The sequence below is a fragment of the Panicum virgatum genome, chromosome 5N (genome assembly GCF_016808335.1).
Source record: "Panicum virgatum strain AP13 chromosome 5N, P.virgatum_v5, whole genome shotgun sequence".
Classification (NCBI taxonomy): Eukaryota; Viridiplantae; Streptophyta; class Magnoliopsida; order Poales; family Poaceae; genus Panicum; species Panicum virgatum.
The window spans coordinates 40,539,111-40,610,380 of record NC_053149.1 but is presented as its reverse complement, the minus strand read 5'-3'; the positions used below and the strand labels follow the sequence as shown (position 1 = coordinate 40,610,380).

Sequence of the window (71,270 nt, the reverse complement as noted above, 5' to 3'; positions counted from 1 at the left end):
TGCATCCCCCTCCTCTCCTCGCGCGCGCCAGCACCGGGAGCCGCGTCGCCCGGCGCCCGGCGGCCTCTCCCGAGCTCCCACTCCCAGCACCCGCGCAGCGAGGGCCGGGGGGCCATGGCCTCCGCGCGCCTCACCGCCGCCGCCCTCTCCCTTCTCCTCCTCCTCGTCCTCGCCCTGGGCGCGGCGCGCGCGGCGGACGAGGGCGAGGCGCGCGCGCTGCTGGCGCTGCGCACCGCGCTGGACCCGACGGGCCGCCTACTCCCGTCGTGGGCGCCCGGGCGGGACCCCTGCGGGGGCGGCTTCGAGGGCGTCGCCTGCGACGCGCGCGGCGCCGTCGCCAACGTCTCGCTGCAGGGCAAGGGGCTCGCCGGCACGCTCCCGCCCGCCGTCGCGGGGCTCCGTGCGCTCGCCGGCCTCTACCTCCACTACAACGCGCTCCGGGGCGCCGTCCCGCGGGAGCTCGCCGCGCTCCGGGGCCTCACCGACCTCTACCTCAACGTCAACAACCTCTCCGGGCCCATACCGCCGGAGCTCGGCGCCATGGCGTCCCTGCAAGGTACTGCTGGCTACGCTCTCTCTCGCTCGCAGATGCGCGCGCCTGAGATCTCTCGGAACCTTCCCCGCCCTGCTAGCGCTCGCTGACCCGGCCGCACTCGCATCGCATGCATGTGGCGGCGCCGTGGACTCAGCGTGCGCGGGCTGCTGCATTCGCGTTGCTCGGATCGATGATTGATTCGCCTCCTGTGTTTTTAAATTGTTTGTTCCGGTCGTCGACTTGCTTTGGCGTTTCTTGACTCCAAATCCAATCTCTGTATATCCCTTGGATTTTGTCGTCAGAAGTCCCAATCAAGCAGCTCTTGCTGGGCAGATTGCAACACTCCTTGGCTGATACCACCACCAACATTTCGTTCCAGATTTACTTTACTTGGTTCCTCCTTGGGCCGTTTCCCAGTTTGGTACTCCCATGCTCTGCTCTGCATCTGCTCATGCCAAATTAGTACTCCTAGTCGGACCGGCTATTAGCCTAGTATGATGCTGCTCTCTGTTCTTGCGTGTCCATGCTACTCCTGCCAAATGTTTCTAGCTTGCACTGGTTCTGAATTTCTGATTGATCTGCATCTGATGATGATGATGATGATGATGTTAATTGATGTGCCCGTGCCCCGTGCAGTGGTGCAGCTCTGCTACAACCAGCTCACCGGGAGCGTCCCCACGCAGCTCGGTAACCTCACCAGGCTCACCGTCCTGGCCCTGCAGTCCAACCGCCTCACCGGCGCCATCCCGGCCAGCCTCGGCGGCCTCCCGCTGCTCGCGCGCCTCGACCTCAGCTTCAACAGCCTCTTCGGCTCCATCCCCGTCAGGCTCGCGCAGCTGCCCCGCCTCGTCGCGCTCGACGTCAGGAACAACTCCCTCACCGGCAGCGTCCCCGCCGGTAAATCCTTTTCTTCCTCGCATCCATTCGTCCATCCGCGCGAGCTTAGCTACTGTTCTTCATGATTGAGATCATGCTGATTAATAATTTTCTGGTTGCTTCGTCCCAAGAACTGGCGGCCAGGTTGCAGGCCGGCTTCCACTACGGGAACAACACCGACCTGTGCGGCGCCGGGCTGCCCGCGCTCCGCCCGTGCACCCCGGCGGACCTCATCGACCCCGACCGGCCGCAGCCGTTCAGCGCCGGCATCGCGCCGCAGGTCACGGCCCCCGGCGGCGGCGGCGGCCACGGGCGCGCGCCTTCGACCAAGGCGCTCGCGGCCGTGGTTGTCGTCGCCGTGGCCCTCCTCGCGGCCACGGAGGCCGGCCTGCTCGCGCTGTCGTGGCGCCGGTGGCGCATGCAGAGGGTCGCGGGGGGCTCGCCGTCGCCGCCCACGGTCGCCGGCGGCCGCTGCAGCACCGAGACCGCGGCGGCGAAGGCGTCGTCGGCCCGCAAGAGCGCGTCGTCGGCGCTGGCTAGCCTCGAGTACTCCAACGCCTGGGACCCGCTCGCCGACGCGCGGGGCGGCGGCGGCGCGGGGCTCGGCTTCTCCTCGCAGGACGTGCTGGCCCAGAGCCTGCGGATCAGCACGGAGGAGGTGGAGTCCGCGACGCGCTACTTCTCGGAGCTCAACCTCCTCGGGCGGCGCGGGAAGAAGGCCGGCGGGCTGGCGGCCACGTACAGGGGCACGCTGCGCGACGGCACCCCCGTCGCCGTGAAGCGGCTGGGCAAGACGTGCTGCCGGCAGGAGGAGGCCGAGTTCCTCCGGGGGCTCAGGCTGCTCGCCGAGCTCCGGCACGACAACGTGGTCGCGCTGCGGGGGTTCTGCTGCTCAAGGGCGCGCGGGGAGTGCTTCCTCGTCTACGACTTCGTGCCCAACAGCAGCCTGTCGCAGTTCCTCGACGTCGACGCCGACAACGCCGCCGCCGGCCACCGTGTCCTCGAGTGGTCCACGAGGATCTCCATCATCAAGGGCATCGCCAGAGGTATAGTGGACTGTCACTCTCCAGCCATCAGTTAGTGTCATCAGTGATCTTCCACTAGTGGCTTGTTGAGGGCCAAATCTTCTCTGTATTCACACCGTTTCATACTAGTTCACACTTCACACACACGAAAATACAGCAGCAATCCACAAACCAAGCCGATGATGCTTCTAGCTAGACTCTTGGTGGTGGCTAGTTGTCATCTTGATCTGCCTGAAAAACACATGGCATGCATGCGACATTTGGCAACGACTTTGAAAATTTGCCAAGATCGCGTGCGTCATGCATGGGCACGTTGATTCTTGCAATCACCGGATGGAAGGTAGTACATGGATCCATCCATCGGTGCTGTGCTGGTTGCTCGATCACATGTTGCGCAGAATCCAGGGCCTTTGTCTGTTCTGAAAAAGCTCTGCTCCGCGTGACATGTCCACAAAACTTTTCTGGTACTTGTAGGTCTCCAGCAATCGTCTCACTGTACTTGCTGTTATCATCAGCAGCGTGCTTGAAAAACTGGTGAATTTGAATTTCAGCACTCGCAAATCAACTGAATTTTGCCAAACTTTTTGTATGGCAGGGATCGAGTACCTGCACAGCGCGAGGCCGAGCAAGCCGGCGCTCGTCCACCAGAACATCTCGGCGGACAAGGTCCTGCTGGACTACGCCTACCGGCCGCTCATCTCCGGGTGCGGCCTGCACAAGCTCCTCGTCGACGACCTCGTCTTCTCGACGCTCAAGGCCAGCGCCGCCATGGGGTACCTCGCGCCCGAGTACACCACCGTGGGCCGGTTCTCGGAGAAGAGCGACGTCTACGCGTTCGGCGTCATCGTGCTCCAGGTGCTCGCCGGCAAGAGGAAGGTGGCGGTGACGACGGCTCAGCTGCCTGGCGACGTCGAGGAGCTCGTCGACGGCAACCTGCGGGGGAGCTACTCGGCGGCCGAGGCCACCAAGCTGGCGGAGATCGCCGTGGCCTGCACCGGCGAGGACCCGGACCAGAGGCCGACGATGGCCGAGCTGCTCCAAGAACTGGGCACCCTCTGATGAGTCTGACGGATGCGTAAAAACATTCATCCGCTGTAACAAGTGTTCATGCGCGAGTCACATGCCTGACAGTGTGCCATGTATGGGCGCCCGTGTAACCTAGCTACTACTACTTGTCTAGGATCACTAGTCAGTATAATCACTGATCTTAGAAAAGCGTCTGAGCTAGCTACTAGCAGGCACTAATCAGTATTCAGTAATCGCTGATCTTAGGAAGCACATGCCTAGGATGATGAGATCTTGAACGCTAATGATGTGTCATTTGTATTATTGCCACCGCCCTGGAATGCGTGCCATGGCTGCACGCTGATGACTTGGATGCAGTAGTCATCGGCGTGCAGCCACTGCATGGTGGTAGTCAGGACTCAGTAGTCAGGTACTGCAAGGCAGCAACACCTTTCGCTGAGCCCTTGTGAGTTGTGACTCCCAAGTGTACCAGCAATGCTGTCCCTGGGCCCCGGTTTGGCTGGATCGCCGGGGGAGATGTCGCTGGCCGCTGGCCGCTGGCCGCTGGCCGCTGGCGCCATTCCGGCAGGGCCGCAGGGAGGAAAGGACTAGGAGCCAAGCGTCCTGGAAGGCATGTGAGCTATAGATTGCTGCGTTGTCTTGTTCGTTGCTCGTGTTGGGGGTCCTGGCTTGTGATCGCACACACACAGACACAGGGCTGTCAGCTGGCTGATGAAATCTCACAGGCCGTGAGGAGGTGGTCCTGGGCTTGCATGTTGCGCTAGAGGCCGAGGGGCCGGACAAAACAGACTCTACCAAGCAATATAGTAGCGCGGAAGAAGAAGAAGAGCGCAGCTGATCCAAAAGAGCGAAACCCAAGGTGGTGAGCTGAGGCTGAATTACTGTGACCGTGTGTGCTTATTTTGTATGATAGTGGGTTAGGTTTTTTGCAGTGGAGTATTTGGAGGTTTGCAAGGATCATATGTTAGCCGCAGGTCCATAAAAACCTAGAGATAAGGTAGCTCCGTAGCTGTATATGAGGGCGGTTAATAATGGATACATGACTATGACACCCTCTTTTTCACTCAGCGTTAAATACTACTACTAGTTAAGCATTTACGATGGATACTTTCGTATCTCAGTTAACTGATTGATACTTTCGTTAGTCACATTTCAAAATGACAAAAAAAGTAGAGTCTTGTACCGTTTTAGCTTTTAGGACGCCATTGCGCGTACTGCATACATGACTTGTCACTTATCAGTGCCACTTGTTTGTTTTAGATAGGTGAAATGAATCGTAAGATATTTGAGAAAAATCAAGAGTACCTTTTTTTGTGAGGGTCAAGATACACCAATACCTTAAATTGCTGGACAAATTCAAGGGCCTCGCTTCAGTCAAATTATCTGATGGAAGAACCTGTCTACTTTGGTGGGACTTGTGGGAAAACCAAGTCTGTGCACAAGTTTATCCTGAACTCTTCTCTTTTACCAAAGTGAAGAATGTCACAATTCAGAAAGTGTTATCCCCAATACCTATTGATCATCTCTTTCACCTACCACTTTCTTCAGAAGCCTACTCTCAGTTGTTGCTCTTAAATGAAAAATTGGATTCACTTCAGCTCACCACTAGTCATGACACTTGGAATTACATTTGGGAATCTCCTCTCTACTCAAGCTCTAAAGCATACAAGCAACTTACAGGTCAAGCGTCTGTCCCTCGACTTATAAATGGCTTCGGAAAAATTGCTATCAACACAAACACAAAGTCTTTTTTTGGCTACTCCTAAAAGATCGGTTGAGTACAAGAGATCTATTGGAAAGGAAAGGGATGATCCTCCAATCACATGACTGTGTCCTCTGCAACCAAAACTCCAGGGAAACTCTTGAGCACCTGTTTCTGGTCTGTCCTTTCGCCACACAATTCTGGGCATCCTTAGAGCTCACGGTGCCAACATTTTAAGATCACATAGAGGTGGTCGCTTCATTCAGACGACAACTCAATATCCCATTCTTTATGGAGGTTATAATCCTGGGATGCTGGGGCATTTGGATGTCACGCAATGATTTCATCTTTCGACAGCTATCACCTTCTGTGCAGGGAGGTCGAAGCATCCTCAAGAAAGAGTTGGCTCTGGCTATGCATAGAGCAACGAACTCCATCAAAGAACAGTTACAAGAATGGATAAACAACCATTTGTAATTTCTCTGATTTTCTTTGTTTCCTTTTTTTTTCTCGTAACTCAGGATTGTAATAACTATTTTTCTTTACTAATTTAATATATAACCAGTAGGGGAACCCCCCTCCTGTTTCATCAAAAAAAAAGATACACCAATACCTATCGTTGGGTTTCCCGTTTGCCTCGTCCCAAAGTCCACCAAATCCATCAATCGGGAGGCTCCTCTTGGGTGGGCCTGTTTCTAGTTGTGAATTTGGCGGTTTTTTATTTTTTTTTATTTTTGTTTTTTACAAAAATATATTTTTGTTTTCGAAATTTACAGGAATATACCCTGGCCGCCCCGCTATCGGGCGGCCGGGACTTGGTCGCCCCGCTACGGGGCGGCAGGGGCTTTTCTGCAAAAATTTCGTGAAATTTTTTGCAAAAAAGCCCCTAGAGGACCGATCGCCCGGCAGCGGGGCGGCCGGCCCCCTAGGCCGCCCAGCAGCGGGGCAGCGAGCCCCGGCCGCCCGGCAGCAGGGCGACCAGCTCCCCCGCCCTTTATATAAGGGTTGGCTAGTCCCCCCACTCCTCATTTGCATCAGTAAAATTCCAGAAACCAAGAAAAGAGAGGGAGGGAGGGAGGGAGAGAGGCGAAGCCCTGCCGGATTTTCGAGCCGGCGACTGCAGGTAACCAAAATTCTTCTACGCTTTACAAATAGATTATGTTGTAATTATTTTTGTTGACATGGTAGATTAGCAATCAGTTTGTGATACAGTACATTAGCAATCAGTTTGTGATACAGTACATTAGCAATCTGATTGCGCACTTGTGATTGCCAGAGCTCAACACCATGGCCTCCTCAGGATCCACCTACATTCCACGGAGTAAGGTGAGGGAAACAGTCCCCCAAGGAGTTCAGGTGCCTATGTGCTTTTACGGATCCTTGTGCAAGTTAATGAAATCTAGGGTTTTGGGGGACGATTTTGGCATGAGGTTCTTCATGTGCGAGAATTACGAGTATGATCCGCCCAAGCATTACGGCAAGGATCGAGCAAAGGTACTACAAAACACTATCACAGTTTGCCACTTTCGGATCCGGTAATGACTTCTAACATGATTTGGGGAAAGACTCCACCGCATCTATGTGATTTCGTGCAGTGGTTAGACACCGAGCAATCTCAGCAGGATAAGGACCATATTGAGCATCAAGCAAGGTGGGCTGCACAAAGGTGGCAACGAATGCTGCATGAAGAACAGATGGAGGAGAAGTGCAAGAAAGATCAGGAAGAGATTCAGAAGAGGATTGCAGAAGTGAAACGTCATAAGGCAGAGGAACATGAAGCTGACAGGGAGAGGAAGCGAGAGAGGGCCCGCCGTGCTAAGGAAGCAGGGCCTGAAGCTATTAGGAAGGAAAAATATCCCCGGTGCACTCAGTAAAGCAACATCATATAATCCCGGCATTTTACATTTCCTAAGACATGTCAGGTTTAGTCACAACACGAGGTTACCGTGTTGCATATGCCACTATTTTTCATTGTTAAAGTACCTAGTTTACAGCAAAGGTCTCAGCGTTATTTACCATAGTAGTACGAACGCCTTAGGCCTCTGCTTTGTAATCGTAGCATTGTTTACAAAATTGTATTGCAAGCCGGGAATTTATGGTCCTTATCCTTCTATTTTCAGTACACTACATTCAGTTAGCAATCTAATTCAAGCAACCTACACATTTAGAATTGCAACCAAGAAACCTTACTACACAAATACCTTTGTATTGTTGCATGCTACCATCTAGTTCAAATACATATCCATACACAACGAAATGTAATTGTCACATACAGGTGGGAATACATATCCATACATCTGGTTCAAATACATATCCATACATAACGAAATCTAAACGCGACGGGCTCCAAAATCCGGAGGCAATCAATCGATGGGATTCCCAGAAGGTCCAACCTCGACACCAGCATTATCTTCATGCATTTTAGGGCACTTTTTGTAAGTTTGACCGTCTGCTCCACACAGGTTGCATCATTTTTTCTTCTTTCCTGCCTCAGACTCATTCATTCCATTACGGATACGAAGTGTCTGCCGTCGACCTACCCCTCTCCTAGCATCTGGATTAGGAATGTACATTGGAGGGATATTTGGTGTAGTGAATGATCCCAGACTGCCTATGCCATATATCTCATGGCCCCAAGTGTGCACAGCGGTTTCTTTTCTGTAATATTCAGAAACAAAAACCCCAGCTTCCAATCCAGATTCTGAACATGCCGTAATGACATGGGCGCATGGTAAGTGAAGAAGTTATGGCTTCTTGCATCTGCAAAACACCTTGCCTTCCGGCGTTATCAAGCAATCCTGAACCACCCTTTGTCTGCGGACACCCTGACCTATCCTGTCCTTGCATAAAACCTCAAACCTTTGATCCTTTGTGCCCATGGAGACCACTCTGTGATAGTGAGCCTTTTCAATCTTTTCTTTCATGTATTTAGTGACCATATTACAAAAAACCACTCGTGGATCATTAACTAAGACAGCAGCAGCCTGGTATCGCTCTCTGAAGTACCTTGTGCATCCGTACATGATGAACTCAACTATGCCAACAAGAGGAAATCCACGAACATGACGCATTACCATGTTGTAACACTCTACGTAGTTGGTTGTCTCGATCCCATATCGACGCCCACCAGTGTCGTATAGAATTGACCACTTCTCCTTAGGTGCATCCTTGATCCACTGTGTGAAAGGTCCGCCACCTGAATGTCTACGGCTGGAGGTTGAGGCCTGTTCCTTTAGCAGCTCGGCGCACATATTATCTAGCACCTGCCACAAAGCATCGAACTTCCGCTGCTGATTCTGAGTGCACAACCTCTTGAACAAATTCATAAGTTCCTTATTCTTGAAGCGCTCATAAAAGTTTGCACCCATATGCCTTATGCACCACCTACTCACAACATCTGGACATAGAGGAGGTTGTCCTCGACTTCCTTCATGTAGTTGCCTTATTGCTGCTAGAAGACCTGTATGCCTGTCACTGATGAGGCAAACATCAGGCCTTGCAGCAACAACGTGAATCTTCACATGTTCAAGGAACCAGTACCAGCTCTCTGTGTTCTCATTCTCAACAAAAGCAAAGGCGATAGGAATCACCTGCTTGTTGCAATCAACTCCAATCGCTGTCAGTATTGTCCCCTTATATCTCCCTGTCAAGAATGTGCCGTCGATACACAGAACAGGAAGACAATACATAAATGCCCTCACACATGCACCAAGATAGAAGAAAGCACGGAGCAGAAATCCAGGTCCCCCATACAAACTCGGTAGAATGTAGATATCAGTCGCGCTTCCAGGATTTCTCTGCACAATTGCTGACAGCATGTGAGGCAGGTTATCATATGATGCCTCATATGTGCCGAACCTCATCTCAAACACCTTTTGTTTTGCCCGCCAAGCCTTTGCATAGTTGATTTTGTATTTAAAACGGTCGTCTATGTCTCTAATTATCAATTTTGGCTCATAATCAATTTTGTCGAGAATCACCCCATACATCTTCTTGGCCACGAAAGTGGATGTGATGTTACGGTGATTTTGCGCAACAACAGTTAGGAAAATGGGTCTTTGGATTCACATTGAATATCTCGTGAAGGCATTTGCGTATGGAACCAAAACTCCTCTCTAAGGGTTTATCTATTCCGCACTCTCTGTGTTCAAAAGCTGATAGATTTACTCCATACGCATCATGAGAAATATAGTAGTCACCATAATAAACTTGAAAACGAAGCTTGCTCGACATATCTGGCCACACAATAATGATATTAAACTGATTGCTAATCTACTGTGTCAATAAAAATAATTACAACATAATCTATTTGTAAAGCGTAGAAAAATTTTGGTTACCTGGAGTCGCCGGCTCGAAAATCCGGCAGGGCTTCGCCTCTCTCCCTCCCTCCCTCTTTTTTCTTGGTTTCTGGAATTTTAGTGATGCAAATGAGGAGTGGGGGGGACCAGCCAACCCTTATATAAGGGCGGGGGAGCCGGTCACCCTGCTGCCGGGCGGCCGGGGCCCGCCGCCCCGCTGCTGGGCGGCCTGGGGAGCCAGCCGCCCCGCTGCCGGACTACCGGTCCTCCAGGGGTTTTTCTGCAAAAAATTTCGCAATTTTTTGCAGAAAAGCCCCTGCCGCCCCGCAGCGGGGCGACCAGGTCCCGGCCGCTCGGCAGCGGGAAGGCCGGCCTATATTCCTATAAATTTTGAAAACGAAAATATATTTTTATAAAATACGAAAATATAAAAATATAAAAATCGCTGTGAATTTGGATAAATTTCCGGCGCGCTCAAGTTGGGCCGAAAATTGACCCATCCAAAAACAGTCCAATTGGAACAAATACAGCTGAGCAGCCCACCATGCCCCTTCCGTTCCGGACCGAAATTCCACTCTGGCTGCCTATTCAGATCCGACAATTTTTTTATTTTGGAAAAAGGTATGCCACGACCTGCTACGGCCTGCTGCGGCCCTCGTCGGAAGAAATTGGACTATCATGGCCTATCTACTTTCAGCGTGGTTAGGAATATCAAGAGTGGGAGCAAGGGAGTATATGCACACATTGTCGAGGAGATCAGGGCCAAGCAGGAGCTTTCGTGTGTGCAGAATTTGTTCATGAAGGTCGAGCGTCTAATGTAGATGCTCATAACTTAGCTACAAGTTCGGTTTATCGTGAGTTAGGTAGAATGGTATGGTTGCTGTCACCGCCTGAAGGCGTTTGTATCGCAGTTCCTCGAGTCATCAATCAATAAAGAGTGATGATTCTTCTAAAAAAATAATCTACTTTTACATTGTTTGAACTCAAAAAAATATGATAACTTTCTCCTGCTTAATCCGATTTCAAATACTTGTACCATTGCATTCTTCTCGATCAGATCTACAAGACTAGACCCATGATGCATATGTTTTGAAATATTTTTTATAATGTCGCAATATATTTAATGTGCGTAGCTACTTATGTGTTAACTATATACTTATGTAGCAACTTATATATGAACCAAACAATAAATTATGTAGATAAATTGCTATAAAAAATTATTTTACCTTCATGTTATTTATCTCTATGAAGTATCTACACAAGTTACCGTATTGTCTCTATATAAGTTGTTACTTCTATGAAGTATCCATATTATCTCTATATAAGTTGTTAACATATATATACTATATGATAGTGTCTATGAATAATTTATTACCCAATCTTTACAAGTTGACACATTTGTCTAAAGTTGTCACTAGAAAAAATAGGCATACAATAAGTTGATATATAGTATAATTGCGTTGCATCTATGTCTATTGTTAAGTTGTATAAAAAAACAATCTATCAATTTGCACTTTATGCATAAGTTGTGCATAAGTTATCACTTGCAATCAATATAACTTGACTGGCTCATAAAACAACTTCAAAACATATCAAATATGGATCTTGTTTCGTAGATTTTATTCCAAGAAACATAATGGTGCAAATGGATTTAATAACGGACACTCGATGAGAGACTAATGATCATTCTAAGAAAACATATCCTTTTTTTTATTGCTCATGTTACTGTAAAAGAAACATCCTCTCACTGCATGCATACTCTTTCGGTTGACAGTTGCAAGCAGTAAAACGGACAAAGAGTTATATGTAAGTGTTGAGCATAAAGTCGCGTGCTATCTATATATCTTATATAAGTGCAACCCACTAAGAGTCACTAATAGCTATTTCTCTCACATGTGGTGAAGTCACATCATCATTTTATTTCCACCATTGGATCTGAATGAAACCCCATATCCTGGCCTTCCACAACCCACTAAGAGTTCTTACCTTTTTACTTGGTTTTATTATTGTCATATGATGGAATTAGCAATAAAATGTCAAAAAAATAATGTATGTGCTAACGTACCTCATTCATTTTTATCACACCCATTCCTAACATTCTATTATACTACAGTAATGTGGATCACGATGGTGGAGAATCCATAACCAATTCAAATATCTACATTCGTCCAATGAAACCATTAAACAAAATATATTCATTAATAGCTATTTCTCTCACATATAGTGAAGCCACATCATCATTTTATTTCCACCATTGGATCTGAATGAAACCCCATATCATGGTATTCCACAACCCACTAAGAGTTCTTACCTTTTTACTTGGTTTTATTATTGTCATATGATGGAATTAGCAACAAAACGTCAAAAAAATAATGTATGTGCTAACGTCCCTCATTCATTTTTATCACACCCATTCCTAACATTCTATTATACTATAGTAATGTGGATCACGATGGTAGAGAATCTATAACCAATTCAATTATCTACATTTGTCCAATGAAACCATTAAACAAAATATATTCTTTCCAATTATCAACATTTTACACAACTGTGTTGCCCACACTTATTTTTTTATTTTTTTGCATAAACTTCACTTATCCAAGAGAGTCAATGCAAAGTCCAATCTCTTGCTTCACAAAATAATGCAGACAATTTCCATTTCAATATTAAAGCGTTGTTGTCGTAACTATTATGGTTCATCTTTTATCAGTTTCAGCAACTAGAACTTCTTATATATACACCAACTTCAGTATTTAAGCATTTTTATATACAACCATGCCATATATCTCAATGCTAAAATTAGCTGCAATTTCATAACTCTATCTTTTCAGCACACTGAACTTCAATATTTTTACTCTAAAATTTCGCAGCAACGCGCGGGGTATTCAACTAGTTGTTGACGCCCCTTAAGTATCCATTTTATCCCCTGTTTAACTTTGATAATGGCATTAATTTAATATCATAATCACTAACCATCCTAACCTCGGCCCAATTATTCGTCGTTTTCGCGTTTGCACATATATTTTGGAGGTACTTCGTTTTTGCAGGTTTTTGACCAATTTTGGAGCATGAAATGGCGAGCCCACGATGACGCGATGACACGAAGAAAGACGAAGGCCAAAGCCCGAACAAAGGATCGAAGGCCATGATGATTAGAGGCCCGTTCATGCACATGCACCCTCCAATGAAGCCCAAAAGACAAAGCCCACAAGATAAGATCAAGATACTTCGGGGTTAAGCAAAGCAAAGAGATATTTAAGGAAGGATTTTCCATCATATCCTTCTCCTCGAAGAAATCTCGAAGATAATGACGTCTAATGGGGTGCAATCGTGAAAGACATAAACTCTAGAAGATTCTAGGAGACTTGGGGAGAAAGATGAGCACGAGCCGGCGGAGGAAAGAGCCAGGCCGGCCAGCCTAGGCTCATTGGGCCGGCCGGCCCAGCCCTTTTCTAGGTCGGTTCGACCTCCCCTTTGATCGAGGGTTCCCTGAGGCTATTTAAAGACCCCTCCCCAAGGTTCACGCAGAGATCAATTCGAGAGACGACGCCAAGGAGCAGAGAAGATAGAGGGACACCTCTCGGAGAGCCGAGGGTCGTGCTAGTTGTCTAGGGTTCGCCCTAGCTGACGTGGGAACCTTGCAAGGAAGACCACATCGGAGTTCTGGAGCTAGGATCATCAAGATCAAGGTAGGGCCCCGGTTGTGATCTTGTGATGTACAATCATTCATGGTGAAGTTATTTGTGATTCCGAATGTTTAGCGACCATGTTCTCTCTTTCAATTTCGTTTTTTTCTTTGGGTTTGCTTCATCCTAGATCTATTATCAAGATAGATCGCTTAGCATGATCTTGTAGTCATGGTGGCTAAAGGTTCATGGCGGAACTACCAAAGGGGATTCGACTTGCTTCAGGGTATTTCGTTCAAAATGGGGGCGTCGTGACAGGCCGTCTCCACAGAGTATGCGGAGTATCGAGGGATCGGATTGGAGATTTTGGGTTTAAAGAGGCTTTTCATTGAGATTCACATCTACCTTACTTCACTTCATCTAGCTGGAATTACAACATATGCATGATCTAGGTGATCTAGATTGGTACCTTCGGTGTTTGTCGTTTTTAATAGATTAGATTCGTTTTCACCATCTCAACACAAAGGAATCTGTATGCTAGTAGATTGTTTCTTGTCTCTTTGGTTCCGTGGATTGATAAACCTTGGGGGAATACTCTGAGGGAAAAGCTACACGAAACCGTGCGCTTGCGGTATATAAATCGGGGGCGCTAAGGAGCGTCAACAAGCTTTTCTGGCGCCGTTGCCGGGGAACCATCGATTTAAGATCCAATCTTACTTGCATTCGTAAATATTTCTTGATTTTTCTTTTTTTGACTTTTTTTTAGATCTCTTATTTTTCTGAGCTAACTAACTAAAAAAACGGATCTATTCCACGAAAATCAATCTAATCTAGATTTTGCTTTATTTTTCTTTTATATTCATCTTTTAGATCTCGTATATATTTTTCTTTTTTCACTAACCCCTAACAGGAGATGGACGGGAGCATCTCCAACAAACCCGAAATTTTTGTGGATGATCCAGAAAAAATTTACAGGCAAAGGAGACGAGAAGCACGATCAAGGAAGCCGGAACTAGTAGATCCAAAAGTTGAAGCCGACGATTCATCGTCTTCACCTCAAGTAACTCCACCAACAAGTCCAAAGGAGGCGCCACTTCACCAAGGGATGGCGCTACCGGAGCCGGAGCGTACGATCGGAGAGCTATGCACTCCGGACGTTCGGGACTTGCCGATCCAAAATCTCGACAACATTGGAGTTCCGTTCGAGATCAAGCCTTCAATCATAAGGATGGTGCAAAGCTCGCCCTTCACTAGAAAAGAAGACGCTAATCTACATCTTCAAGCATTCCTCCAACTATGCCGCACCTTCGACATGCAAGGGATGACTCAAGATCAAATAAGAGCGAGGCTCTTTCCGTTCTCTCTACTTGGGAGAGCGTTGCAATGGTTTCATTCTCTACCACCGCGCACGGTGCAAAATTAGGAGTCCTTGATGAAAGAATTCACGACGGAGTTCTACTCGCCGGGCAAGACCCAGATTCTGCGCAACAAGATTGCAGCATTCGCGCAAGCCCCGACGGAGACTATTGCGGAAGTCTATGAGCGCTTCAATGACTACATCCGTGCCGTACCTCATCACAAGTTCTCAAGGGAGGATGTCGTCCAGAAGTTCTATCAAGGCCTCACCACTGTGTAAGGATCGATGGACCAAGAGGGGGGTGAATTGGGCCTTTTTCAAATCTCTAAAACAAAGTAAAGCAACCTTAACCTATGCAATACTAGTAAGGCTCAATTCACTAACCGGCTAGCTAAGCAAACCACACAAGCTTACGAAGAAACAACTAGATAAGAAACTAAGCAAGGTAGAGCTAAGCTATGATCTCTAAGGTCAAGCACATGAATAATTGCATGAATGTAAGTGCTTGAAAGTAAAGAGTGGGCAAGAGACAACTGGATTTTTTCCCGTGGTGTCGATGTGTTGGCACACACCCCTAATCCACGTTGTGACACTCACTAAGAGTCTTGTCACCTCCCAAGTCACCGAGACGAGGGCGCTCACTAAGAGTCTCCGTTCACCATCCCGGCGTGGTGGAGCTCAAGCCACGTACAACCTTCTTCGGGCTCCCACAATCGTTGGCAAGCTCCGGAAGAAACACCTTCAATCACCAAGATCGCCTAGGTGCTGCCAATCACCAAGAGTAACAAGCTAGGGTCTTCAGTTGAGCAAGAACCGATCACCAAGAACGGATGCACACAAGCTTCTCTCTGCTCAAGTCCTTAGTCTTGCTTCTTGATTGATTGAATGAACAAATATGTGAATGATGAAGCTCAAGGTGGCTCTCAACAAGAGTATAGTGTATGAATGTAGCCTGGTGTCAAGAGAGTGCAAAATGACCCATTGGAGGGGTATATATAGGCAGCTCACACGAATAGAGCCATTGGAGAAAAGCTGCCAGAAAACTGCGTAGCGCCGGTTAATCCGACGATCCTCCAATAGCCAGCGTCGGTTTAACCGATGAATGTAAACTGCCCATTCTGAAAACTAGCCGTTACAACTCGAGCAGATTAACCGACGTATCATCGGTTTAACCGGTGAGTGTAGTTGTCCACTGATCAACTGAAAAACCAAGTCTCTGGACAACTGCACCGACGTTAACTCAAAACCATCGTCGGTTTAACCGGTGAGTACAACTTCTGAAATCCCTGAAAAAACCATCTCACTGGTCAATTGCACCGACGTCTCATTTCAAACAGCGTCGGTTTAACCGGTGTATTGAACTTGAAATGCCCTGGAAAAACCAACTCTGGACTAATGCACCGACGTTAATTCAAACAACATCGGTTTAACCGGTGTATAGAACCTGTCCAGACTCTGCTGACTGTGTTTAACCGACGTATAGAAAAGTGGAAGCGTCGGTTAAACCGGTGTATAGACTTTTTCTGATTTTGCCTTTTTTGATTTGAGTCTTGAGTGAAATCCAAATATTCTTGAGATATAAGTTGAAAACCACTTATTTGTACTTCTAGAAACCTGAGTGACCATAGTGTGCATCCATTTTCAAATGACCATGTCCATGCTCAAGTTACTTGACCTTAACCCCTCTTAATAGTGCGATCACTACAAAACTATAAAACCTATACTAACCTAAGTGTCCTTCTCAACCTTACGACACTTAGGACTAGAAAGATCCTTAGTCTTGTTATATATTTGAGATGAATACCGAGATCGCCTTTTTGAATAACGAAATTTAGGGGCCTCTTTTGACATATGACCAAATGAGCGATAATGATCTATTAAGCTGCACAAACTCAGTAGTCACAATAATGGTTGTCATTAATCACCGAAACATACCTTGAGGGCCTAGATGCTTACAATCTCCCCCTTTTTGGTGATTGATGACAACACAAGCATAAATAACGAGAGAGCGAGAAAGATAAAACAGGATAAACACAAGCAAACTCGAAAAAGGACCAAAGAGCTCAACGGCTCAAACGAAATCCATAGATATGTCTCAAACCACAGCATACTCAAGCGACAAAAGTACATATCCATGAATTAACACCAAATGAGAATAAAACATCAAAGTCCTCATAACTACGAGCTCTCTCTAACTCTACCCTCCCCCTGACTCCAACTCCCCCTGACTCTCTCCCCCTTTGGCATCAAAGCACCAAAAAGGCGAGCTACTGATCCGGCTGTCGTGGCACGACAAGGAAGCGGTCCGGGTCGTCATCGTCGTCGTCGGACGGTGAACCCTCAGTGACAGACGGAAGCTGCTGGTCGGAGCTGACTGGGGGTGTAGCTGTCGTCGAGGCTCTCGTGCTGGCACTGCCTGGAAGAGGGTCCGTAGAAGTGGTAACCGGCTCAGCAGAAGATGTGTCAACATCTGAAGTTGTAAGTGTTGAAGCTGCCGGTTGTGTCGACTGCTGAAGTAAAGACCCCTCTCCTCCTCCCCCTGAAGGTAGTGTCTGTGGTACGACGGGGAGGGCGACTGACTGAACTGCCGACGGAGAGTCCTGGAAGAGTGAAGTCGCTGGCAGTGGTGAGAAGAGCGGACGATCGGCAGACCCAAGGAGTGCAGACATCAAGAACGTGGTCTCCGGTGTCGCTGTAGTAGCTGGAGCTGCAGTGGGCGCTGGAGCTGGAGTGACTGCAAGCTGAGGTGCTCCAACACCCTGAAGGCCTGGCTGTCCTGGCTGCTGCGGGGCGAGTCTGGTGTGAGTGTAAAGCTGTGTAATCATCCCGAACATCGCCATCATCCCCTGCTGCATCTGCTGAAACTGAGCGTCTGTCCTCTGTGATACTCGGTCGATGAGCCCGACAAAATGCTCCTCCGCTGCAGCACGCTCTCGGGCGGCCTTCCTCTGTATCGCTGCAAGCTGAGCCTCATGGGCTCTCCTGGCCTCCTCCTGTGCTATCCGATCCTCTCTCTGCTGAGTGACAAGCTGCTGTAGGAGAGAGGTAAGCTCGGACGGCTGAGTCACCTGGGACTCTGTGACTGTAGCAGCAGCGGGTGACTCTGGGGCTGGCTCTCTGGACCCTCCTGCCTCGTGGTCGTGACTGGCGGGTGCTGCAGGAAAGTACTCGGCATCCTCGGAGGAGTCTGACTCAAGCTCAGACCAGTGTATCTCATCATCTCCTCCGGGAAGCTGTGCCTCGGCAGCTAGCAGTGCCTCATCCTCCTGAGCCACTCGGGCCTGTGCCTTTGGTGACAACTATGCCATGGCAGCTCTCTCTGCCTGTCTGCCCCTCCTCCGGTCCTGGGGAGCTGTCGGACGGTAAACTAGGAACCGGGGAGCCTCGTCCTGATGGTAGACTGCACTGACGGGCGACTCAGCTGGCATGATCATAGAACAGATATAACTAATCCAGTGAGCATACGGAAACTGTCGCACAACACCCATCCCGTCAGTGATCACATCCTCGATCTCAGCCAAAATGAAGTCAACAATGTCGAAAGGCTCGTGAGTGAGGATGTGTAGAAGTAGTAGCTGCTGCAGGCCTGTAAACCCCTCTAGGTAGCCACTCCTCGGCAACAACGTCCTCCAGAGGGCCATGTGAACTGCGTACGCCTCTGGGGTCAGCAAGCTGGGCACTCTGGCATACGACGCTGGAAACGGCTGGCGGAAGCACTGAGAGATCGCCTCGTGAGAAGGTGCAATCCCGCCAATCATAGCTCTGCGCGGTGGATCTGCATCTCCGTATAACATCTCGTGCAGGGAGATGTCGGCCAAGTCAACTCCGAGAATCCCTGCTATCGTCGCCCTGGACAGACCAAAGACCTGGCCTCCAAAAACAAAGTGTACGGCTCTACGCTCGGGAGCGATCCAGGCTGTTGCATAGAAAACTCTGACCCAGTCCTCGATATATCTGTTCTGCTCTATCTGAAGTAACCTGGGCAGGCCTCTGAAGTGAGCAAAGTGCTCTCTGATGTCTGCTCCCCCTGCGGCTGTCCTCAGTGACACCCAGTCAAGCACTCTGTGTGGGAAGATCCTGTGCCACCGCCTCTGGTAGGTCTCGTAGAAGCTGGCCTGAAGTAGTGTCCAGAACCTACGGTCGACCCTGCTGTCACGGGTCACGGGGAACCAGTCCTCCCCAACACTCCACCTGAGCCTCTTGACCTTCGCCGCATTGTCCTTGGTCAAGTTCTGAGTAGCACACCTGGCTCCAGACGCACAACAATGTCCATACGGAACACTACGCGCTCGGCCTCTAGGGCCTCGGCTCTACGAGCTGCTGCTGCTGCTGCAGACCTGCGAGGCTCCTGTGGCTGGTGACCTCCTCGCGTCCTCGGTCCAGTGCGACGCTCGGTCGCTGGTGAAGACTCTCCTGCTGGGGATGTCTGCCGAGTGCGGCCAGAACGTCATAGAGTCGGTGACCCCTGTGTCCTCTACCCCTGAGTCTGCTCTGACTGCGCTGCATCTGAATCTGCATCTGAAACTGAGTGATCTGACTCTGCAGCTGTCGGCTCCCCCTCAGACGAATCACCCTCGGTCTGCTGTGTAGTGGCCCTAGCACCTCTGACCCTGCCCATACCTCGGCCTCTGCCCCTGCCCCTAGCTGGCTGCTCTCTGATCGCGAACGGGCGAGCACGGCCAGATGCCTGCTCCTCGGCGGCCTGGGCCACCATCTCGGCCCTCTCGGCCTCTCTCTCTCTCTGCGCGAGTCCGCTTGTGGACTGGCTTCTTGACCACAACTTCCTTTCCCTTCCTCTTCTCGCGACACATCTCGACTGGCGGTGGCGCAGGTGTGTGGGAACGCAAACGCAGAGCGGAAGCAGTGCGAAGAGCGGCTCAGGAAAATCGTCGAACACTTGATGAGCGCTGAGCGTGAGTGTGTACTGCGGCTGTGGCGTGTGGCGTGGAGGCGCGGCTGCGGCATGTGGCGTGGAGGCGCGGCTTCATGGGCGTCGGCGTGGGCGGCGCTGGTGGCGAGGATGGCCTGCGGCGGTGCGAGGAGAACGGCACGGGCGAGTGCAGGCGGAGCACGGGCGGCGGCCACGCGGGCGTGGATCGGCGGCGGCGGCTGCTGGTCGGCGGCGTGGAAGGCGCACGGCGCGTGGAGCGCTGATGACGGCATGCACGGGCGGCGGCGAGGTGTAGCGGCGGTAATGGGGAGGCGGAACCGGCGGCGGCGCTGAGTCAGGAAAACCAGAGGAAGTGAGGCAGGCGACCGCGGGCAAGACACATATATGACATGTGGACCCCGCATTTTTCTTTAACGCCGGTTAAACCGATGACTAGGTCTTGAGCGTCGGTTGATTGCATCGGTGTAGTTCACCCGAGACTCCAGCAAGAACTCATCTGAACGCTGGTTGAACCGATGTAAATCACTTTGAACTCGCCGGTTGAATGCTGCTAGCACCGGTTGATTGACAGGTCAGATCAGTGTTACGTTCACCGGTTGATCCGATGTTCTGACTTTTGCATACGCCGGTTGAACGCCTGATTCGACTGAGCTGAGACAGAAACTTAGTAACGCCGGTTAAACCGATGGGTATAGATCCTTTGAACGTCGGTTTAACCGGCGAACCCAAAAACCCTTCTCTCAGCTCACTCTTCTATGCTAAGTCCAATGAACTTATAAAATTCAAATAAACTCAAGTTAATGGACTTGCATAGTTACCCCTCAAAATAAATAGGATAGCACACTAGCTTAAATAATTTTCTTTTCAAACACAAGGAAAAAGCCGCAAAGCGAGACAAAGTGCCAAATAAAATGTATGAGCCTTGTCATAGGAATATTGAAGATAGAGAGCTTCAAATTCATCATGACATGACTCACTAGGCAATAACGCACCTAACACTTTGCTCTTTTCAATTTTCATGAATTAAGATCTTGTATATGAAACAAATCTCATTTTCATCAAGTGATCTCCTTTGTGACCCTTACGCATACAATGATGGTGCAAGCTACAACCACATGCGAAAGTAAAGTAAACATGAAGTGCACATCTATATGACAAGAAATGCATAACTAGAATTCAAGATCTACTTATCAAGTTTGAACCCACGGGAAGCTTCTTCATGATGAGCCTTTCTACAAGCCTAGAGGAAAACAAGTGGACCACCACCTCTAGCTAAACCCTTGCTCATCACTATCTTACCATGGTTAGACAAGTGTCCTATATATATGCATTTTTCTATATGACATGGCAACTTACATGACGTTTGCCGCATCTAACACATTAAGCTCATTCCTTAGCCTTACAAAAGTACTCTTGTCTAATGGTTTTGTGAAAATATCTGCCAATTGCTCCTCGGATCTCACACCTTGAAGAGATATGTCTCCTTTGGCTTTGTGATCACGCAAGAAGTGATGGCGAATATCAATGTGCTTTGTGCGAGAGTGTTGAATCGGATTTTTGGCAATTTTTACGGCACTTTCATTGTCACAAAGGAGTGGGATCCTATCTAGTTTCACACCAAAGTCCAAAAGGGTTTGCTTCGTATATAGGATTTGGGCACAACATGCACCGGCCGCTATATATTCCGCTTCCGCGGTGGACAAAGCCACCGAATTTTGCTTCTTACTCGACCAAGAAACTAGAGAACGCCCAAGCAAGTGGCAACCCCCGGAGGTACTCTTGCGATCCACACGGCTTCCGGCAAAATCAGAATCCGAGTATCCCAAGAGATCTAAGCTAGCGCCTTTGGGGTACCACAAGCCTATGCTAGGGGTGTGCTTGAGATACCGAATGATCCTATTCACAGCCGAGAGGTGTGATTCCTTTGGGTTTGCTTGAAAGCGGGCACATAAGCACACACTAAACATTATATCGGGCCTAGATGTGGTAAGGTAAAGCAAAGACCCTGTCATAGAATGATAGAGGGATTGATCAACCGGTTTACCGTCCACATCCAAGTCGAGATGCCCATTGGTTGCCATGGGTGTCTTGATTGGCTTGCACTCATCCATCTTGAACTTCTTCAAGATATCTTTAGTATACTTTTCTTGATGGATGAATGTCCCTTTCTTCAATTGTTTGACTTGAAAACCAAGGAAGAAGGTCAATTCGCCAATCATGGACATCTCGAATTCTCTAGACATCATGGTAGCAAACTCATGGCTTAGTGAATCATTAGTTGAGCTAAAGATAATATCGTCAACATAAATTTGACAAATGAAAGATCCCCGTTGACGTCTTTTGTGAACAATGTGGTGTCCACCCTCCCGATCTTGAAGCCTTGCATGATTAGGAAGTCACGAAGCCTCTCATACCAAGCCCTTGGAGCTTGTTTGAGCCCATAGAGTGCCTTGTGCAACCTATAAACATGGTTAGGATTCCTCGGATCTTCAAACCCGGGAGGTTGCTCAACATAAACAAGTTCGTTAATAATGCCATTTAAGAATGCACTTTTCACATCCATTTGATATAACTTAATATTATGATGTGAAGAGTAAGCAAGAAGGATGCGGATAGCTTCAAGTCTTGCGACCGGAGCAAAAGTTTCACCAAAATCCAAACTTTCGACTTGAGAAAACCCTTTTGCCACAAGTCTTGCTTTGTTGCGTATCACCACCCCATGTTCATCTTGCTTGTTTCGAAAGACCCACTTAGTGCCGATGATGTTCTTGTCTTTCGGAGGAGCTTCGAGGACCCAAACTTCATTGCGGGTGAAGTTGTTCAATTCTTCTTGCATGGCCATCACCCAATCCGAGTCCTCAAGTGCTTCCTCTATGCTAGTGGGTTCAATACAAGAAACAAACGAGTAATATTCGCAAAATGAAGCATGATTAGAGCGAGTTCTTACTCCCTTGGAAGGACTACCAATGATTTGACCAATTGGATGATCCTTGGAGATGCGACCATGCTTCACTAGCAGTACTTGTGTGGATGCTTGTTGTGGTGGATCATGGGTGACTTGTGCTTGTGGTGGAACATTTTGCTCTTCTTGTTCTTGGACTTGGGGTGTTGGCGTTGGCACATCTTCTTGAGTTTGTGGATCATCTTTTTCTTGTTCTTCATCCACTTGGGGTGCTGTGGAGGTGCTTGGTGTAGATGAGGAAGGTCTTCCCCCTTGATCATTGTCTTCATGCACCTCTTTCGGATTGATATCCCCAATGGACATCTTTTTCAAAGCTTCATCAATCTCCTCAGCACCTACATTGTCACAGCCAACAACCTCCTCTTGGGAGCCATTAGATTCATCAAACTCCACATCACATATTTCTTCAACTAACCCGGAGATTTGATTGAATACTCTATATGCTTTGGAGTTTGATGCATAACCAAGAAAGAAACCTTCATCACATCTACTTTCAAACTTACCGAGCCTTTTCTTCTTATAGATGAAGCATTTGCAACCAAAAACTCGAAAGTATGATATATTTGGTTTCTTCCCAGTGATTAGCTCATATGGAGTTTTCTTGAGGAGTCGGTGGGGATACACTCGGTTGGATGCATGACACGCCGTATTGATTGCTTCCGCCCAAAACTTCTCGGACGTGCCATAATCATCCAACATTGCTCTTGCTAGAGTGATGAGTGTCTTGTTCTTTCTTTCCACCACTCCATTTTGTTGAGGCGTGTAGGTGGCGGAGAATTCATGCTTGATGCCCTCTTCATCGCACCATTCTTCAATCTTCATATTTTTGAACTCGGTGCCGTTGTCACTCCAGATCTTCACAATTGGGGAGTTGTACTCCCTTTGAGCTCTTCTTGCAAATGTCTTGAAGACTTCCGGAGTTTCACCCTTATCGCCTAGAAACATTACCCAAGTGTAACGTGAAAAATCATCAACGATTACTAGGCAATAGAGGTTACCACCAATGCTCTTTTATATAGTTGGACCAAAGAGATCCATGTGCAGTAGCTCGAGCGGCTTGTAGGTAGACAACATCGTCTTGATGGGATGATGTGTTACAACTTGCTTCCCGGCTTGACATGCTTTACATAGCTTATTCTTGTCAAATGTGACGTCCTTCAAGCCGGTGATCATCCCTCTCTTGTGGGCTTTCTTGAGGTTGCTCATGCCAATATGAGCAATTCTTCTATGCCAAAGCCACCCAAGAGACGACTTGGTGAAGAGGCATGTCATGGAGCTTGTTTACTTTGAAAAGAAATCCACCAAGTAAATGTTGCCATGCCTAAACCCCGTGAATACCAATGACTTGTCTTCTTCAAGAGTTACTACAATACCATTCTTGTCAAAGGTACACGTTAGTCCAAGATCACATAATTGAGCAATAGAAATAAGATTAAAACTAAGTGCTTCTACAAACAAGACATTAGAAATAGATAAATCTTTTGAGATTGCTATTCTACCCAAACCTAAGACTTTCCCCCTTGAGTTATCACCATAGGTGACATGTTCATGATCGCCGGGGTCTTCAAGAGAGGTGAACATGCTATCATTGCCGGTCATGTGTTGAGAGCAACCGCTATCAAGTACCCAATGTTTTCCACCGGCTTTGTAGTTCACCTACACACATGAGAATTCACTTTTGAGTTTTAGGAACCCAAACAAGCTTTGGGCCTTGCATATGTGTGACAAGAGCTTTTGGGACCCAAAGTTGCTTGGGGAGCTTTTTCTTTGACTCTTTAGCAATTTTGCCAATGAATTTGGCCTTCACCTTGCCCTTCACTTTACTCAAGAGAAAATGGTTATTTTGAAACATTGAAGAGTAATTCTTTGGTAAAGTGGGAAGAGGGCGTGATGGTAAGGTGCACTCCCTAGTGTGGTGCCCAGTGACTTGGCAATGTTGGCAATATGAACCAACTTCTTTGATGAAGCTAGTCTTGATCTCCGGAGAAGGAGTAGTGCCTTGATTTGGCTCCGGAAATGAACCAAGACCTCTCTTGCCATAGTCACGAGCATTGTTGAAGAGAATTTCCTTGTGGATGTATTCTCCTCTTGAGAGCTTCTCCACACTACTCTTGAGGCTTGCCACTTGATCCATCAATTCCTTTTCCCTAGAAGGAGCAAGCTCGGGCACAATATTAGTGGTATTTGCATTAATGAGTAGGTCATCACATGAAGTAGAAGCATTGACCTTTTCAATAGTTTCATTGACAAAGTTCTCAAGACTTGGGTCAATTGCTTCATAGGCAAATTCAAGTTCTTGATATTTGTGAGCCAACTCCCTATGCTCTTGTTTAAGCTTTTTGTGGCTCTCTTCAACTTACTTAGCAAGTACAAGTGACTCATTGTGCTTTTTGAGCAAGTCATTGTACTTGCCAAGCAAGTCGGAGTGGGCAAGCTCCAACTTGGCATGAGTGCTCTCAAGAATCTTGACTTTACCCTTTTCCCTCTTGATGATGGATGTATACTCATTAATGAGGTTAGTAAACTCAAAAGGGTCAAGCTCATCATCACTATTATTATCACTATCACTATCCTCCTCACATACCTTTGTTTTATCTTTTGCCATGAGCCACATGGGAGGTGGAGGTAGCGATGATTCTTCATTGGTGAGGGCGATGGTGACGATATCTTCTTCCTCATCACTTGACTCTTCGCTTAATGAGACATCGGTCACCCACTCTTGTTTTTCTACCAAGAAGCTTCTCTTGGCGTTGCCCTTTTTCTTTGGGAAGAGCTTGGTCTTCTTGTCGTGGCTCTTCTTCTTCCCAAGTTTCTTGTTTTTGTTCTTCTTCTCATCTTCATCATCATCGCTTGAATCATGGCGATGCTTGCTCTTGTTGTCCTTCTTTCTCTTGTCCGGCTTGGGGCAATTTGGAGAGATGTGACCTTTTTCTCCACAATTGTAGCAAGTTTTGTTTTTGATGTCTTCCCTTGGCCGGAACATTCTTCTTTTAGGGTCAAAGTTGTAACCCTTCTTGTTTATCTTGTCGCTCAAGCGTGTGAACTTTCTCATCATGCGAGCAAGTTCTCCATCTTCTTCATCATCGGATGAGCTTTCATGATGATCTTCTTCTTCATTGCTTGAGCTTGATTCTTGCTTGATCATCTTGAGCTTGCGGGGCTTGTTTGCCTTGGTTTTGAGAGCGATTGACTTGCTTGTAGTTGGCTCTTCGGACATACCAAGGATACCCATTTCATGAGCGCGAATTTCGCCCACAAGCTCTCCTACTTCCATTGTATCAAGATTCTCCTTTTGAAGCATAGCATTGATGATGTTGTACTTGGGCTTCGGAAGGAGCATGAGAATCTTGCGATTGATAGAGCCACTGTCAATTTTAGAAACTTCAAGTGCATTAATGTCCTTGACAATGACACTCAAGCGAGAATACATATCATTGTAATTTTCGTGAGCTAGCATCTTAAAGGAATCATACTTAGCTCTAAACAAGTGATATTTTTGTTCACAGACTTTTGTGGAGTCTTCATGAATTTCAAAAAGCTCTTTCCATATATCACTTGCTAAGTCCATGCCATTTACTCTAGCAAATACTTCCTCACTAATGGCTTCGAAAATTGTATTTCTTGCCTTAGCATTCCATTTTAATTGCTCCGAGGTGGGAGTTCCGGTGAACCCGTCTTTGTTGCCAACCACACTTCGGGGGCAATCGCATCAAGGTATGCGGCCATACGAACTTTCCAATAGGCAAAGTTCTTGCCCTCGAAGTGAGGCGGCGAACCTCCCATCTTGGCCATAGCTCTAGGAGGTGAAGCCTAATGATCCAAATGAGCAACGAGGCTCTGATACCAATCGTAGGGATCGATGGACCAAGAGGGGGGGTGAATTGGGCCTTTTTCAAATCTCTAAAACAAAGTAAAGCAACCTTAACCTATTCAATACTAGTAAGGCTCAATTCACCAACCGGCTAGCTAAGCAAACCACACAAGCTTACGAAGAAACAACTAGATAAGAAACTAAGCAAGGTAGAGCTAAGCTATGATCTCTAAGGTCAAGCACATGAATAATTGCATGAATGTAAGTGCTTGAAAGTAAAGAGTGGGAAAGAGACAACTGGATTTTTTCCCGTGGTGTCGATGTGTTGGCACACACCCCTAATCCACGTTGTGACACTCACTAAGAGTCTTGTCACCTCCCAAGTCACCGAGACGAGGGCGCTCACTAAGAGTCTCCGTTCACCATCCCGGCGTGGTGGAGCTCAAGCCACGTACAACCTTCTTCGGGCTCCCACAATCGTTGGCAAGCTCCGGAAGAAACACCTTCAATCACCAAGATCGCCTAGGTGCTGCCAATCACCAAGAGTAACAAGCTAGGGTCTTCAGTTGAGCAAGAACCGATCACCAAGAACGGATGCACACAAGCTTCTCTCTGCTCAAGTCCTTAGTCTTGCTTCTTGATTGATTGAATGAACAAATATGTGAATGATGAAGCTCAAGGTGGCTCTCAACAAGAGTATAGTGTATGAATGTAGCCTGGTGTCAAGAGAGTGCAAAATGACCCATTGGAGGGGTATATATAGGCAGCTCACACGAATAGAGCCGTTGGAGAAAAGCTGCCAGAAAACTGCGTAGCGCCGGTTAATCCGACGATCCTCCAATAGCCAGCGTCGGTTTAACCGATGAATGTAAACTGCCCATTCTGAAAACTAGCCATTACAACTCGAGCAGATTAACCGACGTATCATCGGTTTAACCGGTGAGTGTAGTTGTCCACTGATCAACTGAAAAACCAAGTCTCTGGACAACTGCACCGACGTTAACTCAAAACCATCGTCGGTTTAACCGGTGAGTACAACTTCTGAAATCCCTGAAAAAACCATCTCACTGGTCAATTGCACCGACGTCTCATTTCAAACAGCGTCGGTTTAACCGGTGTATTGAACTTGAAATGCCCTGGAAAAACCAACTCTGGACTAATGCACCGACGTTAATTCAAACAACATCGGTTTAACCGGTGTATAGAACCTGTCCAGACTCTGCTGACTGCGTTTAACCGACGTATAGAAAAGTGGAAGCGTCGGTTAAACCGGTGTATAGACTTTTTCTGATTTTGCCTTTTCTGATTTGAGTCTTGAGTGAAATCCAAATATTCTTGAGATATAAGTTGAAACCACTTATTTGTACTTCTAGAAACCTGAGTGACCATAGTGTGCATCCATTTTCAAATGACCATGTCCATGCTCAAGTTACTTGACCTTAACTCCTCTTAATAGTGCGATCACTACAAAACTATGAAACCTATACTAACCTAAGTGTCCTTCTCAACCTTACGACACTTATGACTAGAAAGATCCTTAGTCTTGTTATATATTTGAGATGAATACCGAGATCGCCTTTTTGAATAACGAAATTTAGGGGCCTCTTTTGACATATGACCAAATGAGCGATAATGATCTATTAAGCTGCACAAACTCATTAGTCACAATAATGGTTGTCATTAATCACCGAAACATACCTTGAGGGCCTAGATGCTTACACACTGCATCAAGGGGGATCATTGACGCATCGGCCGGAGGTTCTATCATTGAGCTCACGCCTACTCAAGTTTTCAAGCTATTCAAGAAGGTGGCGGACAATGACGCATGGGCATCATCGGGGCGCCTACAACCACTCCAATCCGTGGGCGCCGCGAAGAGTGTATTACAAGTGGAACGCGAAGAAGTGCTAGAAGGGAAGATCGACTCGCTCATGAGAAGGTTGGAGAAGATGGAATTGGAAAAGAGAGAAGCCCAAGCTATCGATTTGAAGGCGGCTGAAGCGAGGTCTACATGTGAAGAATGTGGAGAGTACGACCATGTATAAAAGAATTGCCTGGAGGAAGCCAAGATGCTCGACTACATGAAGAAGGGAGAATGGATTCCGCCGACCAACTTCCGCTACGGGCAAGGTAGACCCCAGTTTAATGCAAGCTCTTCCATTCAAATCTCGGTGCCTCTTCGTATACAATTGAAGGAGTTCATGGAGGAGCAAGGCAAGATTAACAAGGACACCGTCACCAAGTTCAAGGCTATGGACAAGATCTTGGAGAACATTGATGGCAAGGTGACGGAAGTCGGGAGCTCTAACCTTCAAGTACTCAACATGATGAAGATGCTAGAAACACAAGTAGCCCAGCTCGCCGGACGCCTATCTAGCAACGAAGGAAAATTGCCCGGACAACCTCAAAGTCCGGAGACGGCTAAGGCAATTCAAACTCGCTCGGAAAAGGAGACCGAAGAACCCGAACATGCGGCGGGAGCAAGGAAGCCTAAGCCAAGAGTTGAAGTGGAAACCATCATCAAGGAGAAGGCACCTACTCCTATGCCAGAGATAGTCACCGAAGAGCCGGAGTTTGAGCTAGATGATATAGACACCAAGATTCTACCGCCAAGGCCACGATATCGCAAAGTTCCGACGTATTCTCGCTACTTCAAAGACATCATGGGAAACAAGCGCGAGATACCTCCAAGCACTGTCAAGCTAACCGAGGAATGTAGCGCGGCAATCGCTAATGAAGCTCCTGAAAAGAAGAGGGACCCCAGATGTCCTACCATCCCGTGTTCCATTGGATCTCTTATGTTCGAAAGAGCACTTTGTGATCTCGGTGCAAGTGTGAGCGTCATGCCAAAGAATGTGTTCGAGAAGCTACGCTTACCGGAGCCGGAGCCCACCGCAATGTGCCTAGAGTTAGCGGACAATTCCATTCGCTATCCTTTGGGAATCGCCGAAGATGTACCCGTGAAGATTGGAGAACACTTAGTCCCTATTGACTTTGTGATTCTCGATATGGGAGAAGGGAGCAAGGCGCCTCTCATACTTGGGAGGCCTTTCCTCAAGACCGCAAGGGCAAACATCGACGTTGGCAATGGGGAGATAAAGTTCGACATCAATGGCACCACAAGCGAATTCAAGTTTCATCCACGCCTCGAGGTATGCAACATGATCAATGTCAAATATATTCCGCCTCACCGCCGTGTCACAGAGGAGAAGCCAAAGAAAGAAGAGGAGCCGAACAAGAAGGAAGCGAAGAAGGAGATAGAAGTCGTCGCGTCCATCGTGACAAAGAAGATCATTGCACCCGTCAAGAAGAAAGCTAAAAGCCCGCCTGTGAAGACCAAAAAGACGACTAACGTAGAAGACAAACCCGCACCAAGGATTGTGCGGAAGTGGGTACCCAAGACTGCAGCGCCATCACCGAGCATTGGTCCGAAGTGAAGAAGAAGAAAGTCTAGCTGTAGACTATAAACGAAGTGCTTCGTGGGAGGCAACCCGTTCGTCGAGTCAAGAATAAAGCTGCCGGGAGTTCAACCCGTTCGTCGAGTCAAGAATAAGCTGCCGGGAGGACAACCCGCGAAAAGTTTAGGTAAGTGAGTCGAGAATTTTGCTACGCAAGAACATGATACACTTTTGAACAATTGGTCGTTCTGTCGAACAATTCAATTTGGATTTTATTCGCTCGGTCATTTCGATGTTGTTTCTTATTTTAAACCAATGACATGAGCCATCCTATGATTTATTTGCTTCTTCTTGAGAAAGCTACATCCAAAATTTCATACCCATTTTTGGCGACCATCCTGTCCATGACGGCCGGACTAAGTTGAGATAAAACACACGAGTAGAGCCGCGCTATGTTTATATTACTTAAATTCTTGATGCGTAGGTTCGCACAAATATAGAGAGAATTTTTAGTTTCATCACCATAGGACTAGAATTTTTCTAACCTTAATTACTCTCTTTTTCGAAATTCTCTCTCTCATTTTGGCAAAAATTAGAACCTAAACCCAAGACCCACGGTTGAATTCGAGATTGTTCGCTATCAATTCATGAAAGTGAACGGTTCCGGTGCAATCAAAATTAATGTAGTCGGGAAATATTTTTCGACTTACAAATGTAAAGACGTTTCAATTCCCCTCTGATTATTCATTTAAACTCATTGCATGCTTTGAGTCAATTCTGAAATTTCGAAGTTAGAGGAGGATTAAACATCTAAGCATGATTTGGAAAGGGTTTATGTGCTTGATTAACATCCATTGATCAAAGTGAGTTCACGGGAAAGAGTTGTGCTCTCTACCTACCACCACATGCAAATAATTCAAAGGAGGGAGCAGCCATGCATGGAAGGACATGTGATTTTCAGCAAAGATGGCACCATGTGATGCATGATGAAGCATGGGACAAGGTGAATTACACAAAGTGGAGAAATAATGTTGCAAGTGGACATCAAAGGCAAAGAAGGAGTGGTTCACAGGATTTGGACGGTGCAAAGCATGCAAGATGTACTGGACATAAGCGAATAATTGCACCAGGAAGCCACCAGAGAAAATTGAAGTGGAGAGGAGCCAGGAATCCCCTAGGCCGGCTGGCCCCAAGGCCCTAGGCCGGCCGGCCTGACCCCTATTTAACCCCTATGGTGCTCCTCTTTGGCAGGTATACTCCTCACTCAGTTCCTTACTTATGTTCTTCAAGTTCTTCGCCCAGAAACATCAGTTATAGCCCTGAAAAATTCGTCCACCAAAATCTACTCCAAAAATCTCAGAAAATTCACCACAATTCCTAGTTTGTTCCACTCTTCGATATATTGTTCTCCCGCCGGCAAGAAACCCCCGGTGTGTTTGTTTTTGAGTGTGTGCAGCAAGGAGTCACCATGAGTGGCCTCATGAAGTTCATCGCCGGGAGGAGAAGGACGCGTTCATCAACATCCGACGCATCGGCAAGTTCTTCGCGGAAGCACTCGGTCTCCGAGTCTCCGCGGAGCATGGAGGAAGACAACCCAGCACCGAGGAGCGACATGCTGCTCCTTGGTGGAATGAGAGACCCGAGAAGCTCCTCCGTGCGATTCACCGAAGGGATGCCACCTCCTCCACGGCGTTCGACAAGGTCATCCGCACCACCACCATACAAGCCCAAGAATTCAGAATATGAGTTTATTATCTTGTCGAAGGAAGAAGAAGAAAGGCTTAAATTCATGAAGGGAAGATTACGAGCAAATTATGATTTTGATGATGAAGCATTGGTGAAGCTGGGATTTCATCATGACATCTATGAGCTCTTGGAGAACATCGGTTGGAAGTTATTTTCCGACGGTGTCACGGTTGATATGCAAGAAGAAGTGGCTCTTGAGATGTTCATGACATTAGAAAAAATCTACGGAAGTGGTGGATGATGAAGAAGTTCCGTCTGAAATTTCGGCTCAAGAATGAAGAGAAAGTAATCACCTATGGAGAAATAGGGAGTTTGCTCGGATTCAAAAGTAATGCATATGAAATGGTGCAAGTTGAAGATGGAGAGCTTGATGGATTTTGGACAAAAATAGCAAAAGATGTCAACCGCCAAAGGAAGAATATAAGTAATGTGACCCTCCAAATATTCCACTCTTGGTTGAGCAAAACAATTCTCGGGAGGATGAGAGAATCGAAGGTCACCGACCAAGAATTAAATTGGATGTATGCTGCATTGGTGAAGAAGCAAGTAATTGATCCCACCTACATCATGGTTGAAAGGTGGCTTTGTGAAGCATCATCCGGCACGGGAGAAGTTGGTTCGGGGTGTTATCTCACAATGATAGCCCGAGCCATGAATCCGAGGTTACGAGTGATCCAAAAATTTTATGTCCCGGAAAGAGATATTGGGATTGATCATTTAAGGCAAGGTCATTATATCGGAGGGGGTGAAAAGAAGGGATTCACTATTTCTGAGATGGATATTTCCCTCCCCGATCAAAGGCTGAAATTATTTGCAAGAGGGAGGACTGATTGGCGAGTTAAAACATCGGGATCGGCACAATAAGAAGACTTGGAAGTAAACCTTCTACCGCCAAGTTCCGCTTATTGGAGGAATGAATTTCAAGGTGCATCAAGTGGATAGGGATACCCGCAAGGATGGACGAGTCAATGGGAAGGAAGCCAAGAACAAGCATGGGGGCACACTGCGGCGGCACCCCCATCATTTAGCAACTACAGCTACCCACCCTCATCATATCAAGGAGAGATGCCCGACCCGTCATTTGGAGCACAATATTTTGACCTCCCTCAACCGGAACAAGGAATGAGAATCATGGGTGCCTATGCGAGAAGAAACATGGAAGATATAGACGCCATCCGGAGGCATACAACCCAACTAGAAGATGGAACTGCGGGAATTGCATATCAAATGGGACTTCTAGACCTGGCGCCACCAGAACAATTTAATGGAGGAGCATTTCAGCAGTATTATGACCAATGATACAACGCAAGAGCCAATCAAGGAGAGTGATCGACGACAAGACCATGAATAAAATGCTCGCACGTGTGGTTTGGATTTTTCTACTTCTTTTCATTTATTTTCAGCATGTGTGCAAGCTTGTGTGTGCGTAGCAATTTTCTGTTTTATTTATTTCAGCATGTGTGCAATTTGATTTCTTTTGCTTTCATCACCATGATAAATAAATGCATCACCTACGCTTTAATGTTATGGTTAGTAATGATGATAGAAAGTTTGTGCCATGTTAAAATATGATGATCGTTGCCGCTTTGTCTAATTTCTTGTGCTTGGTTTATGCATGATTAAACTAATGCTCTCTCCAACATGATCTGAAAATTAATTAAATGCCGGCTAATTCAATTGTGGCGGTTATGATAAATTAAGACCCATATCTTTTATTCTTGCTCTCTTACTTAAGCTTGTCAAGGAAAATTTATTTTGGATTTAATTTTGAGCTAACCTTGTCAATGATACCTTTTACAATTGCTCTACCCTTCTACAATCCTAAATGATATATCATAACAAACTATAGAGCGAGAATTATTTTCAGGTGAATTAATTCAGGATTTATCTTCTTTGGTACGAGACTAAGAAGCTGACCATTCCGTATTTTTGCGTACCTCTCTTTTGCTAGCCATTCTATCCATGCATTGTGAGTTTCTATACCGGGAACATCGCAAACGTCGCTGGATATCCACCCCTAACCAAAAACATCTTTTTGTGAAATACCTCCTTGACCACAACCTATATATTGAGTATATATTTATTTCGACGGCAAAACAGTGGAATCAAGAGCAAAATTCAGTAAAACATAAGCTTGGGAAGCATCAAAGAGTTCGCAGAAGAAAAATCCGAAGAAGTGGAGGCCTACAGGCAGTAGGCCGGCCGGCTCAACACCCCTAGGCCGGCCGGCCTGCCCCTTTTCCTCCTCTGTTGGCTTCAATCTTTCACGAGGAGATGCTCCATTGAATTCCAAAATTGAGTCCAGAGAATTGATAAAGGTTTTGTGCACTCACTCCATCAAGTTATCATCACTTCATTGCTTGAGGACAAGCAAACGTTCAAGCATGGGGGAGGTGGAGTAAGTGCATTGTGTTGCCAACGGTTCTGAGGAGCAAAAAGAAAGAAAGAAAAAAAAGAGGAAGAGAGAAAAGAAAAAAAATGAATGATGATGAAAAGCTCCTCGGTTCCTTAAGCTTCATTAAACTCCAGGTACTTTGAAGATTATTCTATACTCAATTATTCCAACCATGTGCAATCTGATAACAAGGACTTCAGTCATGCCTTGGGATCAACCGTTGCCATTTGCACATGTCCACCATCTAAAGAGTGTGTTCCATTCCCTCCCTCTCCACAAAAAAAATTATTTTCCAATGGTCTTTTTGACGAGTCTCGGTAAATCCATAAGAAGTATTTCTTGTTTTGATAATATCTTGATTATAATATCTTTTGTTAGGACTAACCTTTCTAGAGCTCCAGATAAAGCCTCACACATACATATGAGAGAAAGAAAGGAGAGAGTTCTAGCAAGTTTGAGAGACAAGATGAGCTGAGAGTTTCCATGAGCAAATTGCAATGAGGTTTGAATTATTGATCTTGGTTTAGCATTACTTATGGAACTTACTTTCTTAATTCTGAGACTTGTTTAATTTTGAGAGCATGTGCTTAATAATTGTGGGGAAGCATTTAACTTGTATCTACCTTCCACATTGAAAAAGCTGGTTACAAATTGAACTATTAACTGCAAAATATTTTTTGGGAGCATTGTGTTTTCTCGTGTATGATCAAGTGCAGGGATTGGACACTGAAAGGCAGTGCTGATTTTTATCAAAGACTTACTCGAGGACGAGCAGGGTTTAAGCATGGGGGAATGTTGGCGCTCCTTAAGTATCCATTTTATCCCCTGTTTAACTTTGATAATGACATGAATTTAATATCAGAATCACTAACCATCCTAACCTCGGCCCAATTATTGGTCGTTTTCGTGTTTGCACATATATTTTGGAGGTACTTCGTTTTTGTAGGTTTTTGTCCAATTTTGGAGCATGAAATGGCGAGGCCCACGATCACGCGAACACGAAGAAAGACGAAGGCCAAAGCCCGAACAAAGGATCGAAGGCCATGATGATTAGAGGCCCGTTCATGCACATCCACCCTCCAATGAAGCCCAAAAGACAAAGCCCACAAGATAATATCAAGATACTTCGGGGTTAAGCAAAGCAAAGAGATATTTAAGGAAGGATTTTCCATCCTATCCTTCTCCTCGAAGAAATCTCGAAGATAACGACGTCTAATGGGGTGCAATCGTGAAAGACATAAACTCTAGAAGATTCCAGGAGACTTGGGGAGAAAGATGAGCACGAGCCGGCGAAGGAAAGAGCCAGGCCGGCCGGCCTAGCCCCATTGGGCCGGCCGGCCCAGCCCTTTTCTAGGTCGGTTCGACCTTCCCTTTGACCGAGGGTTCCCTGAGGCTATTTAAAGACCCCTCCCCAAGGTTCACGCAGAGATCAATTCGGGAGACAATGCCAAGGAGCAGAGAAGATAGAGGGACACCTCTCGGAGAGCCGAGGGTCGTGCTAGTTGTCTAGGGTTCGCCCTAGCCGACGTGGGAACCTTGCAAGGAAGACCACGTTGGAGTTCTGGAGCTAGGATCATCAAGATCAAGGTAGGGCCCCGGTTGTGATCTTGTGATGTACAATCATTCATGGTGAAGTTATTTGTGATTCCGAATGTTTAGTGACCATGTTCTCTCTTTCGATTTCGTTCTTTTCTTTGGGTTTGCTTCATCCTAGATCTATTATCGAGATAGATCGCTTAGCATGATCTTGTAGTCATGGTGGCTAGAGGTTCATGGCGGAACTACCAAAGGGGGTTCGACTTGCTTCAGGGTATTTCGTTCAAAAGGGGGGCGTCGTGACTGGCCGTCTCCACAGAGTAGGCGGAGTATCGAGGGATCGGATTGGAGATTTTGGGTTTAAAGAGGCTTTTCATTGAGATTCACATCTACCTTACTTCACTTCATCTAGTTGGAATTACAACATATGCATGATCTAGGTGATCTAGATTGGTTATCTCTAACTTTCTCTTGCTACCTTCAGTGTTTGTCGTTTTTAGTAGATTAGATTCGTTTTCACCATCTCAACACAAAGGAATCTCTATGATAGTAGATTGTGTTTTTGTCTCTTTGGTTCCGTGGATTGATAAACCTTGGGGGAATACTCTGAGGGAAAAGCTACATGAAACCGTGCGTTTGCGGTATATAAATCGGGGGCGCTAAGGAGCGTCAACACTAGTTCATGTATAAATTGATACCAATAAATTAGTATATTTCTTTACATAAGTTAAATGCGTGACTTGACATAAAAGTATATTATAGAGGGCAACATAAGTTGCCCCATGTATATGCATAATTTTCTACTAAATAACACAAGTTGCTACATGTTTTTTGGGATAAATTAATACTATATTTTACATAAATTGCCACATGTATATTGTAGCAACTCCTTCAATAATATCAAACTTAAATTTACATATAAGTTACTACTGGTGCAAAACATCTTCAAAATATATGCAAGTGGGATCTAGTTTTGTTCGTCTTATGACGTAGAATACAACGGTGCAATCGGTACTCAATGGAGATCATACGAAGGAGAGAAAATATTTATTCGAAAAAGTTGCATGTTAAAAAAAATCTGGATGTGATCCGATATAGTTCGAAAGTGACATTTATTAGTGAGAGGGGAGGCATGTGTTAAATCTGAAAGAGAGGAGGGGTCGCGCCGCTGTGCGCTTTGCACCACGCTGGGTCGCGCAGTTCCCTATAGCGCGACTGGTCGCGGCTTAACACAATCCTTTTTTTTTCTAATCACACGTTATCCTCCATAATCACAACGCACACACACTCACCACCTATAAACATATATATGTAAATCCTACTTTCATTAGCATTTTTGAAGATCGAGCCGACAAATCCTCAGGATTGACAAAGTCACCACATACGTCTCACCGTTGACAGAACGTCGCCTACCACTGAATGCACAATACCATTAAATTCTAGAATATTCACTCCCACGGGGAGCCGAACTCAGTATATGAGGTGCTACCGAGGCTTCTATAACTAGTAGTCTAAGGATCCTTTCGCCCTACTGTTTGGCTGGCTGTGGCTAGTGTCTGCTGCTGATTTATTGTGAGATTAGATACTGTTGTTTGACTGGTGTCTGATACTGGTTTGGTGTGAGAGGAAAATACTGCTGGTTGGTTGCCTGACAAGCTAGCTGAATAGGTCGAGTATTTGTTGTTGATTCTTTTTCTCGTGTAGCTATTTGATTATGAGGATGAGCTTCTTTGAAGTTGCTGAAAGCAATCGGGTGCTCTAGCCTAAGAGGGGGAGGGGGTGAATTAGGCACTCTAAAAATCTTAACATATGACTCCAACTAGTTTGCACAAAACTGAAACTAAATCAAGCTATCTAGATGTGCAACTATGGTTCACCTTAGTGTGAAACCCTCATCCCAAAAGAGTTTTGCAACCTATAGCCAATCCTAGCAACATACTACACTAAGAAAGTAAAGGCACACAAGTTGCAATATGAAATGCGGAAGCTAAAGGAGAGGGATGAGAGGAAGCAAACTCTCGACACGAGGATATATCTCGTGGTTCGGTTTGCCACAAAGGCGCCCCTACGTCCACGTTGTTGAAACACTCACGAAGAGTATCGCTTCCCGGCAATCAAGTCTCTTGCATGAACACAATCACGGTCACCTTAATCCCGATCTTCACTAAAAGAGATTGCCCGCGAAGGAGGGGTCTCCGTCCCCCGCACAATGTCGTCGATGCCGTTCCACACCAAGCCGGAGGGTCGTTGACTTGCCGGCGAGCCACCAAGGCTCCAACGAGGCCGGCGCACCAAGATACAATGTTGGTTCAACTTAGAACCACAGCACAAGAATCTAAACCTTGCTTGATCACTCACTCAAGAGCTAACCTTGCACTAACACTCACAAAGCTTGTGCTAAGGACTAAGGATTTGATCTTTATGCTCTTGGATGGCTTGGAGGTGTTCTTGGGTGTATATAGGATGTCCAGCAACTCCAGCAAGCTTCAAATGGCCGGGGGAACACATATATATAGGACACCATGTCAAGAGAGCCGTTACTAGTCGTTGGCCAGTTTTCTGCGTAGGCATCGGAACTTCCGGTGCATAGAGCATCGGTTCTTCCGGTCACTCTATGCTCTGAAGTAACCGTTGGCCTCTCTGACACGCTGCAGCAACTTCAGGGACCATCGGATGAACCAATGCTAGGGCGTTGGAACTTCCGGTGACACTTGTCCTTCATATAGCCGTTACACCTTACTGACGTCATTGCACCGACGCATTACTCTGGTAGCCGTCGGATCTTCCGGTGCTGAAGGCTTGGCTACTGCATGTTTGACATCGTCTCTGGAACATAGTATGTTGAATGCACCGATGCTTAACTTGGCCTCGTCGGTTCAACCGGTGCTTCACTCTTTCTTCACTTGATCTCCAGAGGTGCTCAGACTTGCACGGATGCCAGAGCGTCGGATCTTCCGACAACCATTGGATGCACCGATGCTTAGGCATCGGTTAAACCGGTGCCCCTATTTTCTGCTAAACTCGTCCAATGCTTTGACACCTCTACGGCGGATTGGACTTGTTATCTTGATGGTGGATTGGACTTGGCGTCTCGACGATAGATTAGACATTGCGTCTTGATGATGAATTAGACATGTTGACTCATATCCATGGGACCTAAAAACTCCTACAAGTGTGATCTCACAAACTTGTTAGTCCCATTGATTATGTTGTCACTCAATCACCAAAATCACAAACAATGGTCTAAATGGGGCCATGTTCCTTACAGTTGCCTATCTAACATGGCTAAAGTGATCAATAATCAAGAAATGATGTTTTCGGATTCATGCAGGTTATTCTTTTATTACATAGGTTGAATATATATATAACATAAAAGTTATTTGATTCACAATTAACATTTGTTTCAAAATATCTTAGCACTTTGAGTTGAAATGCCATATTTTTATACAAGTAGTTAATTGAAGTTTTACTATATATATATACTATATTGATGTTGTGAAATGAAAACACTATGAAGTCACAAAATCTTGATTGCTATGAAGTCACAAAATACAAGATGCCAAGATATAAAGTTTTTAGATTCATAATAATGTACACTCATTTCAAAATGTCTAAGGGTGTGTTTAGTTGGTGAAAAAGTTTGGATTTTGGTACTGTAGCACATTTCGTTGTTACTTGACAAATAATGTTCAATTATAGACTAATTAGACTTAAAAGATTCAGCTTGTGCTAATCAGTTAGATTGTATAATTAGTTATTTTTTCCAACTGCATTTAATGTTCCATGCATGGATCCGAAGATTCGATGTGACGGGTACTGTACAAATTTTTTTTGGAACTAAACATAGCCTAAGTACTTTTAGTTGAAATGCCATATTTTTATCCAAATTGTTAGTTAAAGTTTTATTTTATATATATACACACACTATATTGATGTTGTAAAATGTAAACATTATTGTGTTTGCTATGAAGTCAACGATCGGTCATAAACGGTCAAACACAAACAAAAAAAGAGGAAAAATGAATTGCTTCCAAATCCTTAACGGGTCAAAGGAACAGACGACCACCCGACCCGCGGGGCCTTGTCGCCTTCCTCCCGCACCGCAACCACCATCTTGGCCTCGTCCTCCGCCTGACCGCCTCCCTCCTTCCGCTCGAGCGCGCACAGAGCCGACACCATAGAGAGAGGGAGGCGCCCACCGCCGCTCCGAGGATCCCTCCCGGGAGGCCGGTGATCTCCGGTTCCGGCGGCGGAGATGGGGTCGTCGTCGCGGATCTTCGAGTACTTCGTGGTGTGCGGGCTGGGCCCGGAGATCCGGGCGCTGGACGGCGCCAAGGGCTTCCACGGCATCGAGGAGATGTACATGCCGGCCTTCCTCGACCAGTTCCCGCCCTCCAACCATGCGCTGTATCCTCCGCCGCCGCCGCAGCTCCCCACCGTGAGTCCACAGATCCCGCCTCGCCTCCTCTCCCTTCACCGCGTTGATTTGATCGAGCATTGACCTTCTCGGGTGATTTCCGGCCGAATTCCCGGTAGAATGGGCCGAATCAGTGATCATTGAAAGACGTGTTGGCATTTGGTTAGGGGTGGCGTGTTGCTCATTTCGGCAAAAAAAGTGAAAAATGATCGAAAGAAGTCAATTCATGCTGCTCTTATGCAGCGTGCTTATTAGCATTGTACTAGCTTTATATTATGGATTCACGGATATAGTGGCTGGAAAATGGCACTGGGCGATAACAGGCACAGTGGCAGTGCCAGAAAATTACAGAAGGTGTGGCGAATTGATGGTCAGTGTGCCGCATGTCATTGGCCTGCTGCTGAACGTCCTTCTCACCACCTGTTCGCTGAACTCTCTAGCCTACTTCTTCCTGTGCTTGCCTGTTGGCCCGCCTGCTGGGCTCCTGCTGCAATGCTGCCGCTTGCTCAATCATCTAGCTACTAGTAGCTACTGTGTTGATTTGGTCAAGTTGGGATTATTAAATTTGAATTACATAGCTATAGTTTTGATTCAATCGACTCGATTTCTTGGGTTTGCAGTCCTATCAATTTTGATCTAGGGGTATGGAGGCTGTCTCGTAGGGGCCTTTTTTGTGCTATTACCCAAGTAGAGGCTACCTTAACTTCTGAAGAAAGATTCTTCATCCTTCGATAATTGGCATCCTCGTTTGATGCTGAATTATTCCATGACTAGAACTCCCGTTTTTTTTTTTTTTTTGAAACACTGACATAACTAGGAGGGTATCCCTCATCACCACTGACCTTCCTTGGCAATCTTCCCAGCTTGTCCAAGGACTGTCCCTGCCCCTTTACAGGTAGTGCCACAGTGGAAGCATGGAAGTTTGATTCAGCACATTCTGTAATGATTCGACATAGAAGAATACTGTTAAAATGCTGGTGCTGCAACTCTAACCATTGTGATGCATGATGATGCATGTTGTTGGAGCATGCACAACTCTTTTTCCTGCTGCATGTGCATGGCCACCAAAATTATCTTTTCAGCCTCAAAGTGAAATCATGGTTGTATGTATCCCATAAAGAATGATATTTTAAAAAATGATTAAAAAATCTGATGAATGGCACAAATTGGTAACTATTGGAAGCAAAAGGACTGTAGTTTCTTCTATGTAGTAAAATTTCAGCCTGTTTGATGACAACGCTGGTACCTTATCTTTGTTTAAATCAAGAAACTACTACTTTTTTTTCTTTCTTTCCCTATGTTTTGTGAATATAAACCTATGTGACATTGACTAGTCATAAATGCAGTGTGTTTTGCCAGCGGGAGTAAGAATATACTCTTCAGGGCTGGACACAGACGATATCTCAACTTATCCACGTAGTTATCCTATAGTTTTGACAGGTACATGCAACTGCCATTCAAATTTATAGCTCTGGTTGAACAATGATATTTTGCAATTCTTTTAGTATGCTGTTCAAGCCTTCTAGTCAAACTTACTATTGCTTAATGTATACGGGTCACCGTTTTAATTATGTTGTCATTTCTTGTAGAGGGAGATGGTTCAAAAATTTATGTCAGTTGTATTGCATTTCGGGATCCTATTTGTGAAGATATTATTGAAGCTTATCAAATTCCGGCAAACTCCTTTGCTGATAAATGCATCTGCCTTGTGTCCCATTCTCCTAGTTTCCAAGTCCTTCGTGATGCCCTTGAGGAAATATTTGTTCTTTGTTTTTCTCCAGCAGGGTGTAGGTAAACTTCTGTATTTTTGTACTTTATACAATTTCAAGTTTCAACTACCTCACAGTCTAAATGCTTTCTGCTTTCAGCAAGCCATTGTGGGACACAATATCTCATATGGTGTCACATGTGACACTACCAACACCTGGAAAGAACCGTGTCTTATTTTCCATTGAGAATTGCCTTCTTTCTGCAGAAGCTCCTCCAAAAGAATGGCTTCCCCACGCTGATGTATGGTTCCTGTTTCCATTTGTCGTATCCTATTCAAACCTTGTTTCCAGTATCATTGCTCTGTTAAATTAGATACATTCACTTCATTTACTTCCAACTGGTTATATGAAGCTTTACTGTGACTGCACTCTGCAGATATCATTCCAGCCATTGGTGCAGTGCCTGGATGTTGATAAACTAATACTTCTCTTTACTGCTGTCCTGCTTGAAAGAAGGATATTGCTGCGATCAAATAAGTTCGTTCAGTCCTCACTTCACACTTAGCAACTTTTGATCATTTTGCTTCCTCCTATCAATTCATGCTTATGCAGCCTACTCCAATTTGCTTGGACTCAAATTCCTTGTAGACCTTTATCTCTGCATGTCATATCTTCATTAGTGAAGCAAATGTTTCATAGGAAATATTACCTCGACATCAAAGAGTTTTTGACATATTCAGCACCATTAATAATGAAATTATTATGAATCTGATAGACTTTTATTTGATTCATAATGCAGGTATACCCTATTGACTCTAGTTTCAGAAGCCATTTGCCATTTAATATACCCAATTAGGTGGCAGGTAGGTTGCACTCAAATTTGTGGTTTCGTACTCCAACTTTTTCAGTGGGCTTGAAAAATCCTTTGGAAAAGAATTGCTGTGCTTGAGAAAATTTGTTCATGTTTATATCCAAAATTCTTATTGATGTTATGTTTTGTGCTGCAGCATGTCTATATTCCAATAATATTCTCTAGTGGGGTTGACTACATTGATGCTCCGACACCCTACATGATGGGACTTCATTCTGGTGTTGACACGTCTGCGGTGACTATGGATGGTGTAAGTTGTAATATTAAGATGAGATTTTCTGTTACCAAGCTTTTGTTCTTGTTTCTTCCATCTTGGAGTGATACACCAGTTCTCATTTATTTGGTATAAAACATTAATTTCTTTATTTTTAAAAGGCAGTTTTGCTGCCTTGATTTTCACAACCGACGTTTGAATGAAACATCTTTGTTCTATTTGATTCACAACATAAAAGTCTGAGGTGTGTACAATGTATCTTAAGAATCTTCCAGAGTGAAGATGCTTGTTTGAACTTCCAACATATTTGAACTTTTGAGGAATATGTAAGTGTGTGTAGTGTACCTTAAGAATCCTCCAGAGTGAAAATGCTTGTTTGAACTTATAACATATTTGAACTTTTGAAGAATATGTAAGTGTACTAATATCTGGACTTTGAAGACACTAGGTTTTCTTCTAGATTTGTTAATAATTTCCATGATAATAATTTGCCTACTTTTAATCAAAAGTTTTATTGTTCAAAGTAATCTTAGGAAGAGAAGTACCCATTCAAAGTACTCTTAAGAGAAGTGTTTTTTTTTAATTCTATGCATACATGCTTTAAATAAAAAATTCTTTTTGGTGCATATATTTAGCACATCTTCTGACCATAATTCTGCACGGTCCATCAGTGTCTTTTTCTTTTTGGTTTGCCGACCAATGGATTTAGCACATTGATCTATCATGCTTTCTCAATTGTATCACATTAATGCATTTCAGTATTGTTACGATAATGTATATGACTGCAGGTAGTGGTGGTAGATCTTGAGTACAACCGGATAACAACATCGGAAGAAATTCCTCCAATACCAGAAACTGAACATAGTTTTTTGCGTGGTGAGATATTAAAACTACTACAACCCAATGTCATGGGTATTGATTTCATGAAAATCAATCTTGGCAGTATGGGTGACTATTCATTAAGATCTGGCACAAAATCTTGGGGCCAGGAGCATGACTTCCAACTTAGGTACTCTCTTCTCCATCCTATACTTAATATGCTTTGTACAAGTTCAAATTAGTATCATGTTTCAGCAAGAACCTACTAATGGTAGTTTTAGTTCCTGCACCAGCATATGTGCTTACATTAGATATTTGGATTATTTTCCTCTTATGTGTCATATGATAACAGAATCAGTGGATACAGAATATTTTGTCACAGGCAATTTTAGAAACACAGACCTTGTTAAAACTAACATAAAGAAAAATACGTTCTTTGTGATCTACTCACAATGCTTCACGATGTTTCTCCACTCTCTTGGGAACTATTATTTTTAAATGTTGGTACATTGAAGTGATTTGAAATTTAGCTTTTGTAATATTTCCACTCCCTGCTGTTCAATGTTGCAAAAGAAGTTAAATAGTTTGAGCATATCATTCAATAGGACATGTGGGGCCGTTTCACCTTGGTCTTCTTGCATGTTTAGTTTAGACACATTGACAAAAAGGGGGCTGGGGTCTGGTTGTAAATTGACGCCAAAAGCTTGTCTCGACATACTATGTTCTTCTCTATGGTGTGTTCATGCACAAACTTGATCTTTTGGACTATGTTCTTCTCCATGGTTATCAGGTAAATGTATTTAGTAGCTGATCTTCTGTTTTGATGCAGGCTGATATTTTTAAGATTCTTTGCACAGATTTTAAGTGGTTACCGTAACTTCATTGTAAGCCATCATCTCAATTAAGTTCTGCAGCAGCTATTTATATTGCCCATAGTGGTAAACTGGTTTCAATTAAGATGTGCTGTTTTCCCCTTGTTAGGATACTGCATCAACAACTGGTTTCAATTCTCAAGCGTTTCTTAAAAAGCGTTCTCGAGCAACTAATCAGCCTGTCGAGTCCATGTCAATGGTATGCTTACATCTCGTGCTTACTCTTTTTAGGTGGTGTTTGGTTGCTAAAAGTCCCTAGACTAATTTTAGTCCTTGGACTAAAAACTTTAGTCCTTACCTGTTTGGTTCCAAGGACTAAAAGGGACTAGATGTCATTAAATGAGTGCACAAAGTACCATGTTACCCCTAATATGCATGCATCCAAGAGGTGGGGACCAGGGGTAGGAGATGGAATAATAGGTGGCTAGTTGTGGCTGCGGGGGGTGTTTGCCCTGTATGTGTTTCTTGTTGTCCAGTCTTGAACTCCGCTGCGCCGGTAGTTCAGACTGGGGGGTGTTGGTGTATGTGTTGGCCCAGTGTTGCGGCCCATCTAGAGGCCCATGTATAGGTTCTGTTTATACCCACCCTTCTAGGGTTTGGAGGAATACACAACACTCTATTCTCTCCTACATCAATATCTAGAAAAATTATGTGGACTCAAATACACAATTTTATATTTAGCAGGCCATTGCTATTTCTGTGGTTTAATAAATAAATTTAATCATCCACAATATTTCTTCCAATATTCTGGCAACTCTCACATTTACAAATTAGTTTTGTTGTTGTGTATATCATGCATCCTTTTCTTTGAGACCTTAAGTTTTTTTTTTTGACAGAATAAGATCTTAAGCTTGAACCTAGTTAATTAAATTATCCTGACCATATGTGAATACACATAGACCTGGACCTTTAGTATTATTCTTATACATCCAGTTTGACCTATTCTTGGCAAATTGCCACCTTTTTTCCAAAAAAAATGTAATTCTTGTAGCCAGGCAGTTTTGATTTTCAAGAGATGCACTACTATGTATTCAGGACTTACCAAACGAACACCTGCATTGATCACTTATTGCTACTGGTGTTCAAGAGGTAGCATATAAATAGTAAGAGGTAAACTATATAATGAAAAAAGAGGCGTTAAACATTTGTTCTGTGTGCTTGAAGCGTTGTCAATGAATATGGTCCAGAGGGAGTACTTAAATATCATGTTTGTTTGGCAGATTATGCAGTTTTTAGAGACTCAGGGGTTCTTGGATTATCTGGAGAGATGCAATAGTGCAGAAGAAAATGCCAACAACCTTCTGGATAAGTTGCAGGATGCCACCGGCAGAGGACAAAACCCTCTAAACATCTTTCCTTCTGAAGTTGCTGATCCTGAGATTATAACAATAGCTGACCCTAAGACTGATGGTTCAGGTACTCATTCCTTTTTCTCCCTGCATTAGTCTATCCACTTTTACAGTAACAATTAGTTTTATGTTCTAGCAGTTCAAGCTCTATATTAGAATCAAAGGCAGACTACTTAAACCACAGTGAGTCATAACTCATATGTTTCCATTAAACATATCATGTTGTCTACTCTCAGGAACATTTAGGTCCATTTGAGTATCTTGATTATCATGCATGAATATAATTTATTGGATCTATACATCATAAATGTAGGAAGGATATAATGTGTGGAATTTATTGCATTGAGCCTTAAGGGCGAATACATAGGGGTATAAGACTTGGAGGGCAAGAAGCCTCCCCAAGATATTTCCTATACTACCAAATATACTAACATCCCCTACAGTCGTAGCGGTAGCAACACGAACAGATGCACTGGAGAAAAATGGAGACATCCCCTCGTAGTCGGAACGCCAGTGCAAATGCTACGGGTAGCGGCTGCAGCGGAAACTATGAAGAGCTCATGCATATGATAAACTCGTAGTGCCGAAGTAGCTGAGGTTGAGGTGGACATGGTCAAAGCCGTGGAGGAAGGTGCAAGTCTGAAGCGACAAATGCGCACGAGTACACAAAATCACCCGTCTCTTGCCAACATGTTCAGCAGGTCGATGAGCCGACTGGATGGTAATGGTAGATGGTGTAGCTAAAGAGCGCATATGTGTCTTTCTTCAGCAACATCACCGGCGGTGTCCACGAGCTTGCGGCAATTGGCACGAAGTCAGACTGAGAGCCAGCATGACGAAGCGACACTAGCTGTGATGGTTGACCACGAGCGTCGGCACTGCAGCCTGGTAGGGCACAATGACAACCTCATCCTCGGGGATGTCAACAATGAAACAACGATATAATGGCAAGGCGATGCAAACCCGATCTCTGATTGGGAAAAAACTAAAACACACCAGCAAGATGAACCTTGGGTTCGATCTTGGCTCCACCTAGCTTGAGTTACCCTGCTTTATCCTCATCTCTTCGGTAAGGAACGGAGAGGAAGAGAGGTAGAGCGAGGGGCGTGCGGCCCTAGCGGTGCCTTTGCTCTAGCCTCTACATAAGCTTCCCTTGCATCCGCGCACTCACACTCGAGGCAGCGGTAGAGGCGGTGCAGAGGGAGGAAGGGGATGCGAGCATGGAGAGAGCCGGCGAGGGAGGGGTGGAGCCTCCACGACACAGCGGCCCATCAGCGGTGGCGGTGAAGCGGCGCGGTGAAGGGGTGTGGTGGACCCGATGGCCGTCGACGACATTAGCAGGCCGCGTGGCAGCCTCGCCCTACATCGGTGTTCCAATGGCATGGCAGCCCTACGCCCGACCGTGCGCTCACCCTCAAGGTAGTGATGGCGGTGGCGTGGGAGGAGATACAAGCAGCGCTGGGCCAGGTGCGCGGGAAGGGGTGACGAGGACGGTGGAGGCAGCCTGATGAGATCGAATTACTAGGGGAGAGGTAGGTTATCTGTTGCTTGACCATGACAGGTGCGACAGATTGTAGGGATCAACCGTGCATCCTACGAAGGCGCTGCCCCCCCCCCCGGTGGAGATCGATCTCCCCGGTTGTAGCGGAAGCCGGAGACCTAGGGTTAGAAACCGAGACTCGTGATACCATGTAAGAAGGACAGATTGCATATGAATTGTGGATTGTAATGCATTGAGCCTCGTGGGTGAATATATAGGGGTACAAGACTTAGGGCAAGAAGCCTTCCCGAGATATTTCATATACTACCAAATATAATCTAACAATATTGGCTCCGTTTGGATGTTGATATTGGGGACCTTGACATTGAATTGGGTCAAATACCAAATCAGACTAGTATTGGTATTGAGTTACAATACCAAAGGCCTTGTTTGGATGAAATGAAATTACTAGATGGAATTTTATGGGATAAACAAATCCAGTTCACGTTTGGATGTGTATGTCCTGGAATTGATAATGGACTGCTCCTTTCCACATTTTCTTCTCTCCACGGCGCCCAGGCACAGCTCGCCGGTGAAGGGAGAAGGGAGGGGCTTGATATCCATCGAGTCAAGAGATCTTGCCGCTACTCATGGATACTAGAAGAGCAGCGCATGGCTTGGAGAGATGGAGCCGCGCCGCGGATGTCCTCCTTGTCGTGCTCGAGCTTCCTGCCCCGGAGCTCGTCCCTGCCGTGCTCTAGCTCCCCATCCTCCTCCATGTCGATGGAGAAAGGTAGGAGAGGGGCGGCGCGGCCCGTCTGAGGAGGGAGGCAAGGGTGGATGGGCAGCCCCCTGGTAGAGGGAAATAGGAGAGTGCGACGCGCGCCCCCACCGATGGAGGGAGCGAGGAGTGGGGCGGCACGGCCCGTCGGCGAAGGGAGGCAGGGGAAGACGAAGTACATCCACTGGAGGAGGGAGGGAGAGGCGGCGCCGGCGGAGGGAGGCAGGGGAGGACAGCACGCACCTACCGGCATTGCTGACCGTCGGAGGGGGCGCAAGTTTGGAGTACGGGTGGCGGCGGATCTGTTCTATGGAGGGGTCTGAGCGATGGAGGAGCAATCGGGCCGATTCCTCCCAATACGGAGGGCGAAGGCTCGGTTTTGCCGAAGGGCTATTTTAGTTGTGGGTTGATTCCATGGTATTGGCTCCTCAATACCAACTCTCAATTCCACGGATATCCAAACAACGGTATTCGTTATATCCAATTCCAATTCTCAATTCCAGGCTCTAGTACTAACATCCGAACGGAGCCTATATGATTTTTTAGAACAAAACAGGTTTCTTTAGTGAAAGTAATGTAAGGTACTGCATTTATGTATCAACTAAAGGATCCATGCATAACAACAACATAGCCTTTTTTTCCCAAGCAAGTTGGGTTAGGCTAGAGATGAAACCCAAAAGAAACAAAGGTCACAGTTCAGGCACATTGGTAGCTAAGAGATGTTTCAATTCTTAAGGTCTCTCTTAACCGACTCATCCCAAGTCAGTTTAGGTCTACCCCTACCCCTCTTTGCATTACTATTTATCTAATTTGCTCATTTTGAGGTCCATGTTTGATCTGTAATGCCTGAGGATTTAGATTGATATAGTACTTAAGTTTCTGGTGTTGTTGGAAAGATAATTAGCCATATATTCGTATGCAGAACCAGGCAATAGGCACTGCTATAAAAGGTTTCCAGCAAATGCAAGAACAGAAGAACAAGAAGAAAAACGCAAGTCAATACTGGCATTAGCTAGTGGGGCTAGTAAGCAAGTACCAAGGTAAGAGGGTGCACCTGAAAAGTTTATTTGCTGTTTTTTTCCCCAATGGCTAGAATATTATTACAATGTCAATGACATCCATTTTCAGTTCTCCTTCTATCCGAGTACATGGGGGTCCAAAGGCAGAAAGTCTGAGTCCAAGAGAGAGGGCCGTAAGTCATCCTGCTATATGCAATAAAATTCTATCATCATTTCTCAACATGCTGAGAGAGAAATACTACCCCAAAACGTATTACAATTTTTTTTGTACATATGTTCTTTTTTTGGTCAACAGGCTGAGAGAGAAAGGATGGTTCTGGATATTAAAGTAAAGCTCCAGGTAAGTATTTCATTAATTGCAATTATCCCAACCCCAAAACGTTGAGTTTCATGTGCTTTAGCACGTATTAAATCACTATTGTCAGGGTACTACAAAGCTATTGTGGATTCTGGAAATTATGTCCATAGCTGATCCATGTTACAGTTTTATTTTTTCTTGAAAGCATCTTATTAGTTTACGGCAACTTAAGTATCCTGGTACTAACATGAAACAAGGGTTGAGACCATATGTAAGATGGAATCTTAATTGTATTGGTAACATTTAATTTGAAAGTCCAAAGTAGACAAGTTATTATTAACGCATTGCAGTTAATTTAGAGATTTTGTAATGAGTTATTGGAGAAATCGATAAACCTAGATTCTGAAAGGTTTGACTATTTGGTTGATTATTTTGAACTTTTATTTGAATTAAGAGTCTTTTATCGTTTGAACTCTTGTCAAACGAAAACCCAACCATGGGTCCAACCTAGAGTAGCATAAGATGTTTAGATGACACTATTGACTACCGATATAACTGTGTTTTTGCAGTGGCATAAATTTAGTTCTGTATTGTTGGGTTGTTTCTGAGGCCCACAAGCAATACATTCATTATAGGCTTATAGCCCAAGCAATACATTCATTATAGGCTTATAGCTTGCACTTTTAAAATGCTATTTTTTGCTGTCTTATTTTTCTGCAAATGTTTTATGTAGGCTACCACAAACTCATCTGTTAAATATGTAGTGCTGTTCTTATTATCTGTTCCTATATAGGGCAGACATAATTACTACTATTGTGTTATTGGTTGATGTGCAAAATGCAAATGCTTGATGATTATGTATGTACTATGCACATTGTAAGCATGTCACTACTAAAAGTATGCATTTTATCTCCAGGGACTCTGGCTTCGTCTTCTGAGACTTGGGGCAACTGAGGATCCTCTCTCATCTTTTGAATATGGCACAATCCTAGGTACAGTGAAGTTTCAGTTTACTATTTTCTATACCTTTCATATCATCCATGTAATTTGTTTTCTAAATTCTTTTTGCAGCCTTGATTGAGTCTGATGCAGAAGGCATTGGGGGAAGTGGCTTTGTTGAATGCATCAGAGAGCATATTCATTCGGTAATATGGATCTTTGGATGTTACAATTCGTGAATCTCTACGCTGCCACTTTATAATTCACTTTATATCTTGCTTTACTATATTTGTAGGGCTGGCAATGCCGCTTGACTGATGAGCAGTTTATTGCTGTAAAAGAATTGGTGAGTTTTCTAATTCCCTATTTGCAATTCTTCTATAATATATATACTAAAAAACAACAATATCATGATCATAATATGTATCTAATGGCTTATTTATGTATCACAATATCGGCACACTGCTTTAGTAGCAATTAGTGAAAAATTCCAAAGTTTAAATCTTGAAATGCGTGCGGACCTTACAAAAAGAAACTGAGTAATATTTTGCAAGAAATCGAACCAGATAAAAGCTGGTTTACCGGTAACATCTCCACCTCTCACACGTGTTATATTTACATTATCTTGGAAAACTTGATGAGTATCACCAGCTGGCTTGTCAGTTTACTTATGTACCAGCCATCACAATTGCACAACATCCTAGCAGCCATGATATCACCACTAAGTATCACAATTGCACAACATGCCAATGTCTTGTGCAGATATCACCAATAAGTATCACAGTTTGGTTCTGGACACCACCACAACAATAACAACAACATAGCCTTTTGTCCCAAGCAAGTTGGGGTAGGCTAGAGATGAAACCCAAAGAAACAAAGGTCACGGTTCAGGCACACTGATAGCTAGTCTCCAAGCGCTCCTATTCAAAGCTACCTCTTTAGAGATATTCCAATTCTTAAGGTCTCTCTTAACTGACTCATCCCAAGTCAGTTTAGGTCTACCTCTACCCCTCTTTACAGTTCGGTTCTGGACACCACTGAGTCAAAATACACCTTGTATTTTGAAATGCTGGGAGTACCTGTATGTTCGTTTGGGTTAGTTGAAAACTTTAGTTCCTTTTTTTTAAACATCTCATTCTGATGCTAGGCCTTTCCATATCTGATTTTCTATGCCATATCTGTTCTACACTTGCTATTCGTAATGTACTACATGTCTATTTTGTGGGGTTATGAAATTCATGTTTTATATGCTTGCAGAGTTAGCAATATGAAACCACCTCATTGATTTTTGCGCGTGCAGCTCAAGATGGCTATAACTCTCGCCAACTCCCGCAATGACCTGGCAACCATTAGAGATGCTCTTGAAGTTTCTGCCGAAATGTACAGGAAAGATCCAAACAATGTTCAAGACTACGTTCAGCGTCATCTCTTATCCTTGTCAGTATGGGAGGAGCTTCGGTATGTCATACATAGTGCGAGATAACCTGATCAATTCTGTTTTGAACTCTAGCTTGATTCTCATGTTCATTGTAAATCAATTGCTCATGCATTGATAGGCTCTTTGCTCCAATAATGCTGATCTTGCCATTTACCTTGGAACTTTTCAGCTCTAAGAAAGTTTATACAAAAGTTAATCTATAATCAGTACCTTGGAACTGTCAGAGGACAATCATGTTTGTCGGTCACAGGAGACAGGACATGAAAATTATGCAACTAGTTTCTTTTTTAATTAAATGATGTGCAGCTCTCTTGCGTATTCTAGAAAAAAATTCCTGTAATTGTTCAAAATGCTTATGTTGACTATACTTATATAATACTTGTACTGCAAGTATTTGGTGAATGGATGCCGTTTTCTTGATTGGTATGTGCTGATCTGGTTTTCGAAACCTTAATCACACCTTTATCTGTGCCCTGTTGAAGCAACAAACTAGGCATCTGCATTCTGTTTGCCGTGCCATTCTCCTTAAGTGTTGCCACACGGACTCGAAGACACATTAACGTGTAATATTATCCAGTTTTAGAAACACTAAATAATGCTACTATGATTTTGCACAAAAACTGAAAGAAGTTGGGACAATGTTTGCACAAAACAACACTACTATTAAAAGGGAACATAATGAAAAGAAGCTGCATGAAGTTCAAACAAATATGCCTATCAACAGAAGCACTAGTATTTAATTTATTTGTGGAGATCACTGTCCCAGTAGCAAAGTTCAAATCACCAACTACTACTCTTTTGATCTGTTGATTATATATGACTTTTTTTTTCTTCCAAATGATCACACCAGTTTAGAAGTTTGTGACTCCTGCTCTTATTTATTGATTTATTTTCAAGTCTTACAATTTGGGTGTTCGATTATGACATGTGACTGCTTCTCTTACAGCTTCTGGGATTTCTACTTTGAATATTTGATGGAAAATTGTTCCAACAAGTAAGTTGAGACTTTGTATTTCTGTGATATACTGATATATCTTCCTTAATTCCCTGCCCAGGAAAGAATCGTATTCTCAGTATAGATGCACAGCTTTGTGCAATGAGACTTTAAATTTACATTTATTTTCACTTTCTCATTTATAATATTAGATTAAGCTGGTTCAACAGTGTGGATCGATTGTTTATTTGTATGGAAAAAAGTTCTAGTATAGTTGCAACGAAGAATTTTAGGAAGATTTCATATGCTGTGTTATCTTATCTTTATTCTTCTGTTCTTCAGGTCAACAAACTATGTAACATTAGTTACTGCACAACTCATTGTCATGGCAACTCACATGGTACTTGAATGCTTTCATCTTATGTTCTTTCCAAAAGAACTCAATTCGACTGCCCCTAACTTACTGTCTTGTACTAAATAATGAAGGCTGGATTGGGATTACCTGACATTGATTCTTGGAATATGATTGAGAAAATAGCTGAGAGAAATAACTTGGGTTATAAGCAGCTTGTAAGTCGAACTGTAACTTTCACCATTTGGAATTTGTTACTTTACACACCTGTTTTCTTATATTTCCTTTAAACTTCCTCAGATCAAACTTAGAGCATTGCTCACACATCTGCAACAACTCCGCATTGGCTATTGGGGGGTTGCTACAGGGAAAAGCCAGCCACTGCAATCATATGGCATGGCTTCACCTCATGCGATTGATGTGTCTGATGAAAGCCAACAACCTGCTGAAGCATCTGGGTTGGGCCGAAGTTGGGTGCATAGTATGTTCAGCAGAGACAGAAGTTTAAGAACGAGCTCATTCAACAGAGCAAGTAAGTTTTCAGCTACTACCATCTGAGGACACTAACACAATATATCTTATAGTATAATCTTGCTGTATTCTTTCAGATGATACAAATGCTGTTGCTACTACGGGCAAAACTGACATATCTGCTGCACAAAAGAAAACTCAAACAAACATGAGGACCCTTAGAGGACATACAGGTGCTATCACTGCTCTTCATTGCGTAACAAGAAAGGAGGTCTGGGATCTAGTTGGTGATCGTGAAGATGCTGGCTTTTTCATCAGTGGAAGCACAGATTGCACGGTTAGCTTGAAGCTTATGCTGTTATACTGTTTGCAATACTTGCTCAAGCATCACAGTTCACTTATATGCTAATAATACTTATATTCTCCAATTTCCAACATCAAACAGGAAAACTTTGTAAGAGAAGGTAGTTGGATTAACACTAAATTAAGAATCAGTATGGAAATTGGGTTGACTTCTGCTAATCGTGACACATTCAATGGCAGCTATGGGTTTTATTTGTGTTGAGAAAGGCTAGCATCTGTCCACATTAAAGAGTTCAATGTTTTTGAGAAAAGATAGCATTACCTCACACTAAGTATTTGCTTCATTTTCAAATACACAATAATAAGTTTCTAACGTTTCACATATGAATCAAGGAAACTAATGTGAAAGACTAAACTACTTTCTTGAATGGCTTGATAACAGTAAATACACCAGCTCCAACATGCATAATAGATGCATTAGCTACCAATAAACACATGTCCGAGTCCGACAAATTCCATAAATGTAGTAGTAAATTAATGGTATTATAAGTTTGGTTCAAATGTACAGTTTTAGATGCCAAGAGCCCAAGACCACAACATAGGTCGAATTATTAAAACAAAAAAGTGTAAGAAGCCTTCACAAAATTGTAGAATGGCATGTCTAAGAAACAACATTTGAATGCTATAGTCACATTTATTTTATAAGAGACGGACTACAACTTGTTTGGAGGTTGTTAATAATTCTTGTCAGCTGAAAATTACTGTGGAATTTGCATACCACTTGTTTGTTACCTTCATTTTAATGCTATCAAAGGCTACATTTATCATTCATTGTTTATGTGCACTTTATTGAAAATTATTGGTAATTGTGTTTATTCCAATATATATATTTATCCGTCTTTGATTTAATAGTGTTGTTATATGGTTAATTGGCCATGTTCCGAACATTCCTCGGTATTAGAATTAATAGCTATGCTAAATTACAACATACCTTTGTCTGTCTTTGATGTGGACATTGAACATTTAGATTGTTTTGTACATTTCACAGGTAAAAATTTGGGATCCAAGTTTGCGTGGTTCTGAACTTCGAGCAACACTTAAAGGGCATACGAGGTAGAAGCCATCATCAAAATTATTAGATTTAATGGTTAACTGCACAAAATACTAAATTCCCACTTCGATCCTATTGCAGTTAAACACCTTATAAGCTAGCTATAATTTTTCACAACCTAGACACAACATGGATTTAAAATAATTATCGAATGATCTCTTTTTACTGGTTTAAGGATGTTACATAATTGCAAGTATCTGGAGCTGACTTATAAATTGATGCAACTTGAATTGCATCTTTTAGACAAACATTTTCAAGAAATGTGATTTATTGGGGGTTATATTTTAGCGGTTAAACCCATTACATTGAACTTTTATTGGTGACATTTTATCCCTGTCAAGTATTAAGCATGGTTATTTAAATGTCTAAAATAATGTTGATATGATCCAAGGGATATACAATGGTTGATGTTATGAATCGGCAAAATAGTCTTTTTAGTCCCTCAACTTTGATTCGAGGGTCAAGTTCATCCCTCAACTTTAAAATAGACCAATATAGTCCCTCAACTTTCATTTTTGGATCAAACTCATCCTTATGCTGATATTATACTCCATAATAACAAAAGATTTGTGCAAAAAGTTCTCGTTGCCCTTGGCTCCTTCCCCTTCTAAATTCATTTAGGAGGTGAACATCACAAAGTGTTTAATTTGGAACATAGAATTTTATTTATGCATGTATCATATTGTATTGCAGACTTATGGAGAGTAAAATTAAAACTACTTTTGCTTAACTACGTACTACCATATAAAATGTTGTGGAAAGTTGAGCGAATGGTGACACTAAATTGATGAGGGGAAAAAGAAACCAAGGATACAAAGGACTTTTGCATCTCATACTATGGATCATAATATCAGCATAAGGACGAGTTTGATCTGAAAACAAAAGTTGAGGGACTATATTGACCAATTTGAAAGTTGAGGGACGAACTTGATCCTTAGGATAAAGTTGAGGGACCAAAATACCTGTTTTGCCTTATGAATCATAGGGTAAAGCTATCCATTTGATGAACCATCTTTTATTATAAAGTGTTGGCAATGTTTTCTGTGGTTGTTGGTTAATGCACTGTATGGTGCTTCTAGGAATTAATTGAATTGAGATAGATCTTCAAGGGATTTGCCTTTTCTTGTTGCTCTTGTACCATTCTTGAGATAATTGTAGATTGTCCATTTCATTCACTTTGTTCACTGAATTTATGTGTCAATTTCTTCAATATGTGCAGGACAATTCGAACAATCAGTTCAGATCGTGGTAAAATAGTTTCTGCAGGTGATGATCAGTCTGTCATTGTCTGGGATAAGCAGACTTTTAAGCTTTTAGAAGAGCTTAAGGGCCATGAGGCACCGGTGAGGATCTTACAAATAGCTGTAGATTCATTTTAACATTTTCATTGCCCCTCCTTAGTAACTATGAAACATGAATGTGTTCAATATGGATATAGGTTAGTTCAGTCCGGATGCTCTCAGGAGAACGTGTCCTTACTGCATCCCATGATGGTACTGTGAAGATGTGGGATGTCCGGACTGATACTTGTGTTGCTACCGTGGGTCGTTGTCAAAGTGCTGTTCTCTGTATGGAATATGATGATTCCACTGGAATTCTGGCAGCTGCTGGAAGAGATGTGTATGTACCCTAATAGGAATTTGGATACTTAATTTTTTGAATTTTTATGGGGGCTGCATTTATTCTGAAAAGTTTATCCAACCAGAATGGTGCATGTCTGGGATATTCGCTCCAGTAAGCAGATGTTCAAGCTTCAAGGGCATACAAAGTGGATAAGGTAATTTCTATGTTGAATTTTGAAGCCTTCTTGTTTACCGGCATATGTGATTCTGACATAAAGTCTTGTTGGCTAAAGATCAATGAAAATGAATGGAGAAACCATAATAACGGGGAGTGATGATTGGACTGCTAGAGTGTGGTCCCTTAACCGGGGAACATGCGATGCAGTGTTAGCATGCCATGCTGGTCCCATACTCTGCGTTGAATACTCACCTTCAGATAAAGGAATTATTACTGGTATGTGACTATGTCTCGTTTTAACAATAGGGCAGACTGAAATGTGGCTATATATATCCAAATAATCTGCATCTCATACGATTCCGATTCTTAACTTATTCCAGGTTCGTCTGATGGGCTCATACGATTTTGGGAAAATGAAGGTGAGGTCTTAGTGATTGTAAAACTAATTCCAGTCCACCTCATTGATGCTTTTGTTCCTATTTTTGGGAACTAGCGCATGTGCATGCTTTGCTGTGGGATGTTTGAGTGATGTCTATCAACACCTCAAGATTATAAATTCTAAAGGGTGCAATCTAAATGGGTTTTTCAGTGAAAAGTGCCTTTCATGAAAACATGATACAATTTGCAATAGGGTGCTATAGTAAAGAGGTGCCTCTAAGCTATTTAAGATTAATCTGTTAATATTCTAATGTAATCGATCCAGTTGTTGTCGTTTAGAGATGACATGTCATAATATGGATTCTGCACTAGAAGTCAATTTTAAAGGGGGATTTGTGGTTATGTACCATATAGCCACACATAAAATGCTATTTATCTTGGTTTTACCAATAATCACTTATGCCATGATGGATACAAAGTTATCTAGATTTACCTAGCAGGGTAGGATAGAAACTTCTAAAAACGTTTGGGGAGATACTAGTTTACCAGATAATAAAAACTGGTGGGGGTAGGGAAATTTCTCAAACCCAAAAATGTTTATCCCTAGCTGTGACTACTACCATTCAATCTTTGCAGTATCCAATCTTATGACTTGAGAGGGGTTCCTCTTTAATAACTTACTTTCATTTGTTGCATGGCCATGTTATTCATTTTCTTTTCTGTTTTCTTTTACAACTAAATGATTTCATTCTCTTATGTAGGAGGAATAAAATGTGTAAAGAATCTGACACTTCACACAGCATCGGTTCTGTCCATTAGTGCCGGTGATCACTGGCTAGGAATTGGCGCTGCTGATAATTCTATGTCTCTTTTCCATCGGCCGCAAGAAAGATTTGGTGGTTTCTCAAATGCAGGATCAAAAGCTGCAGGATGGCAGCTTTACAGAACTCCCCAGAAAACTGCTGCTGTGGTATGTGTCTCATTTTATCGTCCACACATTGCTTTGTTTAGCTCATTTGTTGCCAATATGTTTTCCAGTATGGACCTGCCTAGTGTGACTTCTAGCTGGGTAGATTATTGGTATCCCCTGCCGCAACATTGCAAAATTAACAGTTCTGTATAGAGCCAATCCACTATATCGATGACCCATTAGAAGATCCTACACATTATAATTATATACAGCATGTAAAACTAAGTTCCTTTGGAAAGAATGTCCTATATTTGAGTTGGTAACCACCGGCGATGATCTTTTAATGTTCACTACTATTTTAATGAATCAAATTTAAGGGCATGATTTATTTAAGCTAATTGTACAGTATTTATGTAACTTCTCTAAGCATGTTTATAGGTATGTAGTAAGATTAAGATCTGTGGTGTTTGCTATACTTGGACATGAACTCATTTGTAGGAGATCACTGATCATGGCTAGTTAAGGGTCATGTTAACTCATCATGGATCATTGTTCTTGTGTTCTGAGCAGCTGTAATTTTTCCTTCTGTGGTGTTCTAAATGTCCCCTGTTGCAGGTGAGGTGTATAGCATCAGATCTGGATAGGAAAAGAATATGCAGTGGTGGTCGCAATGGACTTCTTCGGCTTTGGGATGCGACCACAAGTATCTAGAACTCATGCTAGGTTTTATATTTGTTAATGTAAAAAGAAGGCAATTGCCTGTGATGTTGTACGGCATTTTCATCTTGTTCTTTGCCCTCCTTTTAGCTAGGAATTTCTATGCTCTCGAGGATAAGAAAGGGACTGACTTTGTTCTGTTCTTTTTCTTTCTCGTTTCGAAAACTGTCCCATTTTGTACATGATTGGTGTATATTGTAAAGTTTTGTTTACTACATTTTTGGGTTCAGGTTGCCCTATGCGGCGATGATTTTGTAAGAACTATGAGAAACTCGAGCAGTTTTGAGCTACTAGCCTACTACTAATGCAAACGAATGTAGTACATCCCTTTCATGGGTGCACATTTCTCCATATGAACTAAGAAATGGGAGCTTTGTTTCCTATGTTTTTTTTTTTGATCAGGGAAGCATGCATTCCCATTAAACACCGTCTCCATGCTTATCGCCGGAGACCAGATCAGAAACAAAGTCTGGTGCACTCAAGAACTCATATGAGCCAGAAAGTACAATATTCGCACCATATACAGCAAGCTTGTCTGCCACTTTGTTACAGGTCCTAGGACAAACAGAGATTATATAAAAAGAAAATGCATTGATCAAAAGATCTCTAATCTGCCTAAATAAAGATCCATTTGCACTACGATCAAGCTCCTTTGTAGTTAGTGCTTTGCCCAGATTAGTTGCATCCGTTTCCAGGATAATACACGACATGCCAAGTTGAGCTGCCCTCTGCACGGCCTGCAGTGCAGCAATAGCTTCAGCTTGAAAGGCATCGGACACGTATTATGTTCCCAGCTCCACCATCCAAGAAATCACCTTCACTATTTCGCGCTATATAACCCCAGCCACCACTCCTCGTTTTGGGATCAAAGGAAGCATCAATATTCAGTTTGTAATAGTCAGCAGGGGGAGCTTTCCACTTCATTTGTATTTTCTGCTTCTCTTGCTTTTGTTGGTTGTCAAGCTTCTTGAACTCCATCAACAAGTACGTAATTGAGCTACAGACCTCCCCAGGACTTGCCATTTTATCTCCTGCATTGGCTTTGTTTCTAGCAAACCACCATCTCCAAAGTAAAATAAGAACTTTTAACTGCAACTCCTGGTTCAGATTCCATATTGTCTGTATCACCTCTTTTCCTGAACTGGCAGACAGCAAGACATTCCTAATGTCCTCCAAGCCCATTAATATCCAGCATTCCCTCACGCCCTTACATTTGAAAAAAAGATGACCACAATCTTCATTTTGTCGCTTGCACACTGGGCACACAGTATCAATTTTTACACCCCTTCTTGATATGTTCCTGCGTACAGGCAAACTATCATGAGCAAACCGCCAAATAAATATTTTGACTTTGTTTGGGACCTTCATTTGCCAAATCTTGTGCCATTTGAACTGTACATCACTCAGCACATCAGCATTGGATGAATTAGCATCTCTCCCTGTCTCCTGCTCTAGCAACTGGACAGCTAGTTTATAAGCAGACTTCACCGAAAATGTGCCTGCTTGATCATAATGCCATGCTGGCTAGTCTTGCAGATCCTGATTCACTAGGATTCTAAGTATTTCCTCTGCATCCTCAGGCCAAAATGTGTCTCTTACAAGTTGCTCATCCCAGCTATCAGTATGAGGATCAATAAGTTCTGAAACTTTGGAAAGGATGGATGATCCGCGAGCGCGAGGGCTGGCCGGTCTTCTAGTGCAACCCCTTGGGATCCAAGGATCTGGTATGCCCACCATCTTAACCTGCTTGTACTTGAGCCGCCTACAACAGGGAACGAGGGGGTCCACGGTGCGAGCACACATTAGGGTTTGCACATGCTCACGCATACGTACGGATGGTAATTGATCATGAATTAGTACTCCCTTCACGATCCAACTTAGCTCTTATATATTTTTAGCTTACAATTGTATAAGAAGCTCTGGCTCTTAGATTATCTAGACTAAAATTTAAGATCCTTTCCCTATTGTCAGTCTAAAGTGCTATTCATGCAGTTGGAACCTCAAGCTCCCTGGTCTTAAGTTTTATGCTGTCAATAGATTAGCACAGCAAAAAATTGCTTGCCCATGTCGCATAAGTGCGTTTACAATTAAAAAATATATATTTTTAACTAAAATCCTAATGTTTGCATCATTTAATAAGGTGCTGTTGTAAAGCACAAAAAAGGAAAAAGGACAGGGTTCAGTTATGGTAGACAAATCACATCATATGGCCATTTGAGCGTAATGCTACAACTGATAGAAGGATGATGAGGCTTTTTAGATGGTTTTTGACATTCTTGGGCTCTATGCCTCTATGAGAGGTCGTTTGCCTCTAATGTTATATGCCATTTTCCTTCCTGCTTTTGTTTTCCTTTTTGGCTGGGAATCCTATGCTATTTTGAGAATCATAAAGGAACTGAGTTTATTCAATTCCTTTTCTCTCGTCTTAAAAATTGTTTTAAACTGTGCAAACTTAAATTCTATTTCTTGGTCCAGATAATCATCCTATAAGGTGATGATTTTGCAAGAACCATGAGAAGCTTTGGAAATTTTGCACTATGTTGGGAATGTTTATCCATAAAATTTATTTTATGAACTTTTACAAAAATATAAATAGCATTTTCGAAAAATATATTTAATATTTAAGAAAATATATAATTTTTTCGAATAAAATTAATACACTTTCTAATTAAATATTATTTTTTTGAAAATATTCAAATACTTTTTCCCAAAAAATATACAATTTTTAAAAAGTTATCTAAAGAATGTTTGAGGAGCGCTGAACTTGATTCCTTCCGCGTGTGCACGTTTCTTCATATATGAACTGCTCATTGTCATGGGAACTTCGTTTCCTATGTACAAAATCCATCCACTACTACTTGGTGTTCCAAATGCCAACATACTACTACTGAATACCGATTACTAGCTATGCATCACACAACCTAAAACCTCGGAATACCATCATCATCTGCAACCTCTCTGACCGCGCTAGGGCAACCACAGGGCTTCTTACACTTTGCTAATCATAGACTAATTAATTAACCCGCCCATGGCATACAGGAGAACCGCATGCGAACTCGATCATCGTCCGTCACCGGCGCCGCTACTGCGTTTAGTTTTACCCCTTCAACGGCCAACAATGACTGCCGATCGATGAGCCCGCAATACGGACCGGAGGGAGCTCGCGCGCATGGCGATCGATGATTGAACCGGTCGCTTCACAGCCAACCCGTGGCGCGGAAGAAACCGAGGCCCACGTGCCCGGCCCTGCTCCTGCCTAGCTAGGCCGCGGCCACGAGCGGGGCCGGGGCGGCGCAGGAGGAGGAGGAGGAGGGAGACGAGGTCGCCTCGTGCACGGCCTTCGTCATCGCCTCGTGGAACAGCGCCTCGTCCCAGCAGTCGCAGTCGTCCTGCGGTGATCACAAAGGCAGAGACGTCAATCCAAGGACTATTGCTTGCTTGCTTCCTTGAAGAACTAATGAAGCAGTCAGGGTCAGGCTGTAACTAATGAAGCAGTCAAGCAGAACTAATCCAAGGACTATTCCAAATTGGACCTAACTCTACCTTTTTTCCTTTTCTTTTCTTTGTCAAAGAAAATTTGTAGCATCGAGATTGTCATCAGCTAGCAAAGGGCTTTACCATGATCTGCAGCTTGATGTTGGCGCGGGCCTTGAGCAGCGCCTGCGGCGAGTAGGTGTCGGCGTCGACGGACAGCACGCTCACTCCGCTCATCCACCGGAGGCACTCGAGGAGGTGCAGCACCAGGTCCACGATGTCGCACTCCACCATCACCATCACCATCAGGCTCACCTGCCGCTCGTCCGGCCCCGTCCTGCTGATACGGACCTTGGCTCTCCGGTGCGCCGCCGCGGTGGCGCCGCTGCCGGCGCCCTCGCGGGGGACGTATCTCTCCAGCTTGGTGTTCTTCTCCTCCAGCTCCGAGACCTGCGCCTCCAGCGTCTTCAGGAAGCTCGCCGCGTTGATCAGCACCGTCGTCTTGTCCTTCTGCGATGCACGTAGTACAGTTACTACAGTACAACAGGGTGGTTCTCAATAAATTTTAATTTGTTCCTTTTCCCCAAAAAATGTCATGAAAGCCAATTAAGGAGTAGTGAATTAAAACTTTTCTAAAGTGCAAGGAAAGAAGATTCCTGTGATCCTACTACAGTGGTGAATTTAAACTTTTCAAAAGTTAAAAACACTTTGAGCTTGAGTTCTCCACCGGAACCATGTTGGAAGCTGCGCGTATCATCTTTATTCTTTTGCATGGACTTCCAGATTAGTGGAACTTTATCGATAGGGATGTCAATGAAAAAGGCAATCTCAAACTTTGTCATACTCATGAAAGGGTGGCTAATCTGGTGTCCTCGGCTGATTAGGACAGCCCAATTAACCTGTGTTACGTTGTACTTCTATACAGGCTGTTTCGGGGCAACCACTGAAAACTCTAAAGTAATGTAGATGATGATGTGGCTTTGTTTGTCTTCCCAAGAACCCAATATTTCTTTCTTATCAACCTGTTTAACAGGCTTTTGGACTTTCTTTTTGTTTGCGGTTGCTTGGGCATCGATCAGCACCTAACACTGTCAACTTGCATTGTGTATTTGTGGACCATGGTAGACAGCACCAAGGTCCTTCCGATCGCCTTCCTTGGCTGATGTCTTTCCTTGGAATCAAGGAACTATTGACCAGCTAACATGCTTGACTTTCTAAGTCCTACTTTGCAGCTGAGCTTTTATTCTATTATCACCCTCGAAGAAAAATCAGTATAATAATTAATAAAATTATTTGATCTTCTAAAAGTGCATTATAAACCTACTAAAAAATAAAAACATATTACATATAGTCTAATAAACAAAAAAAGATTAGTATTCTTTAACAAAAGAATTGCTTTCTACTTTTGTAGTTTATGCCTTTGGTTGTGAATTCTGATGCATCAAAGAAATTTTAATTGATATGCTCGCTTTTTTTTTCTCCTGAAATTTGGAGTTCTTGGTGTATGTTTCTTGTTGGATTGTTTAATGTTCACGACAGCATCATACATTGACTAAAACTTTTATCATGTGTTAGCAGCAGCTTAAACAATTTTGTTGAAAACTTCCACCAGAGACTGCATGGCCCTGTTTTGTCTCGCAATTAGCTCTGATCCACAACTGTACTTCCCTCTTGGAAGCTTCCATGCATTTGTTGGACCTTTTGAGCTTGTGCAACTAGGCACCTTTTATGTTAAAGAATCTATCCCAGGGCGCTTCTAAACACCTTCCTCCGCCGATGTCCTTTTCAAAAGAATAAACAATGATATCTTTCGCAAGGCTGGACATAGTGGCAAGACTTCCATTCTTCTAAGTCACCTTTGAAAATTTGAAAAAAGGACATAGGATATATTCTCTGCCTCACAAAAGTGACATGACTTGGCACAACTTTCTTGGGTTCTTTTTCGACCATCCAAACGTAAATCAACAGCCTAAGAATTTAATTTTCTTCCCTGTGACTATTTGTTGTAAGTTAGATTGTCTCTATAATAGCGTAGGTCATTGTTGCAAACGGGTCTATCCATGTTTTGATAAACAACAAATAAGATCAAATGCATTGTTTAATCTTTTTTTAATAAACTTGATCAATGAGATTATCGATCTCGGAGACTACGACTTACAGTTTTATAACAAGCAAGACCATATCTTTTTGCATTGGACGTTAGAGTTATGATATAAAAAAGTTCTATGATAACAAATGAAATGCCTCCCAATGCCTCCCCAAGCATTATAAAAAAGTTCTATGATATAACAAATACAGTTTATTATCAATAAATCTAAAGCTATTAGTTGAGGGTGTGTGGATATAATGTATATTGTTCAGATCACCCAAGTTCTAGTTCTTACCGAGACAAATCGGGGTGTCGATTTCTTTTCTTTTTAATATAGAGATACGTACATCTCCTCCTAGGATAGTGTTCAAGGTATAAGATAATAAAATGGCAGAGTAACTAGTAAGTAGCAGGGTTCACAATATCGGCCAAATCGCGATATATTCGTATTTCGGTTATTACGGTTTTATCGGTGGGGGCCTTTTTTTTACCGGTCGAAATTGATTTTTAGATATTTTTTCATAAAAAAATAAATTAAAAAAATAAAAAATCCTGATATTCCCAATATTTCGGTTTTATCAGTGAGGCCCAATTTTTTTCTACCGGAATTAAAAGCCCTGGTAAGTAGTAACAATGTAGCCAAGGAGTGAAGAGATGATCGATTTGGATTAAGAATGGATGCATAGTTGCATACCTTGGAACACGGTGGGAGGAGGCACCTCAGTGTGTGGAAGCTGTCGTTGAGCTTCTCCCGCCTCTTCCTCTCCGACATCATGTGGTAGACCTGGCTGCTGTTGTTGCTGCCGGCCGCCGCCGCCTTGGCGTCCTCCTCCTGCTGCCGGCCGGCGGCGGCGGCGCTGGTCAGCGACGCGGTCCCCTCCGGCCCCATGGCGAGGCTGCTGCTCCTGACCGTCACGTGGCCGGCGTTGCCCCCGCTTGCTGGGCGCGGCGGCTGCACTACGGCGGCCTGCGCGGCGGCCATGGTGGTGTCCTGGCTCAGCGGCGGCGACGAGGACTCGGAGGAGGAGGGCGACGCCGAGGAGATGACGGCCATCATGGCGCTTATGAGCGCCTCGTCCTCGTCGGCGGCGGCGAGCGCGTCCTGCGCGGCGGCCGGCGGCGCGGGGTGCGAGGGCGAGGGCGACGAGAAGATGCCCGAGGCGGCCAGGGGGGCGTCGTCGAGCGGGAAGAAGGTGGACCAGGAGCCGCCGCTGTCGACGGAGAGGGAGCGCTTGGAGGAGAGCGACGAGGACGAGTGCACCGGCTGCTGCTCTTGGGGCATCAGGTGGTGGCGGCTGTCGTCCTCGGCGAAGAAGCCGGTCGTGTCCATGCCGTCCGCCGCCGCCGCCTCCTTTCCGCTGGCGGAGCCGCCGGAGAGGTCGGTGCCGGCGACGCCGAAGCACGCGGTGTCGGCGGCGAGGAAGCTGGCGGCGCAGCTGAACAAGAGATCGCAACGAAAGCAGAGGTTAGTATGTATGTAACAGAAGAGCGCGCGATCGAGTTATTAGCAGCTACTAGGAATGCCAGACGAACACTGGGACACTTACTCCGCTAGAGCCGGCCAGAAGGGGTCATGGTCGTGGAGGCCGGGCGCGGCGAGGGGGTCGCCGGCCTGCAGCTGCTGCAGGTCGAGGCCGCACCACACTTCATCCATGGACAATGATTTATTTGATGGACAGATCTCGATCGACGGCCAGCGAAAGTAAGAAGGCGGCGGTGGAGCTAGCTGGCGAGAGTGAGTTGGCGAGCGGCGAGGCAGCTGCTTTATACGCGGCGCGGGAGGACAAAGGGAGGGGGAGTTGGTGCCTTGGTGGTGGCGGCGGCGTTGCTTTCCTTCATTTCATTTTCCTAGGCGGAGGAGCAGAGGTGGCGCCGGGTGCAAGTGGTTGCTGGTTAATTTTTTCGAGAGAGGGAGAGAGATGAGATGTGGAATAGTCGCTGCGGTGCGGTGCGGTCAAAGTCGCGGCAGGCGAAGCTGCAGCGAAGGCCCGTCAAATTCTTTTTTTTTTAGCAAAGGCCCGTCAAATTCGGAGGGCATGCATTGCGTACTCGGATGCCCGGACAGCTTGAGGGCCAGTTGGCGATTCGACCAACCCAAAAAATATTTTTAAAAAAATTTACCATTTAGAAGTGTTAAATAAAATCTGTTTATAAAACTTTTTACATTGATGGATTGTAAATAGCGCGACGAATCTAAAAAATTATATTAATATTTAATTAGTGAATGATTAATATAGTATCACTGTTGCAAATAATGAATTAAGTAGACTCATTAGATTCGTCTCGCGATTTACAACCCATCTATTTAAATTTTTTTATAAATATATTTTATTTATAAATAGCAAGATTCTCTTTGATGTGACGGGGTTGTAAATTTTTTGGAAGGGATCTAAACTCACCTCAAGTAGCTTGCTCTGCCGCTGCAGTAGCAGGAGGAGACTAGTCGTCAGCCACGATCAAACCTCCTCCAATGGCTCGACTTGAAATCCGTGCGCAAGAGAGAGGGAGCCACCTCGGGCTCTAAGAGAGAATTATCGCTCTGCGGCACGATAAGCTCTTCATTTTAACACTGTTCACCGATTATAAAATTTATGAGCTGAAGTCATCCGTTGGAGGAGGCTTCAGTCGTGCGTCGTACTCTACCGTCTGCTCCGTGCCCCGCAATCGTTCAGCGAGGCCGTTTGGCACGACTTCATCTAAAACAGCTTTGGAAGCTAAAGCCGGTAAAATTTTAAAAATTAGTTTTATCTAGGTTCTAATTTATTTTAAATGGATTTTTAAAATAACTTCAAGCTATCTCGATTTGCGTGATACAGGTGAAGCTGAAGTTAAAATAAATCATATATACCGCTGCACAGTTCTCTAGTTCCTATAAATTTGATTTGCTTGATTACATGTGTACATCTTTTTTTTCCTAGAACAGTGGAACACGATTGTTGGTCTACAGTCTGCACGTACGTACCACTTGCAGGACCGGCCGGGCTAAACAAGGCGCACACAGCAAGCCAGGACAAAAGTGGGGTCTTTGTGGAATAGTTGCGTTGCATGCCACAGAAGGAGTCATCACATGATTTATTTATTATTTGTACCTTTGATTTGATTTCGATAATGAGCTCTTGACAAACGACGGGAGAGAGTTTTCTGGTCAGCGCATTGCATGCGCGGGGTACTGGGAGTACGACCCGGCGTGCTATGGGGGCAAGTGTTCATCGTTGGCAAATTTTGGGCAAAAATGCCAAATGGTAACATATCATGGTTCTAGTGTTCCTGTCACAATCCAACTTAATCTTTATATGTTTTCAGCTAAAAAATCTATAAAATAAAAGTTCGGTCCTTAGATTATCTAGGCTACATTTTTAAATGTTTTACCACGCCCTTTGGTAACCACAATAGTTATTCTTATCCGACTGTTTTTGGTGTAACAATAGCGTGGAACTGTTTCCCTCAAGTTAAATATCTGGGACCAATTTATTCGAGAAGAACAGGTTAGTTATCCATCCGTGTTGATGCTCTTTTAATGGCCAAAGTTAAAATTTGACAACCGCGTGTGGTATAACCAAGAAAGTTACTTATAGAGACATACAAGAAAGATACAATGCAAAGTCATCCTAGAAGAGGACGGCATCAAAAAAAATATTCAAGGGTGAGTATAGTTATTTTCCGGGGTTCGCAGTAGTTTCTGGAATTTGATCATGCGTGCACCTCCCGTGTTTGTGGGCTTGTGGCCAGCTTTAGGCTTTGATAAAAAAAAAGACGCAAATACAAGCTCCCATCAGGCTTTTAGGTCCTTGCTAATTTCCATGGCTGTGAGCAGTGTGCCTGTCTAATCGGGGATGGACAGATCTCTGAATGAAGCTGCAGTGTGCCGGGTGTGTTTAGTTCCCAAAAGTTTTTGGGTTTCGCTATTGTAGTATTTTCGTTTTTATTTAGTAATTAGTGTCTAATTATGGATTAATTAGACTCAAAAGATTCATCTAATCATTTACAGTTAAACTGTACAATTAATTATTTTTTTAAACTCCATTTAATATTTAATGTATGTGTCAAAAATTCGATGTGACAGAAATTCTTGAAAATTTTGCTGGTTCAAGGACGCCGCAGGTTCTGACGCGTGTATCAGAGAGCCGGCAAGACAAGACAAGAAGGCGTTCTCGTCTTCAGAGTTCAGATGATCGAGCGTGTTCGTGTATGTCGTCCTAACCGGAGAAGACCTGTTGCTGTCTGCCTGTACGTATATGCATGCCCGTTCTGTGCTTCTGTCGACGGACATGCAACGAGGATTTGAAGAGATAATTGCGTTCAGAAGATGGACAACCGTGTGAATAATCTAGGAACGCAGTTCCTTGTGGTGTCCTTTCAGTACGGCACCAAACAACAAAAAATTAGGATAGTATGGAGAAATTCCATCGAGCGATCCAGAAATGGTAGACAACCAAATGTCCAAATTCGTTTCCGTACATGACTACGGGTAAAGAAAATTCTGGAATCAATTTCTTGGTCATTACTTCTTTTAATTAGCAGCATCAGAAAGACCGCCGATTTTTCAAGTTCTTTTAATGAGTTTGTCTAGCCCGGCGGTCTGAATGCCTCGGGTAAATCAGAAGGATGCTGGCATTTATTTGCTTCCTTTTTGCCAAGCACTGGGGCATGCTACTTTGCTCAGGACAACTGGAAATGGCATTCACACAATGATGCTCCAGCATGCTACAGCAATGATTCTCTCCCAAAATATGTTGAGACTGCGCATCCATCAGGTGAAGTTGCTGGATATAAATCTGCAAGTGCAACCATGCCTAACAAAGATTCAATCGCAAACGGGTTAGAAAAACTCAAAACAGTCTCATGTTAAAAGTCTAAGAGTAACTTTAAGAGACTAGGTAAAATTTCTAGTTAAATGACTAGGTAAAAAAAACTAGCCAAAGGGTGGCAGATCCAACAACCTCTCCATCCATCTCCCTCCTCTACTAAAAAAACTGATCTGATGAGTGGATCCCACGCCTCATAGACTCTCAAACAGGAACTCCACCCGCTACTGTCCTGCTGCAGAGTTGCTCCTCTCTTCCTCCTCCCTCCTCCTGCTGCTGCTCCGCGCTCCGAAATAGGGACCGCCTGCCAAGCTAGCCACGCGGCTGCGGCGGCTGCTGCTACTGCTGCTGTTGCAGAGCCATGGTAGTAGCAGCGGCACCGGCATGCTCCATGACACCCTCGAATTCGAATCCAGGATGCAGCTGCCGGACTCAGATTCCATGACATTGCCATGGCATGTCACGGTGTAACATTGGGGCCACTTGAGGCATCAAAGGACCGCTGCGCATCCCACCCTAGGCCTCCGTTTTCACCACCAACAACTCATTTTGATCCCGTATGCGCACCCAAATCCCTCCGTTTTGACCCCTGCGAGCCCAAATCGGGCCGCCCCACCTCTCCCCAGTCCTTGGATGTCCCAATCACGCACTGGGCCCACGGAGGCTCTCCTCCGCGGCGGCGCCACTCCACCGGAGACGCCGGGCCGCCGCCGCGGCAGGCCATTGGGCACGTAGTCCCGCCGGGCGTGCCCTTCTCCACGGTTGGGGGGGGGCGGCTCGCCGCGTGCCGACTCCACCGGATAGCGGGGAGCATAGCAGCTGCTCACTGCAATTGGTACAGGTTCTAGAGCAGTCCGACAATTGCTTCATAATTGGTTCTATCAGCACATGCCCAACTTCTTCACAATTGGTTCAGATTCACAGATTCAGGTCCTCCTTCCTCTGCTTTGCTCATCCTGCCTCTGCGCCAAGGAAGGAAGGAAGGGACAGCCCAGCTGTAGCAACCCCGACGGCTTCCTCCTCCATGCACCCCTGCTCCACACGCGCGGTAGCCTGGTGGCCTCCCGCGCCGGCGGCCCGGTGGCGGCCAAGCGCCCTGGCGCAGCGATGTCAGGGCTGGCTCCTAGGCGTGGTAGGGTCAGGTGCCCAGGCGCGGTGGCAGCCTGGTTGGCTCCCAGGTGCGGCGTCGACCGGCTCCCAGGCGCGGCGGTGGCCCCCTGTGAATTGAAGGGTCCGGCAGCATCCCAGTGGATGGGCGAGTGCCGTCCGCAGGGGATGGGCAGCGGGAGCTCGGGATGCTGCGCGCGGATGGACGCCGTCACGCTGGGAAACGGTGGAAACGAGGAATCCGGGCGGGATGCGCACCGTTGGATTTTATTTGAAGGGCTCAGATCGAGGCAATGTTAGGTTGTGACATGCCATGGCAATGTCACCCAATCTGAGTCCGCAGTTGTCGGCATTGAATTCTATCGATCCACTCCATTGATCCCTTGAATCGAATCGAATCGAGGATGCAGCTGATTAGCTGAATGCCATTGATGGCTCGTCATCTACTAATCCCTGTCGCCGCACAGATGGAGCTCCGCGCTACTGCCAATAGGGGTGGTAAAGTGACTAAGATTTTGAACTAGAAAATCTAAGGGCCGAGCCCTAAAAGGGCCGGGCTCTAATCTTATACAATTTTAAACTAAATAATTTAAGGGTCTTATTGGGCTGTGAAGAGGCCACTAGGGCCATGACCCATTACCACCCCTAACTGCCAACATGAGTTCGCGTCGGGTCGCGCCGGGTGGAGTCGCCTCCGGCTAGATCTGCTCGAGTGAGGCCGGCTCGTGAAAGATGCCGAGCGACCCCTGTGATTTGCCGATTCAAATGCCGAGCTAGGATGGAGGAAGAGTCTGTTGGATGATGGGTTTTTCTAAGTTTTTCTCAAATTTTAGCTAGTCAGATCTATTTAGATAGTCTGTTGGAGATGCTTAGAATAGTTGTGGCAGGATCGTTAGGCAGGATAGGATTAGTTTCTGTATCATATGGCCTCAGCTAGATTAGTCTCCATATTCTTCACCAACACTCACAGCTTTGAGTTTTACCTGGTCACCTTCATATAAGGTTTTGTATGTTGTGTTACTTTTCTAGATAATAGAAATGTATCCGGCTTCAATCTCTCATGGAGGGAAAATCAGATCAGACACTAGGACAAATAGTTGACCCATGCTGCACACTCCCATAATTGATATTTAAAACACTACTAAATATGATTTGTAGCAACATCTCAATTTTTTTCAAGGTCGGACCAAAATGTCACCCTTTCCTATAAATGGGGTGTGGTTACTGTAGCAACCAAACTATCCCTATAAATCCATTTGTAAAGCCGGGCACCCCCTCACCTGCTCCTATAAATGGGCGCCATTTTCAGGGGCGGGTAGGGAGTGAGCCATCCCTGGAAATGCCCGGGCAGGTGAGGGGGTGAGCCGCCCCTACAAATAAATTTCCAGGGACGGCTCAACCCCTCACCCGCCCTAAAAAGCCATCAAAAGCTATAGACTCCCTTCTTCCTCCTCCCGAGAGCCCATTGCTTACTCGGGGGAGGAGCTCC

At 44.6% G+C, this 71,270-nt stretch overlaps 3 protein-coding genes across 4 annotated transcripts in view; 2 read left to right on the top strand and 1 right to left on the bottom strand.

Annotated features, from left to right (window-relative positions):
• LOC120676171 (LRR receptor kinase BAK1-like) overlaps positions 1-3,765 on the top strand; it is a 3,797-nt gene extending 32 nt beyond the window's left edge. The window contains exons 1-4 of the mRNA XM_039957397.1: positions 1-556; positions 1,172-1,432; positions 1,543-2,457; positions 3,032-3,765. The exon at positions 1-556 is cut by the window's left edge and continues 32 nt beyond it. Of these exons, the coding sequence (XP_039813331.1) occupies positions 115-556; positions 1,172-1,432; positions 1,543-2,457; positions 3,032-3,495 (2,082 nt within the window). The 5' untranslated portion in view covers positions 1-114 and the 3' untranslated portion in view covers positions 3,496-3,765. The remainder of the gene's footprint in view (positions 557-1,171; positions 1,433-1,542; positions 2,458-3,031) is intronic.
• Positions 3,766-39,278: 35,513 nt separating this feature from the next.
• Positions 39,279-58,657, top strand: LOC120672492 (DENN domain and WD repeat-containing protein SCD1-like). 2 transcript variants are annotated; one of them, XM_039952915.1, is made up of 31 exons: positions 39,279-39,622; positions 40,948-41,041; positions 41,191-41,392; positions 41,470-41,611; positions 41,747-41,847; positions 42,110-42,173; positions 42,318-42,431; positions 43,184-43,404; positions 44,044-44,098; positions 44,196-44,285; positions 45,307-45,502; positions 48,619-48,736; positions 48,825-48,888; positions 49,011-49,055; positions 49,930-50,005; positions 50,085-50,158; positions 50,248-50,298; positions 51,253-51,410; positions 52,337-52,384; positions 52,667-52,724; positions 52,811-52,894; positions 52,977-53,208; positions 53,285-53,484; positions 54,499-54,563; positions 55,781-55,904; positions 56,000-56,181; positions 56,267-56,338; positions 56,417-56,577; positions 56,682-56,720; positions 57,441-57,649; positions 58,205-58,657. In XM_039952915.1, the coding sequence occupies exons 1-31, from the start codon at positions 39,440-39,442 to the stop codon at positions 58,298-58,300; spliced, it is 3,618 nt and encodes a 1,205-aa protein (XP_039808849.1). In that variant the 5' UTR covers positions 39,279-39,439; the 3' UTR covers positions 58,301-58,657. The 2 variants fall into 2 exon arrangements, with proteins under 2 accessions (XP_039808849.1, XP_039808850.1); XM_039952916.1 differs by lacking the exons at positions 39,279-39,622; positions 40,948-41,041 and having other exon boundaries at positions 41,200-41,336; positions 41,398-41,611.
• Positions 58,658-61,084: 2,427 nt separating this feature from the next.
• Positions 61,085-65,634, bottom strand: LOC120676419 (putative transcription factor bHLH041). The gene is made up of 4 exons (XM_039957683.1): positions 65,417-65,634; positions 64,564-65,305; positions 61,925-62,290; positions 61,085-61,695 (listed from the first exon to the last, which is right to left on the bottom strand). Exons 1-4 carry the CDS (start codon positions 65,521-65,523, stop codon positions 61,567-61,569), a joined length of 1,344 nt encoding a protein of 447 aa, XP_039813617.1. The 5' UTR covers positions 65,524-65,634; the 3' UTR covers positions 61,085-61,566.
• Between the last annotated feature and the right edge of the window lie 5,636 nt (positions 65,635-71,270).

Coding starts and splice junctions, on each gene's coding strand:
- LOC120672492 (XM_039952915.1), top strand. CDS start 39,440: ATGGGGTCGTCGTCGCGGATCTTCGAGTACTTCGTGGTGTGCGGGCTG. Junction 41,612..41,746: donor AATGGCTTCCCCACGCTGAT/GTATGGTTCCTG, acceptor TGCACTCTGCAG/ATATCATTCCAGCCATTGGT. Junction 50,299..51,252: donor TTATTGCTGTAAAAGAATTG/GTGAGTTTTCTA, acceptor TTGCGCGTGCAG/CTCAAGATGGCTATAACTCT.
- LOC120676419 (XM_039957683.1), bottom strand. CDS start 65,523: ATGGATGAAGTGTGGTGCGGCCTCGACCTGCAGCAGCTGCAGGCCGGC. Junction 62,291..64,563: donor TCCTCCCACCGTGTTCCAAG/GTATGCAACTAT, acceptor CGTGCATCGCAG/AAGGACAAGACGACGGTGCT. Junction 61,696..61,924: donor ACATCAAGCTGCAGATCATG/GTAAAGCCCTTT, acceptor TGATCACCGCAG/GACGACTGCGACTGCTGGGA.